Here is a 60,948-nt window from a genome sequence, read left to right on the forward strand (position 1 = left end):
TTTTCGAAATTCAAAAAACTTTTTGGATTTTTCGGCTATTATATTCAAAAAAATCTATTTTTTGATTTTTGGGGGTCAAAATCCAAAAAATTCGAAAAACCGAAATATTAGTTTTGTAGCCCTTTTAATTCCCCACCTTTTATGTTTGAAACATTTTTCTGTATCTCTAAAGCTGTAGGCCTGACAGCTCTTCCCGCGAAACCTTTTTTTTTTGGGTCGAAAATGGCAAAAATGACGTCACTCTGACGTCATTAGCGGCCAACCTATCATAGCCTTTGGAAAAAAATTTTGGTCACCATGTGCGCTAGCTGCTCCCGGGAGGGTACTGAAAGTTTGGTGACGATCGGCGCAGCGGTTCTCGAGATATATCGAAAAAAACTAAAGGAGGGGGCAAAAAAATGCCCCCCCACCGCCTGGAAGGTTAACCAATTGTATGATAGATGCTGTGCTCATTTCTATAGAGTGTTTGAACAAAAGAGAAAGACGTTAACCCTCGCCAGGCCAGGGCCTTTTTCATAACGCGGTCGGCCAGGAGGGTTGGTAAGCCCCCCTTGCGATTGGCTCCTATGGCACTTTGAAACACCAATTTGGGTCAATTGGAATTCTCACCCCTGTGCAAATTTGGCTGCTCTAAGTTAATGTTTGGGGTTTTGGGGGTATAAATGTAAGGATTTCGCTAAAACACGCTAAAACACAGGTCACATGTCAAATGACTGCCCCAAGTTGGGTCTGAAATTTTGTCTGGCGCTAAGTCTTACGGATCTTATGCTATAAACAATAGACTCAGCGATTCAGTTGCCGATATTATAGTCCAATTTTACCCTGACATTGAACCGGTTTCGGTGACCTGGTGACCTGACCTGAAATGGCAGGGACCTGAAATTTTCAGGAATGATGCCAAATGATTGCCCCACAGGGTATACCAAATTTGGTGCCGCTACGCGCCGCCATTTTTACGTTATGTGCAAAAACCCGTAGGAGGGGTTGCATTAACCACCCGGCGAAGGTTAAAAATCGTCCGAGGAATGGAAGCACTCAACTGCGATTTCTAGCTAAGACCCGAGGCTGTTAATAAGCGTCCGACGATTTAAGCTCTTTTTGCTGCTTTTAGCGCAATCCTCTTTTTCTCTCAGCGGATCAGAAAATTCTATCAACTGGCCAAGTGGACCAACCCGACGCGATTATAACCGACAAAACATAATAACGGACCTCGGCCAAGCTCCAGGTAAGCCGGATGTAGGTGTTATTTAGAAAAGAAGAAAAAAATGTGGGCATGTTTTCAAGTAAAAACTTCGTTCTGAATTTAGAGTTTAGATATAAGTTAAAAGAGTTGTTATTTTTAGAAAGCAACAGACACGTCTGTTTTGGTATTATCCGAAGACGTTCATACAGCGAAGTGACGTATCGGTGCCATTGCCATTTAACTCTCGCCCGTATTGGTGTTTTGCCAGCCGCGAACGTATGGGGGAGGGGGAGGAGCAAGGGGAGGGGAGGGGTCCATTGGACCCCCTTGCCGTTCGGCCCCTGATGGAGCTAGGGCTTTGCGGAAACAAACGAGCGTGCTGCCCGTGACAAGAGGAAGCCGATGATGCCCAAATTTAAGTCCTAGGTCATTGGTTGAGCTTCCAGGTCAGGTCAATGACCCGAAAGTCGGGAAAATCGGGACTTGTCATGACTCCGTAATGCGAGGCTGTTATGGTTTTTCGGGGTGCTGATCACGAATTCCACGTTAGTTTTGATCACAGATGATGTTTCATGCATTTAGGTCAGGTCGGGTCAGGTCAGGTCGGCTCACCCAGGAGGGGTTCTGCCGGGTATTCATAGTAGGTGTCAACTAGTGATGTCAATTTCAGAAAACATATGTCCAATGTCCGTCCAATGTCCAATACTTACGTCGACTGTCCGTCCAAAAATGTCCAAGCCAGCCATTTGTCCAAAGATGTCCGACATCTACGCAATAGTTTACACTCAACACCGTTAATTAATTTGCTTTTAATGTATCGTTACCAGCTCAAAAGTGGTAATCATATCGAAAGCTGAGCTTTCTAATAGCCAATCAATGTTAAACACGATTACTTTATGAAAATGTTGAGGTGTAGCAAGCAATTGTCCAAAGTTGTCCAAAGTCTGCTGTCATTGTCCAACCGAATTCCGAATTGGACATTGGACAAAATCGGAATTCCGAAGATTCAAGTTCCGATTGACACCACTAGTGTCAACCACCACTGACAGCTTCGTAACATGTTACGGAGACACCAAAGCTACTTAGTATAAATGTTCAAAAGGTAGTTAAATTCGAAATCAGCCCAGAAAACTACTCTAGAAACGCGTATAACTCGAAAAAGTGAACCGGGGCCATCAAAGGTCAATAACCTGACCTGAACTTCACGTGACCTTGACACCCACCATAATGCATGGGCACAGCATCATTTCGTATGTTTGAACGTTTAACCCTCGCCCCGTTGGGGGGGGGGGGCAATTTGGCCCCCCTGTGTTTTTTTCCTGATATCAAGAAACCAAATTTTCAGTACCTTCCCAGGCATCAATTTGACACCTTCACACCAAATTTCAAGTCTTAAGTCACCTTAGGTCAGGAGTTATTGAGGTCAAACTGAGGTCATGTTCGAGCAAAAATGAGCAAAAAACATGCAATCTTGAAACGCTCACCAAATCTACGGTTACCAAGCAATTTCAAAGTTCTTTATATGGTCTAGTAGACAAAAAGCGGCGCTACAAAACTGTCATCTCGGATTTTCAAAATTTTAGGTGTTTGAACCCCAAAAATTCAAAAAAATAGATTTTTTTTAGAAATACTAAAAAAAATCCAAAAACTTTTCCGAATTTCGAAAGAACCGGAATATATATGATAGTCCCTGCGCTCTTCTATATACATACCAAATTTCAGATCGATAACTCGTTTTTTGGCCAAGTTATAGCGAAAAAAACTGTTCAAAAATGATGACGTCAAATTTTTGAACTCAATTTTTAGCGATTCTAGACCACGTAGGGCAAAACAAAGACCAGCATTGAACTCCCCGTGACGAGCTGCATCGAATCGATACCCATTTTATGTAAAAATATCAACTTTGAAATTTGACCTTATTTGACCTGACCTTGACCTGAGCTTGACCTGACCTTGACCAAAACGTGACCTAAGCTGGCCCCAAAGGCTGCCTGACCCACATAATCGCATTTGTCATGTAAAATGGACCATAAAACATGTATCACACGACACTTTCATATTGTGACCCCCCAGTGACCTGACCTCTGTGACCTGACCTGGTATCAGTGACCTCAAATAACAAAATATGTGTTTGAAGAACATTTCCCCATCGATGATTTTCAATGACATGCATTTTACTCGATTTTACAACGCATTTCTTGAAATCCCTCTAAACGGTGAAAATTCGACCTTTGACCTGATCTGTGACGTCATCGGTTTGACATAGGTCAATAAAATTGGGTCACAAGGTAGTTCCCTAATAGGGCTATCCAACACCGTTTGCCGCTTGTCGCTAGGTTGCGTGGTTCTTGAGATCTTAGGGGGGGGGGCAAATTGCCCCCCCCCCCAACAGGGCGCGCGGCTCGGCAGAGCCCAACGGGGCGCGGGTTAAAACCACAAAAAGACTGCAAACGCGCGGATAATGTAAGCCGGCATACGCCGAATCGCGATTCCGGCCAAACATGTCTCTAAAAATAGATCACATGTGACCTATTTCTCGGGGTCCTGACTTGCAGATCAAAGATCATTTAGGTCAGGGTCATTACATTTTCAGGGTATATGTAAAATTGATTAACTCGGGGCTACTGAAAGCTTCGTTGCGATCGGCATGTTTTTACACGAGTTATTTACGAAAAAGCTAAGGGGTTCCGCTCGACCTCCCTATAAGTTCCAGGGTTAACTCATACCATCAGTTATTAGCTCACATGGCTCCATGTTTTTCACTGTTTCATCAGAGGCATGCTCGTCAATCGTCAGTCTTCCATCGAAGTTTTTGCACCTTATTTTTGCCTGGTGCCGACCATCATGCCCCATGTTTGGCTCGATGTTATGCCTCGTGGCCACCAACCTGGCTTTCCTACACAGACGGTGGGCGGGTTCCTCTTCCTAATGAGCGTCTGTTACGTAACATTTACACCGAGCACACAAACCACTCAGCGCAGTCAGAGGTTTCCTAGAAACATCAGAGAACAATATCTAAAGGCTGAAACAGACTCCTTCCGCAGTCAGGAAATCGCATGCGAGAGGCGCGTATGATTGATGCAATCGAGCTGATATGGGTGTTTTTATGCTTAATAATAATATAAGAATAACCAGAGATGTTTTTATGCTTTGTTTAACAGAACACAATAAAGCTCTGCCACCTTAGATGGGTTTTTATTTCTTTAGATAAAGTGAAACTCTTTTTGCTGATCTTACTATCTTTCACTTGTTTTTGTATCAGTTATCTTCTTCTAAATCTTGAAACTTCTTTAGTCTATTCAGTGATAACGTTTCAGTAATTCATATGTAGATATTAAAAAGTGCGGGCTGTACCTTTAACCCATCGCTATATTTGCATGTCACGATTTGTGGGATAAAATAAGGTAGCTACAGAGGCACTTAATCCTCGTCAGACTTTTCGTTTCCTACGCACCGACACGCTGCTACGCCTAGAGCTATAGAGCTTCACGGAAAAAACGAACTGCAGGTGCACCGTTATGAATCTCAGTGACTGGAACTTACATACCTACCTCGACTGATGATATATTCACAGGATAGTCTGAACATTCAATGGGCCTAGTAATTCGTTACTGTGAAATTTACGAAAAACGTGAAGGGTCTATTTCAACCCATGGTACCAAAGCGGTTACACTGTGTACATACATTGGTGTTTTACTTTACGTTACTTCCGTTCGCCCAATAGGTATTTGATATCATAACATCATTACATACACTATGATCATTCCATTCCTATTACGATCCCATTACCTACATAAGTGTCCATTTCTAGACTATTACGTTAGTTTCTCGGTACACATCCGTTGCCTTTCTTCAGTTGGCTTTTTTGGCACAAGTTTCGGGGATCATCCGGCTGAAGGTAGATGACAGGGGGAGGGGGAGGAGAGTCAGCCATGCGTCACAGCCCCTGGGCCGTCAGTTAATGAGGTGGGGAATGGGTTTGTGCGTCTAACGTGGCCACAGCTGCCAAGTCTGGGGTAGGGTGGTGGTCGTTAGGCTCAGCTAAGCAGGAGACCACCGCCCACATATCTCGAAGATAACCTCCTGAGGATGACAGACATCCTTCGTGTCATTCCTAGGCCTTCTTACGTGTGTATCCACTTACAGGTAATAGAAAGAGGAGAAAGGAGGAAAATGAATGGAATAAGAGAGAGAGAGAGAGAGAGAGAGAGAGAGAGAGAGAGAGAGAGAGAGAGAGAGAGAGAGAGAGAGAGAGAGAGAGAGAGATGGAGAAAGAGAGAGAGAGGAGAAAGAAAAAAGTGGAAGAAAAGGGGAAGATGTTTGAAAGAGATTGGCTGTGCCTGCTTTTAAAATGCTAGGTGAAATGGTCACACCCCGCATACCCGTATTCATTATTTTGTGCACACTCCAATCGATTAATTTGTTTTACTTATACCTTCTCTGCTTAGTTTTCCTATCGCTAATAGCTACTTACTAACATATGCTCAAAAAGGCACACGCACACAAACCAGTAAAACACCTTTTGGGGCGACCAACAGAACAAACGAGAGGGTGGGCCTTGCACGTGCGAAATTGCGAGGGGTACCTCCAACTAACTTGTGCACTGCACCCTACTAGCCGGTCCCTAGCAATGTGCCAAATTTGAGCATAATCGGCCCAGTAATTCTCGAGATCTGGAAGCGGCACCCTGCACGTGCGCACGTGCAAAATGGATCCCAACTGACTTGTGCACGGCACCCTACTAAATGGTCCCTAACCGTGTACCAAATTTGAGCGCCACCGGTCCAGCCGTTCTGGAGATCTGGAAACGACCCCTGCACGTGCGTACTTACATGCAGCAGCACCCCAACTCTAGCACATGGATATGCATTGCCTAGTGGGTGCCTACCACTGAACTCTAATATATACTGGAAGGAGCATTGGTGACTTGTTTTTGTCTATCGATTTCCGCCATGTTGTGTATACCAGAAATATAAATTGCATGTACGGTAGCAGAGGTGCAGTTTAGTGAGAGGTACACTACTCAAAAGTGCTGCTGCTTCATGTTTGCAGTTTGATTGCAGTGATCAACTTTTCAAGACTTTGGTATACACAACATGACGGAAATCGTTAGACATTCTGGCCCATATACGGCCAAGGCGAGTGCCTCCCCCTGGTGCCTACCTACATGCCAACTTTCAGCGCAATCGGCCAAGAAGTCACCGAGATATTGCAACTATTACAAAACTGACACCTTTTCGTTTTGCATGTGGCACGTACATAAGGGAATAGTCACACCCACATGCATCAGGAATAGTCCAATACTTGGTAGAAGGAATGAAGCTACCCTACAAAAATTACCGCATGTAAATCGGTCAAGTGGTTGCTGAGATATAAGCGTCGCAAAATCGTGACCACGGCCGGCCGGCCGGCCGCTCATACTCAGAAAGTTCCGTTACTCTACGGACTCCGCTCGCTTCGCTCGCTCCGTAATAACTTTTTCTAGAACGGTATTACGCAAAAAACGCAAACCCGCAAAAACCGCAAGCAGAAAACGCATAGTGTAGCCATGGGCCCTTATACATGCATTGCGAAGGTACTTGACTGGGCTCTACTGCACGTTGAACGTTGACCTAATTTATTCAGCGAGTCTGAAACAAGTGGTTCAGCGTATATCATACTGATGCAATGACCTGAATGTTTTGTTCATGACTGCTGAAAAGGTATGTCGGTGAGTGATGCTTGATTAAAAAACATGCCTGTAACAAGCAAATAAATGTCTATATTTGTTTCGTTGAATCACCGTTTCAAACTTGCTACTGCTTCTGTTCATTTTTTCACAATCACACACTGTTCGTTGCTAGTTAGGGGAAAGGCCCAGTTCACAGCGAAACTAATTTTAAAACATAGCAAGTTTCCTTTTCTGTTATATCTGTCGTACCCAGTACCCTAAAAATATCTCGTTACCATTATGTAAGTCGCAGCTGGGTGAATTTTGTCATCGAGCCCGAGCGGTGCGCGGGCCGTCGCTGATTAAAGCGGCGTCACCGGTGCGCGACCCGCAGTCGGCCGGCACCCCAGGCACGCTCCCTAATGACACCATCTCGCTGATGACAGCGTTCTTGGCCGCCGGCGGCCGTGTCGCAGACACTTGTTCGCTGCTTGAGGCATCCTCTCTGTGTCGGTCGCTGCCGAGCCGCCACTCAGAGGCGGACATCTGGGCCGGGGACCGCGGGCTCGGCCCACCACTCGGCAGGCGCGGCGAATAATGCAGCCGTATAGATGACCGATGAACTGACCGAGATAATGTGCGTCGCACTGTCGGCGCCAGCCACGTCACAGTCATGTCGGATGGGACGGGATGACGGCTGTGTGTTGAACCGCCGCGACAGCTGCACTAAAGTGGGTCACTGAACGCGACAGAGAGGCAGTTCAAACGCCGTCCCGCGCATTGGACACCGGGAGATAGGGACCGAGTAGCTCGTCATATGACCCGCGCTGGGTCAAGGGGGTCATCGGGGTCACCGACAGCCGACTGACCTCACCCGCCGCCGCCTGGGTCGCTGATTAGTGGCTCCATAGAGGGGAGGCGCCCAGCCGATTGATTTTCGCCTGGCTGGCCCAGTTGACGACGCTGACAATCTGATATATGAGCTCGCTTTGTATGAATAACGCTGTAGGCTATCGGCCCGAGCGTGCCTCGGTTGAGAAAGCACCTCGTCGAAGAAAGGGGGAGAGTCCGCCTACAGCCCGCCGCGCGGCATCACCACACTGCTGAAACGAGATGAGAAAAATCGATCGGTCCCACACCATAACTAGAAGCTTTCCTTCGCATCCGCGGGAAAAATCAATGAAACTGCTCAGTGAATGCAATTACGTAATATTCCATCGGTCGTCGTTTTTTTTTTTTACCATTTTAGGGTCCCACTTTTGCCCATGGACCGAGGGAAATGATACCACCATTCTGCACCCTAGCCGGTAATGCAATATTCAAAAACGAACAGAAGGCTTAGTTTACCTAGTGACACTAGAGGTCAGCTCAGGTCAATGTGATGCTGTAGACCTGAGTTATTGAACAAATATCACCGCACACAGATAAAAATATTTTGTTGGGAGAAATTGGGTGCGTAATATTTAATATTTTTACTCTAAAAACTTAGGCAGTCAAGATTTATTTTAAAACGGTATCGTCCTGTTAGTGATTTCCAGCATGCTGAAAATGATTCATTATATACGCACATTTTTGAATTCCTTTGATTCAAATAAAAAGGTCACGAGAAGCTGGGACTCAAGTCACAACGGTAGGCATTCAGGCGAACTAATCATATTGAATTGGTTTCCGATTTTCCCGTACCTACTCTAATTTTTATGGAAAGTTTTTTTCGGCATTTGACAGAATTGTAAAAGGGCATCCTTTATTCGTAAATAAAAGAAGCTATCTTTTTCTGACGAAGCAGTCAGTGAAGTGGAATCACCTAGCATGGAAAGCTGGCACCAGCAATATCTCAAGGAAGGCGAATTTTATCATTTGATATGCAAACTAAAGCAAATATACCAAACTTTTATGTACATTGAAGTCAATGCGAGACATTGTCATTGAGTTATTCCTTCTTTTCTGAAACAAAATATCTTTTAGTTTTCAAATTAAAACCTTAGAATTCTGCACGTGACAGCCCTTGGTGACAGAAGGGACATTCCTATTCAAAGCCTCGCCACACATAATGTGGGAAGACGCTCCTCGTGCGATAGTTACCGCAGCTGCCATTTAGAGAGGCACTTAATTACAATGCTCGTAAAGTGTGAAATGGACTGGAATAGTTCCTTAGATCCTTTTGATTAGAATGCATTCATTAGATCTAGGCCACAATCGCTTTCGAAACCGCTTCGGCATTGATGCGGGCCAAACCAGGCCTGCATTTAATTGAAAATGGGCTTCTTAGCTTAAAAGTTGTTAGGAACCACAAAAAGAAGTTATTGGATACCACAGGATTTACGCCTATATGTATTAGCCGTTTTCACGACGGCCATCTGGTACACATTTGATGTAGATTAGGTGCAGATTTGGTGCATATTTGGTCAAATTAGTTTCATTCGCCAGATAGCCCGTCGTGAAAACAGCTATTATAAGCATGGTAAAAAATACGTTTTAAATCTATGAGTTATAGATCTATGAGTTATAGCATAGACCTCGGCTATGTATAAATCAATGGTAACTATCAATGGTCAAATGTAACTATACCACATTTTAAGTGAAGCTAATGCGTGGCGTATTCACTTACCCACACCTCCTGCGTTCACCGCTCGGCCGCTGGGGCCGGGCTGCGTTCCGGCTCGGGCGGCCGGCCTCCTTTGCCGACGTCTGGAGAGGACGTCCGGGGTGGCCAGCCACAGAATTCCATCGGCGAACGGAGCGGCATCATTTTCCCGGCCATAGAACTCGGCCGCATTCGAGTCCGCCCGACGGCATCGACGCCCATCAGATGGACACAGATGACTGATGAGCGTGGCCAATTCCGGAACCCAACGGCCGGCTGCTCGGTGGTGGAACGACTCGGGGCGAGCCAGAACCGTCGTCGTTTTCCCATCACTGCAATACTATTGAGAAAGTGTGATCGAATAGCGTTGGAACTAGACGAGAATTTGGACATGGGAGTAAAGCTAAATGTGGCCAGTGACATTTACTTAACCCCACTGATGCATCTTTATAACAAGCCCTCAATATAGGTCAATCTAATATTACAACTGTTACCCACTCAACCACTGCATGAATCGTCACAGACCGGACTGGTGACCCAGCTCGGGTCAACGATCCCTGCTCTGAGATTGGTCGCCACTATTCTGCGGCGCTCTCTGTCAAATACACTGAGCTACTGGATAAGAAGGGCTCGTGAGTGATCTGCGCTGTCTGCTGTCATTCGTGAGCTGTAATTATACGTTTCCGGGAACTTCCAAGCATTCGGCTGACAGAGGCAAAAATGTAAAGGCCGAGCTTACAACTGAAGCTTAAGTTTGTACTCCTCGGCTATTCATGTAATGTCTGCAGCTGGTTTTACGCTGCACCCCTGGTCTACTTTATTTTCATACCAAGCTGGTCTCAATGGCTGAAAATAGACTCGCGACCTTTCTTAATGCCTAGCTACTTCAGCTAAAGGCAGCGTAATCAGCATTAATTATTCTCATGTTTGCTTGACTTGTAAGCGGCTGCGTGCTTTAGGGATCAACAGTGGCTGGATATTCGTTTATTCAATTGTCATCCTAAGTATCTATTTACCGTCACATTGTCACATGATATCTAGTGACCTGCTTAATTCACTTCTTTTGATCCTGTGATACGTGGCAGAGTAATCCAATTTCTGTGCGCATTTTCTCGATTCGATTCGGTCTGGCACGCTCAGATTGGCTTCTATTTCGGTGTCGGAGCCGCGCAGTGTGCAGTTGCATATAATTCCAGCTGTCTGGAGCGGGGGAGGGGGGGGGGGGGCTACCCAGGTCCGTTAGGGACCTACGGCTCTCAGGCAGACAGGCTGACCCCAGATACCACCCCGTAATTGGGAATTAGAGCACCGGCCGACCAAAACCGGCCCCTCCGGCATTGTATAGCCGTCCAAATCGGCCGCGTTGGCGCTCACTACGACGGACATTAGCCATGGTGCCGCTCAGATGGGACAGACAGCACATGTACCAGTGCCGGGATAGACGGCCTGCTGAGACCGCAGACCGGCCGCAGATCCAGTGGCGGTATCCAGTGGTCCAAGGATCCAGCGCTAGCAGCCGCAGATCCAGTGATGGCGGCCCCATATCCAAGCAAAGAAACAGCAGATCCAGTCATCTTCTCCTTCTCCGTCTCCATTTCCCTTCCCACTTAATTTACATATTTGCATTCCCTCAATTATCTCTCCTACACTACTCCTTCATCTCCCATCACCCTCTCTCTTGTCCGTCTCTTCTATTATTTTCCGTTTTTTTTTTTTGCTTTTGGACACTGACACCCTCGGCAGCAAAAGAGTCGCATTGCTATTATATATTTATGGACTTCGGTTTCACAACGTTGCGGCACATTTCATGTAAATACAGCTGCAATCTCTGTCACAGTAAATACATCTTTTTAGGTTAACTATAGAATACCAGCCATGGTCTCCTTTACTCCTTCAATACGATTTATATGAAGCTGATAACGTTGACAGTAGAAGCTGAATTGAATAATAAAAAAGCAAGTTTACATGCACCTACGAAAGTAAATTCAAATGCTTCCGTGATTTCGTTTGTGTTAAAATCAGTTTTTTCCTCTCTAAAAGTTTCAATATTCAATTGTTTGACATTTTCAATGATAAAACATGCATGTTTTAAGATATAATAACTTAAGTATAAAATTGTTAACCATCGACACAGAATGACCTATAAAGGTACACATATCTACCACCCTCTTACAAGTTTCAAAACATCAACGCCTTTTGATCCTCAATACCTTTACCCTTCTACCTCTCTTACCCTACCTAACACACCATAAAGCCACACGAATATGGCCGTCTTTCCCATTCTACCTATCCACACATCTCACATCTAGACCCGTCGTTTGACGCAGTTCGCTCCTCTCTCGCCACACACACAGCACACCAGCCAAGCTGGAAGCCAGGGTACACACAGTACGGGACACATGAACGCAGCGGACCGGTCCGCCACAGTTGGGGTACGGGACAGGTGACCAGCGCGCTGTGGTCGCGGTCACTTTGAGCGTTTCTATCACATTCCCGGTCAGCGTATGGAGAAAGTCGCGCCCTGCGGGCTCGGAGACGCGCACGAGCTCGAAGGGACGGTCACTGATGCCAGCCTAGCAGCAGTTTTGAGTACGATGGCCGCAGCTGACATCGGGTGACAGTTGATAGCTGATAGGCAGCTGACAGCTGATAGACAACTGGCGTGGCCTTGACCTGGCCAGCTTAGCAGGGATCTATTTTTTTCCACCGGGTTATGTCACTGTTGGCGCGTAACTGGCACGGATACCGTCACCACATCGTTCTCACTTCCACTCCTGCCGCGTGTGCCAATACTGGTTACATTTTCATAGTTGCTTTGATCTTTGCTGTCGCCAGTGTTTGTCACCGATTGAGTCATTGCCGCTCAACCAATATCACTGTTAGCGACACGCCCGATGATCGCGTTGCCACCATCGAATGTTGCCGGTGTGGTGGTAAGTTCGTCAGAACCATGAGTTTGGACTTCTGCTCCAGGGTCGACCTGTTGGATGTGCCCTGTATCTGAGCTGCGACTTCCCGTCCAGACTGGTCAAATGACAGCAGTCTGTTTCAGTCGGCAGTTTCATACACCGCAGCGTGGTGCAGTGCGGCGGGATGCCGGCGTCTTCACGAGTTTTCCTGACGTCCTCAGACCTCTTCAGACGTCCTCGTTCAGACGCTGCTGCGTTCGGCAGCCGCCTTGGCGCAGCAGGGCTCGAAGACGCACTGGAGAGTCTGTTTGAACGCGTCCCGGAAGTCGCGGTTGAAGTAGGCGTAGATGAGCGGGTTCAGACACGAGTTGAGATAGCCGATCCAGAAGAGCACCACGACCACCACGTCTGGACAGGGGCACGCCTCGCGGCACAGCGAGACCGTGATGTACCAGGTGAAGAACGGCAGCCAGCACAGGACGAACACGCCCATGATGATGCCCAGTGTGCGCGCCGCCTTGTGCTCGTGTCGGATCTTCTGCGCCGTCTCACCGGCGCGGTCCTCGCCCTCCAGTGGGCCCTTGCGACTCGGCGAGATGGTGCCGTTCATGGCTATCTGCGAGCGACTCGCTGCCGACGCGTTCTTGTAGAGGAACTTGGCCTGCCGGACCGCCTCCTGGTAGACAAAGTAGTACATGACGCACATGATGGTCGACGGTATCCAGAACGAGATGCTGGACGATATGACTGCGTACGGACGGTTGACGACGAACTTGCAGACGTGCGGGTTTTCGGCTCTGAACAGCTGGTGCTCGGCAGTCGTGTACCAGCCCAGGAAGATGGGTACGAAGGAGATGGAGACGGGGAACACCCACACGAACGTCAGCATCATCACCACCAGCCTCTCGGTGATGACCAACGGGTAGTTGAGCGGCTTGACGATGGCGTAGTAGCGGTCGATGCTGATGCAGCAGAGGTGGATAATGCTGACGGTGGAAGCGTACACGTCGACCGAGTTCCAGACATCACACATGGCGTGGCCGAACATCCAGCGGCCCGACAGCTCCACGCTGGCGTTGAACGGCATGGCGATCAGCGATACCAGCACGTCGGCGATCGCTAGACTCACCACGAAGCAGTTGGTGATGTTGCGCAGCTTGCGGTAGCGGTAGACGCTCACCACCACCAGCAGATTGCCCAGCACGGCCATGACGATGATGGTGCAGAGCGAGATGGCCTTCAGGACCAGCAGGTAGCCGGGCGTCTCCGCCACGCCCAGCGTGCTCGAGTTAGACGCCGAACCGTTGACCTCCATGCCGCGGGACTCGGGTGCCGCGGCTGTCCTTCCTCGCCGGCTCCGCCTGGGGACAGAGGGTGCTCGAGTCAGCTGGCTGAATGCACCGACGGCGGCGAGGGGCTGAGTCAACCGTATCCGAGCCGGCATTCAGACCGGAGACATGTTTTCCTCGTCAAATCGACAGAAAGGCGCTGCAGGGACACCCGCGCGCCGCTCCATCATAAGTGGCTTTTTGTTCTGCCCGCCATCAAAGTCAACGGAATCACTTTCATGTGTGTCAGCGAAAAGATTTTGCTGGGTCGCCGGCAGAGATCAAGTGCAGCGGTCGGAACAGGAACAAAGGAGAGGCAAAACTCACTCATCGATTTGGCGACGCAGTGCTGATGCCATTCGGTTAAGTTCGCCCACTTTAGTACGAATGAGTGAGTGAATTGAATTCTGAATATGGCCTGGGGCGTCTCAGCTGCCACAATTGCACCAATGAAATTGCCTCCATATAAGTGATTGAGGACACATCGATGTCACTCAACAAATATGACTGCTAGAACATCAAAACTGATTGGAGTGCGGTCAAAGCAAATGTAATTCAGTTGTAGTCTGACTGTTGATCGTCAAGTAACATTACCGTTTTAAAATGTTAGCTGATTTGTGCTTAGTCATTTATTTAGCATTTTATCAACATCAGTCAATAGGATGTGCCCGTTTAGGAATAGTTCAGTCAGTGCACCGCAGCCCTCCTGCCTATTTTCAATAGTCCATAACCCAATAAACCATGGCGCCATGATGTGCAGTGCCGGCGCCAGTACGGCATACTGCGGAGGTAGAGTGTACCGCAATACAGCGCCGTAATGCGGCACAGCATCCATAAGCCTGAACCGTGCTGTACGGGCTGGATTGCCAAATGCGCTTTGGCTCAGTTCATATGGCCTCACCGTGGAGGAGGCGTATGAGACTTGACAGCCCTTCAAACGCCAGATGAAGAGGTCGTGGACTGTAATGTGTACTGAACCGGCACATTCCTCGAATAGCTCGCCTCCTGCAGCGTATTGAAGAGGAGCGCTGTCTTATTTCGTTATCAGTTGACTTGAATTTAGAGTGTAAACAAGAAGTGCCTACTAATTCCTAATGTTTGATCACGTTTTCAAGCTCATTCCGGTTTCGTTGCCTGTTCTGTCACCAGGTCTAATTCGATTAAACAAAAAAGCTTGAAAACATCTATGTATCTAATCAGCTTTTGACAATGCAGCTTTGGACAATCAGATTTCGGTATGTAAATGTCACGAGATTTTTACTGGCCTTTGCCCTTTATCCATTCTGACCATCATCAGAAATATGAATAAGAGCCATGAAAAGAGCCTTTTGTGGGCTACCTACTCACAGCATATGCACACCCCGTTCAAGCAACAGTCCAAGGAACGCTCTTACTGATAGAGTGGCTGAGAGCATGGTCGCAGTTCTCCCTACCACTAACTTTTCACGGCGTCCGTCAGCTCTGGTGACCGCTATAGTGCCGGCCCGGCGTCCCCCCCCCCCCCGCTGACCGGTCACCGGCTGATATACACCATCCGCCAACTTGGCAAACAAACTGCTCCCCGGACTCGCGCAGCTCAAAACTTCATTATCAGATGAGGCTGTAAATCTGTAACTGATTAAACACCGGTGGCAGCCTGCCATACCAGGTCATTCAAGTGGTCAAAAATTAGGCACGCTTATGGTATCGAATAAGCTTACTTTTACAACGTGCTGGTGCAAGAATCGTGTATAGTATAAAAACATCTAAATATAGGACGCTTATTCAAGTAAATTTAACCCGCGCCCCACTGGGGTCTGCGTATAACACGCCCTACTGGGGGGGGGGGGGGGCTATTCATAGCCCCCCTCCTAACTCCGAAACTACTGGGCCGATCGTCAAAATTCAAACGGCGTTTGATAGCCCCGGAAAAACTGTCGAGCGAAACCTAATTTCATTGACCTCGAGGTCACCGATGACGTCACAGGTCAGGTCAAAGTAAAAATTATTAGCATTTTGGTTTGTTCACGTTTTGGGCTCTGGCCGCCGTCCTACAAGTCAGATCAGGCTCATTTTTGGTTCACACACTCGTGAACAGATGCTCTAGATACCCTGAGGGTACCAAACTTGTACTTTGATTTTCAGGTCAAGGTCAGGTCATCACAGGTCACGAAAATAGTATATCATGCGTCGGTCACGTGACACATGTTTTATGGTCCATTTAGGCGAAAGATTTCGAATTTGATGTCGTCTGTGTCATTTGAGGTCATTTTGAGTCAAATTTAGCTTAGGTCAGGTCACTTTCAGGTCAAAAAAGGTCAAATTTTGAAGTTATCATTTTTCAACAGAAAAGGTGTCTATTGGATGCAGTTTGAGCTCAGGAACACGATGGTGCTATTTATATTGGCGTACGATGTCAAATACGTGGTGAAAAATTGATTTGAAAAATTAATAATTGTAATTTTTTTTGCAATAATGCGTATAACTTGGCCATTTTTGAAGATATTTAGCTGAAACTTGCTAGAGTTAGTCATAATAACGCGTTCTATCACATATATTCCGGTTTTTTCGAAAAGTCAAAAACTTTTTGAAAAAAAAATGTAAAAATGTAAATTTTGAATTTTATTATATGAAATTTTCGAAATTTTCAAACTTTCGAAAATCCGAGATGGCAGTTTGATAGCGCAGTCAATTCTGAGTCCTCTCATGCAAAGAAAATGGATCTAGCTTAAAAACTGAGCCCTTGGGAGCGATTGCCGTGGTTCGATGTTTTGCGTCGAAATCGGCCGAACATGACGTCACTCTGACGTCATTTCCCGCCGACCTATGATAGCTACGAAGTTCAAATTTTGACACAAGGTGTCAAATTGATGCAGCCGAAGGTACTGAAAGTTTGGCGTCGATGCGTCAAGCGGTTTGGAAGTTATTGCAGAAAAACGGGAGGGGGGGCTATAAATAGCCCCCCCCCCCAGTGGGGCGCGGGTTAAGTAAGATAAGTCGGATACTAAGTGATTTTAACATGATTTGATTTTGTTTATGACGCATTCACAATATAAATGCGTGATATCGTATCACATAAACAAAAGTTATTAAAAGTTATTAAACAACAAAAGTTTGCTCATTCACCAAGCCTTGTGGAATGACATCTGAGCAAATGGTGTCGTTGACATGCCATTTTGATGCACTTCCATGGCGAGTGCAACAAAGATACCACCCTAAATGACTACAGATAACGGAGAAGGAGACAACTTCAGCAAGGAAGCCCGCACTAACATGGTTTCAAAACAAGAAAATAATAACAGCCCTGAATATTAGGAACAACATATGCATTGCGCATTGGAGAATTTTAAATAAGAGTGTAAAGAAACAGCATGCTTGGTGTGTCATGTGATACACTTCCTGATTTTTCTAACAGAGCTACATTTTTTTTTATTATAATGAAAAATGAACGTAAGTAGTTTAAAAAGTCAAAATGGATTTGAGGTGCGCACACTTCTAATGTTTTAGGAACGTGTACCATCTGGGAATGGCTGCGTCTAGCCGAATGGTTATTGTCGATTTCTGACGGACTAGCGCACTAAAGGTAACAATAGAATCGACAAATCAATACGCTACGTTTTTAGGCTGGCGTGGGCGTGCGACATAATGAGTTTGCTTTTAAGTCAGCTAGCTGCCGTTTTACGTTTTACGAGTCACAAAGCAAACCGTACTGACCTGCTCTAGCTATGGCTCAAACAGCAACGCACGAAAGTAAAACTGAGAGCAATAACAAACACCAGAACAGTACAATGAAATGACGTCTGACGGGTGTCTGTGCAATTAGGGCGGTGCAGCCACCCACTCTGGCCATTCCGTCTGGCTCGGTCAGACGTAAAAACGGAGTGCGGCGCTCGGGCTGTCCAGTCGGCCGAAATCTCGGCTGACCTTGTCCCAGTGAGGTGGAGCTAAATCGGCGAGCCGAGCGGGCGACCGTGGAGCTGAGTCGGCGGACAGGCGGCGAATTTACGGCCCGTCCGGCAGCCGCATACGCATTGATCGAGTCCGCCTGAACAGCCGCTGGCCCGTGCGTCCATAGAGTACAGCCGCTGCTGCTCTTAGGGATCACGGGAGAAACCCTGACAGAACAGACCACCTGAGAAACACTGTCCCGTTATATAGGGGTCCCGTTCGTCCATAGCAAACAGCGGCTGTGGGACCGCGATGTATCCCATTATCCCGTTCGTTATAGAAAACAGCGGCTGAGAGGCCACGGAGAAACCAATGACCCCGTGCGCTCATAGAATACAGCTGCTGGTCTGATGAATTACCAGAGAAACCCCGTGGGATCACAGGAAAAACCACGGTCTCGTGTGTCCATAGAGAATGTTCTCAGCTGCTTTTCGGAGAACCACTGGCCAAATTAGCAAATGCATATGTAAGGCATCACGTGCGCCTGGAGTGCGAAGTTCCTGCTCTCTGTTTACGTTGGTGGTCCTCCAGGTGACTGAACAAGAATGGAACAGGCTCCAGATATTTAACAACCATTTCTCATCCTCACTATGCTGACGGCATTGGCATTCTTTTCATAAATTAAATAAAACGATAGTGACGCACGTAACCGATCTTCAGTTGTTGAACAGCAGTGTGTATGTATTCATAGGCGGCAGAACGGGGAGGGCACCGGGGCACCGTGCCCCCTTGGATTTTGACATTTTAACATTAGCCCTATGGGCGTTGCATGGAAAGAATGGGACCAAAAGTCGTCAGTGCCCCCCCCCCCCCCCTGAAAGTGTTCCGCCGCTACTGTATGCATTCAATAATTATTCCCATCAATACCCATGAGCACAAATTTGTGTACTATGTGTACAAGTTTATACATATCGTGCCAATTATTCTCACGCGTACAAAGTCGAAAGGGATCTCAGAAGACATCATCAACAGCTGCAGTTCCTGGAGGCGTCAAGTATTCACACACGTTGGACCTTGAGTGTTTCGTAGAAGTGTGTGTGCGTTAAGTGTTGCACTTAGCAGCTGTAGCAGAGGGCCGTAGTTAATTTCTCAAAGTCATCGATCAATGAGCAGGGCGTGCTGTTTTTTTTCGGACGACTGATACTTAACCCGCGCCCTGCTGGGGGGTGTTTGAACACCTTGTGGTTTTTCGCGAATATCTCAAAAACGGCGGCGCGGGGCGCCACCGTTTTTGGTACACCTTATCATACATCAATTTTACACATGTTGTGAAAATTTCAGACCAAGGTCATTCAAGGTCAGGTCACCAGGTCACTTGAAGTGACCTCACCTCATAAAAAGTTTCAATGTCTGTCATAGCTAAGCTACACCGAGTGACCGATCGCTTTGAAACTTTTAGCGATTGCTAAGAGCAATAGCATGTACAAAATGTATATCTCAGAATTTTGATATCGATGACCTAAGGTCAGGTCAATTTTGCGACCTCCCCATTATAAGTCAATGGGAGAAAATTGAAATGCGCCTCTTTTGGATGAAAGACATTATAAACACTCCCAAACACCGAATTACAAGTGGTTTAGACACACTGAACATAAAAATGGTGTCCGTGACCCTTGTTTATGCCCTGAAGTCATCTTAGGTCACGAATGGTATCTAACAGTTTTTCGCAAATAACTTTTGATAGAGGCATGCTAGAGCAATGGAAACGCCTTAGATGTGTTCAGCTCGACGATACGGATCGACTGATATGCAACATGACCCTTTTCGGTCAGGTCATGACCTTGACCTGAGGTCAAATTTTCAAGTTGACCTTTCAAGGTCAAGTTATAGTTCATTCGATGCGCCTTGACGAGAGGAACACGATGCCGGTGAAAGTAAGCTCGTACAAGGCTTGGGTTAAAAGTTATTGCAGAAAAACTGTTTCCGAAAAAAATCGGCTATTTTTGCAGTTTTTGCCCCCTGCAGGCAAAACCGTTGACGTTAGGTCAAATCTGAGGAAATTACTCAGAAAGGGCGTTAATAGGGCTATCGAATGCGCTTTTCAGCGGCGCTGTAGCTCTATTGGTTCCGGAGTTGTGCGTTGGCTTCTTGGAAATTTTCGACATTCGACCTGAAAATCGGCGAAATTTTGCCTTCAATGACCTCTGGTGACCTTACCTTTGACCTGACCAAAAAATTGACCGAAGTGACTTCGTCATTATTTTTGACGCTCTTTCGAACACCGCCTTCCGCGTATCGCTACGTGGCCCAGGAGCCGAGTTACAAGGGGGGATGTTCAAACACCCCCCCCCCCCCAGCAGGGCGTGGAAATCCAGGACCCCCAGCCGGGCGCGGGTTAAAACGTGGCACTGGCATTATGCAAAAGGACATAGATAGCACAAAAAATAAAACATTATCTGAACCTTCAAACCATAAAAACGTTGTTAAAAAACGTAAAAATAGAATATAAAAGCTGTCTGTTTTAGCAAGAATTTAAAAAGCGTATCCCATCTTTTTTACATCATGAACTGACGACCGAAACATCGGTTGACGGACACTTGGTAAAGGAGGGTCCTATGTTATCAAAGAGGGTACATGTGAGAGGGGGGGAGAGAGAGAAAGAGAGAGAGAGAGGGGGAGAGAGAGAAAGAGAGAGAGAGAGGGAGAGGGAGAGAGAGAGAGAGAGAGAGAGAGAGAGAGAGAGAGAGAGAGAGAGAGAGAGAGAGAGAGAGAGAGAGAGAGAGAGAGAGAGAGAGAGAGAGAGAGAGAGAGAGAGAGAGAGAGAGAGAGAGAGAGAGAGAGAAGTGACCCATTGTGGAGGATCGCACAAGAAAAAAGAAAGGTTGGCAAGAGAGGGAATCAGATAACTCGTCACCGGTCCTTCTTTCTCAAATCTATATAGTGCTACACATTTTTTAAAGTGGTAAATGGGAAGATTGGTCAGCGTTGGATGATTTCATCACCATACTGACATCCAACGTGGTGAGATATACTTCGCATTATTTCGGCTAAGTTCAAAGTAAAACTTCTTGCTAACTATATCGGTCTTCTGGTGGTATAGCCCTCCCAAATTCCGTCTTCTATTGTTTCCCCTCCCTTCTACAAACTCCGTTCTATTTATGATATTTCTCCCTCTTCTGCTGACTCTGTCCTCTGTTGATTTGCCTCCTTGTGCGGATCCCGTCCTCTGATTTGCTTCCCCCCTTCTGCGCACCAGCGCGCGATCAGCCGCGGCGGAATTGTATCAGGGTGTGACGTCATTAGTCCAGGACTGAGCGGCCTCCCTCCCTGCCAGGCCGGCCCGCTCCGGCAGCACCAAATCACGTTAGCTCCGCGACGCGCTCACCGGAATATGATGGCGATTTTGACCTGTGGCCAGCGGTCGATCCCACATCGGTGATTAGCGATATATCCGAAGACAGCGCAGCCAGCGACGGCCAGCTCCCCGACCTGTGTCTCTTCCCGCCTGCTCCGTCACCAACAGGAAGTAGAGCGCAGACCAGCCAGCCCACACCTCGGAGTCTCCTCTCCCCCACGCGGGTCACAGGCTGCAGCGCGGTGGCGGCGCTTTGCATTTGTGTCACGCGCTTCCTGGAAGCAGCGCAATAGACGACGCTGCTGGTTAATATCGGTCCGTGATGAAGCTGTTATGGTTCGCGTACGGCGCTATTATATCCAGCTATTGGGGGGATATTATGTGCAAACGCACGGCTTTCCGTAACACACAGAAAAGAACAAGGAAGAGGCACGAGCTTGCAGAGGCATTGGGAATGTTTCCGCTGCGGCACGTCATCGATGAGACGATCGTCCGATCCGGCCTGCGCTGACGGTGCAGAGTGGCTTTTCAGCTCGGACAAATTGACCCAATCCGTCAGAATGTTTTTGCTTCAGTTCACATCTAGAGTCACTGGGCCGCTGCCGCCACACGAGGCAGTCTGCGAACACACAGGCGACCAAACGTCGACGCGTGGGCTAGCCGTGTGGTGGCTGGCAGTGGCACAATGGCATATAAACATTGATGCGTATACCTATCGCATATCAGGAGCCAGTAGTCAAGCTGACTAGTTAGGTCGTTATTATATTTTCTATATTATTATTTTTGGCACCATACTCCAATCTTATAAAGTGCCGTGCAGTATTTGGTAACATGAACAGTGATACTAAGTGCTAAGTGTGTTGGGAAATGTGTATCCGAGTCAACGAAACAATTCCTGGAACCGTCAGTGTATGATGGACTGAATTCCATAAGAGTTATTTTGCATTTAATAGCCATTTCCTGTAGCTAAACTTCAGCTAGTGCTGCCAAAACCGCTCCCGCTATTGCATTGGGCTTATGTAACGCATTTTTTACGATCGATGCATGTCTTATCACTAATGGTGGCATTGAAGAGTGTCCAACTGAACACCCGACGGACAATGGGTAACTACGTTAGATACTGTATTAATTTTTGTTGGTTTCGTGCGTCTCTATTATATGTATATTGTTCTAGTTTGTGACGAAAAGGTGAACTGAAACTTAAGTGAATGAAGGTGCGAAGGAGCGAGGGAGTGAGAGCACTATACAAAGCGAGAGAAATGGAAAGAGACGGATGGATAAAAATGAAAGAAGAGACAACTAAGAAAGGAGAGAGATGGGGATGGAAGGAGAGAAGGAAAGCCAAAAGAGGAAGAAAAGGAGATAAATAAAGTAATGAAAAAGGAACAAGAATATAAATGAGAAGAGATGAAGAGAAGATGGAGAGAGAGAGAGAGAGAGAGAGAGAGAGAGAGAGAGAGAGAGAGGGAGAGAGAGAGAGAGAGAGAAAGAGACAAGAGAGAGAGAGAGAGGGAGAGATAGAGGAAGAAAGAGAGAGAAAGAAGAGAGAAAGATAGAAGAAAGAGAGTGGGAGAGGGGGAGGTGAAGACGGTCGTAGCGCGGTGCCGACAGGGCGTGATCTTCCGCCATGCCCGGCGCCGCGGCAGCACGATGGACCATTGATACTTTACGATCAGCCACAGTGCCGGCACCCTGCCGCGCCGACCGCCTCCGGAAGGAGGCAGAGCGGACACGGAGCGCAGCGGGAGGAGGAAGAGAGAGAGGATGAGAGGGCGACGGAGGGAGACACGAGGGGGAGATACGAAGGAGAAGATGCAGGGTGCGAGAGCAGGGACAGCTTTGCCGGCCGTGTCAGAATTCGATATTAACATAGCGCTTCTGATGAGGCTCATTGAAGTGAATTTTGCTTATCGGGACTATTGTCATTTGGAGAGGATTGTTTAATACTGCGGTGTCCAGGCCGATCAGCTTTGATGTTCGATGATGCCTAGGATGTCACTTTTAGTGTTCCGAAAATACTTTGGGAACTCAGCTGGGGATTTTGGAAAGTTCAGACTGATTTTGAAAGATCCTGTTTTATCTGATAACATTTACTTTGCAGCGATCTTTAGTGAGCTCAACCAAGAAAGTCCGACTTTTGAACGTTAACTTTCAGTGATTCAAAATTAAGCATTTATCTGTGTAAATTTGGTTTGGGGTAAATGTTCAGTTAGAAATAAGTAACTGATCTGAAAATTATAACGCGAAAATGAATGACGCTACTATACTCCGCCTTGAGAAGTGAATATAACTAACTAGTTGGCAAGGAACTTTCTACACTGAACAGTTCTCTTTATATTCAAAACCTACCAAAGGAAAGTGAATACATTTACAGACAAAAGCATAGAACACACAAAGCCTCGTAATTTCACTATCTGTTGGTGGTTAGGTCGTTATAACGCATATCATATGTTCCTTGAAGGCATGTTTCCTTTGATCTGACAGGTGTCATGTGCTCACTATTACATATTTAAAGCACAATTGAAATGAAATGTTTAAGCACACCACGCAGTCAATTGTTACATAATAATCGGTGTATTACATAAATCTCAAACAACAACAATCGGTGAAATGAATGTCAACATGTTCAGTACTTTCGTGCATCTGTTTGATTACTAAAAGCGACGGACTATTCAATTTTCTTCATTACCACCATATGAAGTGCTTCCCTCAGGATTTAGCCGCGTTATCCAGTTCAGCAATCTATAAAGTAGTAGGTAGATGCCTGTATTATACATAATAAACGTCAAGCGGTAAGCTGACACGCGTCTTCCGTGTTTCATAAATAGTATTACGTAAGGAGGTTCCACTTCATTCGCAAATAACATTGGGAAGCGTCTGCTGTATTTTCGGAATGTAGTGCGTAAATGTCACGCCTATCAACTGGTACCCATGTGCGCATTTGGCTCGCTTAAAAATCAACAGATATTCTTATTCTGCCATTGATAGAGACTGAAAGTAGTCAGCAGAAATCTGTTGAAGCATCTAAAAGCAATGAACACACATCCTAGCTTATAGTTACGAAGAAACACACTGAACCTAATTTGACCAAATCTGCACCAAATCTGACCAAAGGTATACCAAATGTATACCAGATGGCCGTCGTGAAAACGGTTAATATAACAAGCAATTATAACCAGCAGAACTGCGTGCACTCGTTCGATTGGGGGCCAGAAACATGGCCAGTTACTGGGAGTAAAGAACTGGATTAGGGAAACGAGCCGGGCAGTGGTAGGAGTGGTTGAAGGAATACTAGGCCTACGAACAAAGCCAGAAACTGATACGTGAGATTTCCCTTGCTCATCGGGACGTGATCTGACCTGAACCCAGGTAACCGTGGCATATCTGCCGAAGTAGTCATTAAGGATAATTACGATCCATGAATGTAATTGCATTCCAACATTAATTGGAATCGCGGTACTACCGGGAAATCTGTCCAAAATACCAGCCTGCTACGTAGCAGGTTGGAATGGCGCAGTAATGACTTTCCTATTGAGTAACACATCCATGCACAAGGCGGGAAGCTTCGAATAACTGGGTGTACAGCGATGACATTAATGGAACTGCATTGAAGCTTGCAACTGAAATGCATAAACGTTTATATGAGAAGCTTCTTCCGCAACTCAAACAAGTAAAGCTAACTTTAACAAACCTTTCAGAAACTCACACTCATAGACTCACATAATTTAGCCGAGGATGGAGCGGAAAATTGTACCACAATTGACCATCCCAATCTCAGAGTTTTGTACGACTGTCGAGATGAACAACGCATCATTACTCTTATTTACCTTCAGAAGTAGCCATCATCATTGTCGACATGTTCGGCTGTGACTTGAGAGCTTTGTGTCAATAAATACGTCAGATCGAGTTAGCAGAAAGCAGGTCATGTTGGTAACTAAGTCCTACCAACAACAAAGTAGGATAGTAACTGCGGATTAATGACAGACAGGAGTATCAGCAGTGCGTAACCGTGCAGAGGGACGCAAAGGGATGTTCCTAACGAAGGGACGTGTCCGAGGGTGCGGCGGCACAGTGGCGCAGCCCCTGGGACGTATAGCGTCAGCGTCGCGCCAGCGCGGAGCACCCGCCGAGATAAGGTGTCGCATTCAGACGGCTGTAAAATATCGCTCGCCTGGCAGCTCGGCCGCCACCCTCTAACTATATCGGCCCCACTGAGAAGGCCACCGACGACCGGCGAACGGTGGCCGTTTTCCGGCGCCGCCCGCCGCCGAACAGCGGCGGAAGCAATGGTGCGGCGGCGTTGGAAGGGCGTTCTCCGACCGGATATACATTGTGTGCTGCGGCAGGAGGAGGAGCGACCGGACGCCGTGGCGAGAGCAGACCGACCGCTGAATCCGCTAGCACAACCTGCAGAGGAGCGCCTGGTCCCTGGTCCGAGCGGGAGAGCAAGGACAGCAGCTCAGCAGGCAGCTGCGGAATAGCAGCTGGAGACAAAGCAGCTGTGCGGTGTCGAGCAGCTGCTGGGAGAACGAGCCGGGAGGCAGAGCTGCTGCAGGGAGACGGTCGCTGCTCCGGCGATGGATCGATTCCATCAGACGCAGCCGGTCGGAACAGAGCCGGTGGACCGCTCTGGTCTACCGACCGATCGGACTGATCGGACCAGTCTGGACCAAATGGTCCGCGGCGATTCGGGTCTGGATCAGCTGGACTGTTCAGACCAGTCTGGACCAGCGGCACCGGTGACATCCGTGCCTGAACCAACCATGCCGCATGGGTTAGAGTCCGGACCAGCCAGATCGAATAGATCCGAGTGACAACTAGATCAGGTCCGGGTCGATACAATCACTACGTTTCCATGACACATCTAAATCGATTTAACGAAATTTCACGTGCGTTTTTCTCGGTAACTATTTACCTTATGCAAAAAATGAGCGTATAATATATGGTTTTAGCTAGCATCTAATCCTATATTTACATTTTAAAATTATGCCTAAATGTTATGAGGGAGCAAATCCATTTTTTTAAATCGGCTTAGCTTGTGCCATGGAAACGTAGCCAATCAGAGACGGTTTCATATCAAATAAAGAAAACAGATCTATCCAAGCAAAACGGAACTGGGTTTACGTGTAAACAGGGGCGAAAGCTAACAATAACTACTTAGTTTGTCAGTTCTAGATAAAATAATTATTTGCAAAAAGTAGTTGAAATGCACTTGTCGAATGTTAAATTGACCCTGCGAAACAGATGGACGACCAAGGTAACACATCCAAAAAAGGTGGTACAGCGACACAGGTAAGCAGCAGCGCTGGGAGTAGACAAAACTGCTGGCGGTGGCGCCGTGGCGGTCCTAGTTCTGGTGCAAGCAGAGCGGTGGACTGTCGATTTTTTCATTTAGTCGAACGTTCATAAGTGAAGAAAAACGAACCGACATCAACAAGTTCGTAGTTATGTAAATATTCAAATAGAGTCCGTACCTACTACTACTACGATTATACGATTGCCCATTTCATAAAGCATGTCCTATTTTCCGGTCCTGCAGCTGTGGCAGTTATGAAAAGGCCAACCCTATAGGCTAGAGCAACAACTTGACTACATTAAATAGAATTTAATGTTAAGTGTGCACGCGGAGGCCGACGGTCCTCGTGCTACCGAGTTGAAAGATGTTTCAATGGGAGCAGCTGCACTTGGGCTCCGACATTCTCAATAGGTCTTCCACTGATAAAAACTTTTGCCAGACTCCACTGAACAGTTTTGCAGTCGTTATTACTCGAGACATCTTGTTCAACTCCACTATTTCACCAGAGGAGTGATTGTAGCGTGTGTTTCCAAAATGCGTTATTTAGGCGATATACGGTGGTACAAAGCTGACGTAATCGGCCAACATCAATCAAACAATCTCGAGGGCGGTTAGAGCTCTGAGTCGTTTATTTACTTTGTTTGAAAAAGTCGTCTTGATCATAAGCATTATGAAAAAAAAACGTTTTGTAACTAACTGGCTAGTGGCCACACATGTAGCCCATCCCTAAAAACCTTATCAACGGATGTCTCTGGCACCTAAAGCTCTGTGATGTTACCGTCTCCCCATACTGACGGGCATTTCTGCGGATATTTGATAGGTCTTCGCTACGAGAGAAGCCTTTAAATCGGACTTCACAAATTCCCGTTTCGTGCAGAGAGAGGCTCTTGGATTGCGTCGCGTGATGCCGTCGCGCTTGTTGGTGAAATAAAACCTGACCGAATAGCAAAACTTTAGTCTCTTGCATTGCATGCTTTGCGGAGGAGCAGAACTATTTTTTAGTAGTGCTGCGTCCCGCCTCAGATACTCTATGCTTCATTGCATGCCTAATAAAATGTGAGATGGTGTCATCCCTTCTCTCCCGCGCGGTGAGTCACGCAGCTCACCTGCGAGTCCGGTGAGAACGGACCACTGTGGATGACGCCAGAACACGCTGGCACAAACCGGAACTGCCACAGCCTAGCCGACAGCATCCAAAGGCATATCCGTGGATTACGCGTGAGCTGTTATGCTCCGGGAAAACAGATGACAGCGGAGTGAGTGTGGTAAATGAAGACAAATCACCCGTGTAGAACGCCAGAGATGTAACTATGTGAGACTTCATTTTAATCAAACAGATCCTTTTCAGTTCTCGTCATTTTTCCTAATGGTTAAGCCTCTCATCGCCTGTTTTCTTTCCCCTGATTATTTGTGTTGTGTGTGCATGCATTTCCCGGCCTCTGCGCTACCATTCCGCGGCTGTCCTCCCGGCCGGCCGGCGCCGCTCGGCGCTCGCAGATGTGCCAGGCTTTTGCACGGTTGATACTCTCGCTAATTCGGAGCCATATCTCAGCTCTGGCCGGTCCGTTCGTGGAATTAGAGCGATATTTCCCGCTGGAGAGGCGCGGCCGGCGCCGGTCGCCGGTCGCACCCGCCGCGCGCCGGCCAGCGCGCGGCCCACCCGCTCGAGGTAGTATTGAACGGAGCAGCGCGACCTCGCTGGCGTTTGAATGAAAGCATCGATTTGACCGAAACCGGGACAGGCGAACATTCCAGAGAGACACTGCAAACGATAGAGGGTGGTATTGGGTTGGCGGTAAAGACGGGGCTTCAGAAAAATGGTGCTTTCAAAGCTGTGAATAAAGGCGATTGGCCGGATATGTCCTTTGACAAGCAGCTCGCTTTAGCGATGACTATAACCCAGTCTGTCAAAACGACGCAAATGGGTTGACATATTTATCTCACTACGAAAATTGCAAAAAAAAACTGTCGGGGCCACGCTGCGAACAAAGGCTATTTATCCATGCTGCTGCGTGAGACGTCTCGCAGGATTCTGCGCCATCTGCTGAAGGGCAGTGCCACAGCTGTCGCTGTTTGTGGTCGGACTTCATTTAGGAACGCGCAAACTGTGGGCATTGGCGTGTTTCCATGGTGATATTGTTATGTCTGCATAAACAGACATATGAAGGCAAAGGCGGCGGAACGTGGGGGGCACCGGGGCACCGCGCTCCCCCCCCCCTTTGATTTTGCCATTTTAATATAAGCCCTATGGGCTTTGCATGGAAAGAATGGGACAAAAAGTCAGCAGTGTCCCCCCCCCCTTGATTGAAGGTGTTTCGCCGCTACTGTATGAAGGCGCACAAGTCGTTAAGAACAGCGTCAACAGCGCCGTGGCACTCAGGGCAATCAACGATTCAACTGAAAATGAGTGGAATCAAATGTGCATGCGGCATGTAGATACGACGACGTGCCTATTCATGCTATGCTACTGGATAAAAACAAACACAGGCATGCAGTCACAGACGGACCAAAAGTTTTTTCATCAGAATATAGAAAATAGCACCGTCCTACAAAATTTATAGCGCAATGCTCTGGCATAATGCATCTCAAGTTTCTTATACGTTTATTCTTTTACTATTTCGAAAAACACATATTCATTGGTCAATGGTCAGCAAATATTGAACAGCCATAATGCCAGCGGGCCGAAATATCTGGCGATTTTGCTTCATAACGATGCTGAGATTCTAGCACACTCAGCGCCGAACTGGTGGCAACTCTGCAAAAATCAATGTCGCCAATCAGGCAGCCGAGATTTCAGACCAGCGAAGGTCGGCAGCCTCGTGTTCTGAGGAGAGAGAGAGAGAGAGAGAGAGAGAGAGAGAGAGAGAGAGAGAGAGAGAGAGAGAGAGAGAGAGAGAGAGAGAGAGAGAGAGAGAGAGAGTGAGAGAGAAATAGAGGAAGAAAGAGAGAGAGAGAGAGAGAGAGAGAGGGAGGGAGGGAGGGAGAGGGAGGGAGAGAGAGCAGCCTCAGCATTAAGGAAGCCCTTTAATGTTTAGGTACCTAACTGTGCAAGTTGTTGTTTTTCGGGGGAGGGAGGAATTAGGCATTGTAGCTACACCGAAATGAAATACCTAATGTAGCACTAACTTTGTTATAATAAAGCTTACTATTTAGTTAACAGCGCGGCCGTCTGGACAGCAAATAATTTATGTAGATGCTGGATGCATTATTGAAGCTCCACAGAGTCGAACTCTGCAGACTTGCCAATTTGTAGGTAGTTTTTGTTTGATATTACAAAACTTCACTTCTCGTAGTTGCTGAACTTGGTGAATTGTTACGCACTCAACACTAAGAAGAATGGAGCTGGAACCGCGCTCCGAACTTGCTGAGAGTGGAAATACGAAAACGACCGCGCCTGAAACTGTAAAGGACAGATCAAAGTGAGAGCCAGGCGCAATCGTGTGGAACTGCATCCTGACTTTTTTGTGCTCGGCGCAACTGCTCATCGATTGCGCCAGACGTTTCAAAGTGCCAGAACTCGAGGAACAAGGCGTAAAAGCACTTATCTGAGTGTTAAACTTTTTTGCTAAGCTTCTATGAAGCTGTTTTTTTGGTCTGTTCCATATCTGGATTATCCCATTTGTGCATCGCTATGGTACAAATTGTGATCGAAATCTGCTAGTTTGATGATCTGTGAGATCATAAAAGGTTGCAACATTCGTAACAGCATTTATGAATGAAACTTTTGATCACCAGTGAAGCAGCACTACGCTTCAATCACCACACACAGCAATGTAGTAGCTTAGCAACAGGTCAGCTCACAGCCCGGTGGCACGTAGTCTGATGAAAGCGCACGATTTTAAGGCGTACTTGGTAGACGAAAGCCACATGGGACCCAGATGACAGGAAAAAAGTCACCAAAACAGTTTCGCTGATTGCGCCAATTTCATAAACCAGCAATTACTGGAAATATTGCGAAGAAAAATGCTCCGAAAGGTCAATAAAGTGATTTCGCCTATATGGTAATTATATGTCTCACTAAGTGCTGAATTTATCGCAAAAAAATTGAAACCATGGTGGGATTTAGGCGGTAGACTTGCAGCGTAAGTCATATTCACGTTAAGCACCCTCCACAGTCCACAGTGACCTCGAGGGGCCAGGAAAACTGTTTTTACATTGAACTATTGTTGCACAATGAACATGCTCGATTTTTAAAAGAATGGAGTTGATTGCGTTAAAATTGTATCGCATCGGTGTTTACCCACAAAAAAAAAGATAACAGCGCCTTCAAAACGATTGCGTGCTCTGAAGCAGCTGGTGTTCGTTGACGTTTTGTTGCAAATTAATAATGAAATAATGATTGTGATTGTAAAAGTACTTATTATCCTGGAACATTCGCTTGGTGACAGCTGCTCGACGGCCCCAAAATAGACTATATATGCTAAACGTTTTTTTCGATGTGGAAAACTAGATAAGCTTTCGCTGACTTTATACATAGGACAAGATGGTAATAGCAAACTTTATTTTACTCGGTTGGGTTTACGACAGAGATAGCCCTGCGTTTTATTACAATGATATTTTTCTGGTGCCACAAAGCGAGAAATATCAAATGATGTTTATTCGTAGCAATAAAAACATCAGTTCTTAAAAACGCACAGCCAGCATCGTTTCAGGCATTATAAGAATTCATAATCTGTTAAAGGTAGTGTGCCACCTTTGAAAGATTTCCCATTTTATTTTTCCTAGGATAAGAAGCTTCTGTTTTTACCTAATATCGCAAAAAATTAAAAATGGGCCTGGAATAGTGCCTTTTTCGCCTAAAAGTTTATCGGTTTTTCGATATGTATAACAACTGTAGTGGGCTCACCTGCAAACAGGCGTCGGCCAAGCGTCGGCAACAATCGCGAATGCGGCGCACATGTGACAATAAGCAAAGGTCATTATAGTTTTACGACCATACGACGTACGGGAATGAGTTATCAGCTGTCTAATCGTAGACAACACAATGTCGAGCCTTAAACTGTAAGCCTGTATTGGTATTGTTTCTTTTATTTGGCTGTCGAACATTATTTATGGTTTGAAATATGATTTTATGTAAAATAATTGATATGAAAAAGCCGTCTCATAAGTTATGACCCCATTTCACCACACGCAAGTGGCAGAAATGACAATGATCAGCTGACGCATTTTTCTTGGCCGAAGTCAGAGCGCGCAGCCCGACGCACCACCACCGCACCACAAAGTATGAGCAGAAGCCGCGCCCAAAGCCAGGGCCCCGGTAACGTGAGGTAGCCGAGTCGGGGCAGCGTGCGCTGACCCAAGCCGGGGCCGCAGCTTTGGGCGCGGTCTACCGCATCCCCGCGGGCAGCCCCGGGCTATCACATGACACCGGGAGGACGCGCGGCTCCGGCTTGGATCAGCGCACGCTGCCCTGACTCGGCTACCTCACGTTACCGGGGCCCTGGCTTTGGGCGCGGTCTACCGCACCACCTAACAGGCGTGTTCGAAACCGCAGGAGCTGATGATGAACGGGTTTATCGAAACTTGATTGGATGAGCATATCGGTAATAGCGATTTCAGTGTGTGCATTTATTGTTCATAGTGGTGTAAAATGTGGTTGGGGTACGACCGACAACCCGTCGGGGCGAATTTCGCACTGGGGTACTCAAAATTTGAAGAATTTAAGACGTTTCCATGAGTTTTGAAGGTATGGATAAGTTCTAAAAATCCGGTTCTCCTTATCTGGGCCATTAACTCCATACGCTCCAGGAAAGCTGGCACACTACCTTTAAAATGTAGAAAATAAGGAACAAGGTCGCTTTGTGAGCATAGATCACAAGATCAATGCGTTATCACACTGATCATGGTTCAAGAAGGTTCTTTCTCCGGGAGGCGTCTTCCTACCTCACCACCCGTCACAAATCCCTCGGAAGTCGGGCACGTCGCCATCAGCCCGCCGCCGCGATGTCCCAGCTGTGCGCCGCTTCTGAGGTGATCTCAGTGTGGGCAGCGGCGGCCAGAGTGGCGCGCGGCGGCCATTGGGGAGCGCGCTAGCTAGGGCGATATGTATGCAGCGGCCGCTGGCACCGGTTCAGGTAACGGCATCCAGCCGCTCCAGATAAGGGAATCCATCACGGCGCCGCTCGTCGAGCCGCCGCACTAATGGTGCAGCCGCAGCGCCGTGAGCCGCGGTAGGTAGGTGCTGCGACAGACAAGGGACACGGTAGTTCCCAGCCAAGGACTGTTCGATAAATCGGCGATATCATCCCCAGCCCCAGGATGATCAACCAAAACAGTGGAAAACAAACAAACTAATGTTATGGTTGATTTGGGGGTACCGGGAATTAGGCTTATACTAATTAGTAATTATTGCACCATGTTGCCCAGTCATTCATGACATGATCATGAGTTTGATGCTAATTGCTAATTGTGTTTACTCGAGCTCGGAGTAAAAAAATAGCTGAGTTTGGGTGAAAAAATGGGACGAATGCTCCTTCCAGATGTCCCGTCTCCGTTCCGTCTCCGTTCCGTCTCCGTCCCGCCTCTGTTCCGTCTCCGTCCCGTCTCCATTTCGTCCCGTCTCCATCCCTTCTCCGTCCCGTCTCCGTCCCGTCTCCGTCCCGTCTCCGTCCCGCCTCTGTCCCGCCTCCGTCCCGTCTCCGTCCCGTCTCCGTCTCGTCTCCGTCCCGTCTCCGTCCCGTCTCCGTCCCCGTCTCCGTCCCGTCTGTGTCCCGTCTGCGTCCGGTCTCCGTTTCGAATCCCTTCGTACCATTTCAACTCGCGTTAGCAACTCCGCAGCGCGAGGCAGCATCAGCGACTGATAGAGGCCGCATCATCCAATCAAGTCAGTCAGCGTAAAGCACACGAAATTAGCGCACTTACGTTGATTAATTAATCACCAATTGGGCTCTGATCCCACCCAGAACACTGCCAATTGGATTGTCATATTCTGGGCCAGAGGTGGCTGCGATGCCAGCCCCGATCCAGAAACATATAGCGGTGATGCAAAGTGAGGATATGTCCTGGATTCAAGCATGTCCGTCTGTGGCACCGATTCAAATGGAATAGATGATGCCTGTAACAGCTGTGTCTGTCAAATGGTAAGTTTAAAGCCACGGCAAACTGGACCACAAGTAGTGATAAGCTGTCAATTGCATGGCGCTAAAATGGTCAAACTTTGAAACCAGACATAATCTTGGCCTGAGCTGCTTCCATCTGTTGTAATGAGTTCTGACAAACTTCCAAATGTCTCATCAGACTGCCTGACTGACATTACTTGGTTGATCATGCTGAAGACAGGGGTTTTAAGAAATAATATTTTTATTCGCAGTCATGATTGAGTTTGAGTACTCAAAGCCTCATAGTTATGTGCATTGTGCGCTTAGCTGTGACTCAGCTGCAACGTTTTGAGTAATTACAGTGTCCATAATTAATTATGTCCGTTTTGCTGTGCATTGACTAAGAAATGAGAACGTCCGACATCCTTACCCCTCTATGCTAAAGGAAAGCATATATTTAGTCCGTGTTGAACATCGCCATATAATTGGCGCTCCACGTCAGGTGCGTATATTTGTCAGTGGCCGGCGCGGCGCTCCACAATATCGGCCCAGTATTGTCCACTGGAGCGCTGGAGCGTCTCGTGGCGCTGGCACCAGCCCGGGCTGGACCGGTGGATCGGCCTCGGGCCCAGACGCCCTCTGATTTACGGCTGGGGCGTTCCTTAATTCCGGCGGCGAGCTGCCGCTGACACCGCCAGCTCCCCGGCCTGTCAGGGCCCGCGTACCGACCGCCGCTCAGCTCAAACTGTTGCACGTCGATGGACCCTTCTCAAACTAACTCTTAGCCATGCTCAGATATGATTTTCAAACCTCATGCTCTGTATGACAGATACCAGTGCGCTCATTATATACAAGTCTGTCAACAGCTCTCACAGCTTGTGAGAGCTGAGAAACCCCCACCACACGCGGAATTGTCAACCACCATAGGAGGGCGGCGCAAACCCGAGACTCGACTATGCGCTGGAGGACCATCTATTCTATACCGTGGACAGCGAGCCGCCACCAAAAGCCAATATCGGCCACAGCTCACAGCCCGCTGGAGCAACACAACAGAAAATCAATGCCTTCGGAAAACTGCGCTCATTTTTTGTGTGCGTGGGATGGGCATAATATAATAAACCGCCTCGTTTATCATATGCTAAGGGTCGTGTTGTATGACACTGTGGCAACATAAATTGTAAAACCAATCTCGAGCTTGTTAAAATTGACGGTAACAATATCTGGAAAATGTTATATCGGCAAAAGTCGCCATAAAGTAAATATTGCGAAAGCGATTATCAGGAATGCCAAAGATTAATGAAACTGTATGACAACTTTAAAGAAGGAATGCCTGCCGTTTAGAAATATAAAAATTTAAGTATTACGAAGGTTAAAAGCATTTGAATGTCTAAACAAATGATAACAGACTGGCAATAGGAAACAATCGCTAATGAACCTTGACCATAATTTCTATGACGATTTTTGTTTCTCGTCTTGGTCCCCGCAGCTCGAAAATACTGGCACCAGCACACCTGTGCACCCGTGTTCCGTCTACATTGGCGCATTCATCAACCGCTGGCTGCCCCGAACGCTGCTTTTGTTTGTGTGTCTTTGATAGGGTTGCTGAAGAGCAGGCCCAGCTCAGCTGCTTTGCATCTGAATAGAACTTGGGAGGAGAACCAGTTCCACCGTTTTTGTGGAGGCCAGCGCTTTGAAAGGTCACGCTGAAAACCAGATGGTTGCGAAAATGGTCGCAATTGAATATCATTCAGAATCAGTGGCCAGTATTGGATGAGCATAGAACCATTTCAACTCTAGGGCAAAAAGCTTAGGTAAGAAGAGGAGCTCTCACTTTCCGTCAATATCTATTTCCAATTGCTTTTAACGTTAATTGTTCATGTCAAAGGAAGAAAGGCTTCAAAAGAAAGACGTTTTTTTTTCTAAAGTTGCACATGTTTTCATACACAATGTGTGGTAAACCAACAAATTCGTGGTACCAATATAGAAAACCCCACGACAATGGTTTATTTTTAACGAGAAAATAAGCATCAACTGAGCGGTGACCCGTATAAATGACCATAATTTGCGGTGTTCGAAACAGCGCCGAGGACAACGAGGCAAGTTTGTCGCAGCCGCGCGTCGCCGTCAGTTCCGCCAGCCGTCGGCGGTCCGGTCGTGTCGGTTCGGCCGTCGGTCCGGTCCGGTCGGCGGTCCGGTCCGCGGTCCGGTCGGGTCGGTCCGGTCGGCGGTCCGGTCGGCGGTCGCGGTCGGCGGAGCACCGTGGTCTGCCGGAGGAGGACGTCCCGAGTCGCTTGTTGTCCGAGATATTTCCAGCCGCCGCAGGACGATGGGATTTATGGTGGTTATTCTCGTCATGATAAAGGGGTTGACGGCCGCGCGGTATCGGGCGGCTGCAGCGGCACCGCGTCCGACCGCAGCGCTCAGGTGGAGTCATCCCGAGGGACAGACAGCGGCCGGGGAGGAGCGATAAAGCAGCACCGCCCGCCGGAAACAATTCAACATCTGAGACCGCCGCGACGGCCAGCACGACCCCGCTGTCCTCCTGCTGTCCCGTCGCTGGCAGTCCGCTTCTACGATTACCTGCCATTTACTTTGGCTGTCATCTCGTAAAATTCTCATTTGTTTTATTTGTTTTGGTGCAGATTGAAATATCCTCACCATGGGCTGACATTTAAAAACGTTCCTTCTCGATACTTCAGCAGTCAGCACGTAAAATATGTGTCAGACGTTGAGGCCACGAAAGGGTCGCCCATGAAGAAGCTAAATCCATGTTATTTTTTTCGACATACTATAACAATTATCTGTAAGAAGCCTTATTCAATACTGACGTCATGAATTTCTAAGTGATAACAAGAGTTCCGCGGACCTACTCGTATTCATGAAATTGAACAGGGTAGCGTGACGGCTTTTACATTAAAATTTAGGCATTGCCGTATAATGCAGTAATTCTGCTGTGCAGATGCAGCCTTTCACCTTCATCTATGTATTACGTCATGTCAGACACCGATATCTGTGAATTCGGTTACAGCACATGTGGAGCTGTTTAACGCAGTGTGAATATGCATAAAAGATGTAACAATAAGTCAGCGGAAGATAAGACCAGAAGAGCATTGCGTTATGAAAGTGGTCCAATTGAGCATAAATCAATCCTAGCATCTTTGCAATGTTATTCCATCACAATAGTGTGTTACAGTTACATCAGCATCTGCCGTGCCCCCGAAGACCTACAGCGCCACACTGGTCATCAACTGTTTAGCTTTTCAACCATTTAATTAAATTAACTCTTTGGGCACCAATCAGGCCGGTGACAGACCGCACACGTGGCGGTCGGTCCGGGCAGCTGCGTCCCTCGTCGTCTCGTCCGTCAGAGGCCGGCGGGCCCTCGACGGACGTATAACTACTCTCTCCTCTCGCAGCCGTCCAGTACGCGCGAGCGACCGTGTTGGCTTTGGCCGGCCGGCGCAGTTCCGGCTCTAACATATGTGTCGGCCGGTGGACACATTTCAAACCGACCGCCTTAGTCGCCGGAGAGCACGAGAGGAAAGACGATGAAGACATGTCGGGGTGATGGGGTACGGCCCAGGGCGCGCTCAGCTGAGTGTGTCCCCCCCCTCTCTCTCTCTCTCTCTCTCTCTCCCTCTCTCTCTCTCTCTCTCTCTCTCTCTCTCTCTCTCTTTCTCTCTTCTCTCTCTCTCTCTCTCTCTCTCTCTCTCTCTCTCTCTCTCTCTCTCTCTCTCTCTCTCTCTCTCTCTCTCTCTCTCTCTCTCTCTCTCTCTCTCTCTCTCTCTCTCTCTCTCTCTCTCTCTCTCTCTCTCTCTCTCCTATACTCAAGTTAGAGGGTACGACAGATGATACTGGAAACAAGCGAGGCAGATGGAGGAAAGAACTTAAAGGGACCCTCCCACCTTAACATAGATTTGAGTTGAGATAGCCAAAATGGGGTCCCTGGCTCACAATTACCGGTTTCGGCACTCACAACATCGAGAAATGCCTTAACTCGGAAATATTGAATTTCAAAATTGCAGTATTTTGATTCAGAGGGGCTAATGCATAGGAATACCCCTCTGAATGTGTGACGTCAGCGCAGATATCTAACGATTTTTAAATGTTTGACTAAAACGTTTTGTAGCACGCGGTGGTATATGCTGCTTTGCGCGCAACAAGTGCCGCACTTTCAGCTGCCAAACTATTGCTTCCAAATAAAGTCGCTAGGAACAGCGGAGATCCCAACAAGTAAACAAAAGTAAAAGTCTAATATCTTGAAAACCGGTGAATATTTTTCGGTGAAATTTGGTAGATATTCGTTTTCGCTCTTTCTGAACCGAGCGACATCACTTTTATGCCAATTCATAAACTTTTTTGAAGGTGGGAGGGTCCCTTTAACGTAATGTTGAAACGGGTCAATTGTGAATATTCGGCATATCAAGCCCACTACGCTAAATGGCTTGAGAAAAACAACCATGTGCACTTCATTTCTTACTCCCCAGAGGTGTGGTTTTATGATGCACGAGGTTCCTTATCCCGACCCCACTCATTTATTCAGTCTATTCAGTTCCCAGTAAACGGCTGTGGACGGACAAAAGGCGGGCTAGTTCCGCCACACCGAACCCCGAATGAAGCACCCTTCGGCCCGGCTCGCGAAATGAGAGCCTTTTCAGCCGTGCGGTGCTCCGTCTGGCCGTGGTTTCATTTACAGGTCAACGCCACATTTTCCTGCATCCGGCCAATATTTCCAAGTGACAAGGGAATACAAAAAGGAGGTTTGGGGTTTGGGTTAGAAATTACTTCGCAGTTTGTTTATGAATTTACTGCAGCATCTATTTTACAGTCCATTGTTCCGTTCGACTGGGCCGACCATGTCTCCAGCCACAGCGCCGGCGCGGCCCCATCCCACCGCCAGGCTGTCCTGGATTTGTCACCTTGGCCGGAGCGGGGTGAACCCGCCCCGGTCTGCGGTGCCGTTTGGCCGATACTCCCTGTCGTCTATCTGCCGCTGTGGCGGCGCGGTCAGCTGCTTTTGGCCACCTGCCAACAGCTGACTGTGACAGAATGCCGTGCTCGCAGAGACCCGGCGATCGCCGGCGACAGAACGCGTGACGCACGGTGGCGTCATCGTGCGGATCGCGCCACGGCACACAGCCGCTATCCGGGTTCAGAAGTGGCCAATACCCTAATTTTCGACAAATTTTAAAGCGTGATTTTCTCACATTTTCTGGTCGTAAATTGATCAGACTGTATAAAATATCATCCAGAAAAAAATATTACTCATTCTGGCACAGATTGGTGGGCTCCCAAAGTACACCGTTTTGTTTTGCTCCGTGAGACCGAACTTGTGCTGCGATTTTCATGTAAATGTTGACGAGTCTCCTGTCATATTCTTTGCTTGAAAATGCGTAAGTAAGATATCAGCTGAAAGGGGAAAATGTGCGGAATCCATTGGTAACAAAAGTGCATCTAAAAAACTTCCCACTCAGTTATTGTAAGCTAATTGTTGCACACTTGCACAAAGCAGAAGGGCTTGAGGATTTAAATATTTACATAGGCCTACCAAAAAACGCACAGCGTGCTTCACATCGAGACAACGTCCATAATATTTAACGTACAATTGTGATTCATTTGCTGAAAAAATTAGGTCGGCGTCACACTGTCGGCAAAAGTTATTGCAGTTCTAGTGACGCTAGGTCACCGCCCGGCCGACCCCGGTCAGGTCGGCCGGGCGGCGGCCGTACAGCTGACGTCCGTGCGGTTCGGCAGCTGACCAATCAGCTGCGAGAGAGGAGCGCGGTCCGTCTAATCGCCCCCGGCAGTTGCTTGTGCGGAGGGGTGCTCGACGCTCGTGTCGATTGCATTTGTTGGTTGTCGATTGTCGAATGACTTGTGGGTATACTTTCTGGTGACCAATAAATGTACGTCGTCTTAACTGAATGTAGTCTGATCAAATTCAATAAAGCAAAAAGACCCATCAGAATATCGAAGAATGTCCGATATGGTTGATAACATTCAGAGTTTTGGGGATCAGCCATCGACCAGAATGAACCTTATTGGCTTTTGTATGTAACATTTGCATTGCTTTTGGAAAGTTTCAGTCAGATATCTTCAGAAATGGCAATGTTATCGGCTTTTGCATTTTACCGTAGTCGGTTGATCACAATTTTCGATATTGCAAAGGCAATTTCAGTACGTTCTTGACATCGAAAACCAAAATGAAAAGCATCATCGTGTTCCAGAGCTCAAATTGCATCCGATGCACATCTTTTTTGCTGAGAATGCTCAACTTCAAAATTTGACCTTTTTGACCTCGCCGTGACCTGACCTTCATTTGTCGAATGGAAATAGTTTCGAATCGGACGACCCAGATGACATCATTTTTAGATGCTTTTGCCGAAATTGACCATTAAAGATGTGTCGCATGACCTTCAAAATGTAAAAAATTCCTTCCATGACCTTTTCCACGACCTTTTGTGACCCATGACCTTTCCATGGCCTTTTGTGACAAAGTTAGGTTTCGTTTCTCAGCTATTTCTATCAGAAGCCGTTTGAACTTTTAGTATTGAGCGAGTAGTTTCGAAGACAGCAGGGAAGCTATGCAGAATCCCCTCCCGAGTCACCCACGTTATGGGATATACCCGTCATCCGCGGATTACAAACAAAAATATTTTTTACGGCAATGATGTATCAGCATGGATGCTCATACGTTCCCATATGTGACCTTACGGCTGACTTCACATACAATAAAAATTTCTTGGCAAAATGTCAACTGGTTAACGAGTTATCGCATTTTGGCCACTTCCGAACTCAAATAGCGGCTGTGTGCACGGTGACGGGCGGCCTGACAGACGTCTCACCGAGACCCTAATCAGGTGCCACTGTCTGGGGAAACAGCCGGTGTCAGGTTCACACCACGGCGCAGCGCAGACGGTGACATCGGCGCCGGTCTCCTCAGTCTTGACAGGCTGAGGTTGACCCGACGAAAATGTCACCTGTGACGTCTAAAAAGGGACAAAATGTGTTATTTCATTTTTTACATTTCTCTAGCTGAGTAAGACAGTGCCACCCGGAACTGCCGATTGCATCATGGTGTCTGTTGGTGCTTGTCTAGCTTAACTCTATCGCAAGCTATTGACAAGAAAGCTTTGATGACCCCAATGACCTCTGTAACAACACACATGACGTCACGTTGAGGTCATTGGGTGAAAGTGTGGCATGACCATTGACATTTTATCAGGGAGCTCTTCTATCGGGAAACGGTTTAATATGTAGAAGCCGAGGTACTAGCGTCTCGCAACAAAAGAAGCTTTGTTTATAATGAGTTTGCGTAAACGTTAGGACGAAGTAACAGGATGGGCAATCTGCTGACCATGACTCTTGTTATTGGGAGCATATTTAAATGCCTTACCAAGCTGTAAATACGGAAACGATTCCTTATCATTCGTAGCATTTTTTTTTTTTGTGGGCAAGCACTGACCACGAGCTCATAACTTTATCAATCGCTATGTTAAATGTACATGATTGGAAACGGCCTGTATTGCGTTTTGCTATAAAATAAAGTGGGAATGTTATGTTGAATTACAAGGTGTTAACCCGCGACCGCCTGGGGGGGGGGGTCGGATCCGACCCCCCCTCCGTTTTTCTTGAATAACTTATGAACCGCGTACGCTATCGACTTGAAACTTGGCATACCTTCTCCCTTATCAAATTGACGTCTCCTGTGCAATTTTTAAGAAAAAAAATTTCCAAAAAATTTTGAGATATATCGATTTTAGTGACGTAACTACATGGCGTTTTCAGTCAAAAAGTGGCAAATGTTTAAAAAATCGCCAAAAATCAGGGTTTGAAACAAATTGCAAATTAAGGACATGAATAGACGCAGCTCAACGAGTTCTTTAAAATGGCTATCTCGGATTTTCCATAAAATGCGTTTTTTACCCCTAAAAATTCAAAAAACTATATTTTTTGGAAAACAGCTAATAAAATCCAAAATTTTGAGAATTTCGAAAAAACCGGAATATATGTTATAGAGCTCTATTAGAACATTAGATGTCCCAAATTTCAACTTTCTATCTTGATTTTTGACCCCCAAATTGTAAAAAATAGCTCCAACATGCATAGGGCATGGTGACGTCATAAACATTTTCGTGAATTAGAGGCACTTCTGAACATCGCATGTGAAAACAAATGGCACCACTAGATTCCTGGGACAAAGCTCGTCTAGAAAAGTGCATTTTCATGTCAAAAATAAAAAGTTGAAAAATTGACCTTTTTTCTTAGCCCTCGTTTACTTATGTATGGTATAAAGGATTTTTTTATGCTTTCAATGCACATTTATCACCAGCACAGTGACTTGGGGTCACATATAACCATTACCACCGGATTCGGCGTGAAAAATAAGCCATAAAACATGTGCCGCACGCCCATGTAGCAGAAAGTGAAAACCGTGACCTTTCGTGACCTGGCCTGACCTTGAACCGTACTTAGTATGACCCCTATACGCACATGGTACCTTCACTAGGCCTTTGAGGTCATTTTTGGTGAGTTTTGAGCAGCAGCTATCGATTCCGCTGTCCGTAAGCCTAATCATGCAAAACCCCAGAATTTGACCTTTGACCTGACCTTGACCCGAAAGTTGACCTCAATCTTAAAATCTTAAGAGTGCTTTGGGAAGGTCTCGTAGAGACCTTTCGAACGCCGCCTCGCGGGGCTCGATGCGACCATTGGTTCTCGAGATAACAGGGGGGGTCAGATCCGACCCCCCCCCCCCCAGGCTGTCGTGGGTACGGAAATAGCCCAGGCGGTGCCGGGTTAATAAAGCTGACGTAGCTTCGTATAGCTCACTTGTTATATACTCCCACACTTACAAAATGTTAACTTCCCGTTGGCTGTTATAGCTCTCAGAGGAATCCTTCTTAATATAATGTAACAATTTTAAAAACATTGCAATTCTATCCAATTGTGAAGCGACTGAATATGGCTCCGCCTGCGGAAATGCAATGTGATAGTTATATGCACGTTTGTAATATGTAGATTGAGTTATTGCATGAGCATGACACTCAAATGTGCCGTTTTTGTATGCGTGGTGTCACGGAGATGGCCTGTTTGTAATCGCCTACGATACCTTCACTGTGTCGAAGTTAGCGCAGGTGTCAATTTTCAATCTCTGGTCAATGCAATTATATCGCGCTTGATGCCGCTCTGCACTGCCTGTTGTGACTGTTATGAATGCATGTCGCTTACATTCCTTTTTGGTGCTCTGAGAAGAAAACGAAGAGAAGAGACGTCATATCTCAGGTAACTGCCGCCATGGTGAATCGCCTAGCAACTGGGAGATGGGGTGATGCCAACCGGATGTCACGTGAGTGTATGTCTGTGTGTGGGACCGAAGCCAATTGCCGAGTTTTATTGTAGCATAACAAAAACCAAGTTATAGCGTAGCTATGATATTTCGGTGATATAACTGGCTCCGGATATTGCTAAGTAACAACATATTACATGATCTCTTAGGGGAAGTTGGGGCAATGCCGGAGTTGGGGCAAAGCCGAAATTCGAGATATTTCGAAAACCGTAAGACATGGATGCCACCTGTCAGTGATGCTCTGAAGCTTAAGTGACTACAATTATCGCATGTTTGTTACGAGTCGCCATGCGGAATACTTCGACTGTGAGGGCGCCAAGAGCGTTTTCAAGGTACGTTTCCCTTGTACTACATGCGCCTTTGAAGCTGCATTTCTTACTCATTATGCTACCGTTTGTCTGGCCAATTCGGTCAAGTAATCTTTAGCATGTCTTTGCATAAGTGTGCTGCCTATTTGAAATTTATACAGCACGTTGAAAAGTTATGGGCCTGCAAATAAAAGTATGGCAGGCTGGGGTAATGCCGAAAACGTGCGATTACGCACGTGTTAAAAGCACGCTACGTGGACTTTACTGCTGTAGAATAGCAACGCGTATTTTTAGTCACACAAATTACACTTTCAACCGACACAACGGCCTGTTACCTATAAGGAATGATTTACCTGGCATGTTCTTATTATATCACACAATTATAACTTCCAGTGTGCACCGCGTCCTCAAGCTCTTAAAACGCGTGTCAGCTTTGATCAATTCTGGATAAAGTTTGAGATAAAATGGCAAAACATCAATGTCGGCATTCCCCGTAGATCATTTCTCCCATTTTCGGCTTTCCCCGCAGTCCGGGGCAACGCCGAAAAAGTCACTTCTTTGATATTTTTAGTTTGTGCGCTTAACGGTATACGAATTCATCAAATGCGCCTGGTATGTTTGAAAGGCAAAAGACTGGCCTCTCGAATGACGCCAACAAGAATAGCTTATGTTGTCTACCTTGCGTGCTACGGGCGTCAGAAAAAAAGTCTTCGGCGTTCCCCCAACTTCCCCTACTTCATAGTAAATACAAACGTTTCAGCGACGCGGAAAATGGATGTTTTAGAGCCAGGTGGTCTCATAATAAAGCTCCTGCATGCCTAGTGCTATTTCGAGTGGTCTACTGAAAGCCAAAGCAATAGTCATGTATGAGCTAGAATAGCGTTTTCTCAGCCTTTTAAATCAGTTATTGGGCGACAGTGGAAGCCCAATTAACACTGAATTGTTCATTTGATGAATCTCTGTGTGGTATTTGCTGGTGGCAGTACCCATAAAACATTAAAACTCTGCCATATAAGTGTCGGCTACATTTTTGGTCATGTATTCTCCAGATGTTGGCGGAATTATCGATTTGTAATAGTTTTCCAGCTTTATACTTTTCTTGATGTTTCCTCGCCCTGCACGCCGCGCCGGGTATGAAGTTAAGCGGCACAGTATAACTTCAGGCGCAGCATCGCTACTGACATCTAGGGGCGAACGCGGAAACAACTGCAGATTACGGGCACCATTTACCAGATCCTGGATCATTAGGCTGCATCTGAATTTCGTATTTACATTTCATTCTTTATAAAACTTCATTTCATTAGTTTTCTGCTCCTCTGTCAAGTTGCATATGTAATATATGCATATGGGATCGTTTGTCGCTTTGTATTCTCTGATGGCGCGCTGGGATGCGATAATAATCATGATATCACTCATCTTTATAGACGGAAGTAGCGATTTTTTATTCTATTTCAGAAACTTATGTTTCACGGTTTTTTTTTATGAGCTTAGCAGCACATACATTCATTCGGCAGTCTTCAAAAATCGCGTTTTTCAATTACCTATGCTTTAAAATGCGGCATTTATTATAACAAATGCTAGCAGACTTAGAATGCGCTAGAATGTTCTTGTCTAACTTATCCTTAAATGACAGATACCTACTCTTTTCTCAAAAACACATTAAATTTGTATCACAGCTCAGTTAGCTTTTTAAGTTTAACACTAAACAATAAACATAGCATTGCATTGCTTCTTAACGTCTCTTTGATTCACTCTAAAACGATGTTTCTACTGCAGCGTTTCCTTTAACAAAATCACATTACAAAGAAAAATATCTATTCACATTCATGCTTGTCAGCCCGTGACGGACCAATGCATTATCGCAGCTGACTACATTATAAAATTCAATATGTTCAGCGCTGGTTGGGTCGGTCCGATGGATACAGGCATCACATTTGACGATTTGTCATCGACTGTCGACTGCGGCGGGTGTTGATGCAACGGGTGCCGACAGGGCGGCGTGCACTGGTGACGGTCGGGTACCGCTCGTCAATCGGTCACCGCCGCACGAAAATCGGTCAGAGCGCTGAGAGCGGCCAGCACGCTGAAACTGATCAGGGCTTGTGAAGATGGAAGTCAGAAGTGATGCAAAGTTGTATCAGTATTTACGCACAAATCACAATGGCATTGAGAGAGAACCTTAGCTAATTAGATAAAATGTTTGCTATAGGTACTTTCTAAACGTTACCCGGAAAAGTTTCTACTTCATTTAGATGTAGTACTTTTTCCTCCTCGAGATATCTCATTTTAAACTTCACTGTAGCATTTATGACATGTTTCTACTTCCAAGAAGTTTTCTTTTTCAAGTATCCCAGTTGCACTTAGATGTATTACAAACATCATTCCCTAATTGGGCGCCTGACAGTGAGCTAAATAAACAAGCAGGCCGCACGCGCAGCGTCTCGAGGCCGTGCCCCCTGTTGACGGTCGAAGGGAGAGGGCGGCGGCCGTTAGATCGACTCCAGCCACCACCAGGCCAAGTGGCAATCGGCCAATGACGTGTCGCGGTCATGGTGCGACACTCCGGCGCGACGGTGCTCGCGCCCGCGGCCGCGGCGGGCGCCCTGGGACCGGGCTGTCAGCGGCGCCGTCCCACCGCTGCGGCGCCCCAGGTCGAACGCCGCAGCGAACACCGTTTATGGCTGGTGCCGTAAAGCGGACAGCAGCAGCCGCAACTTCAACAAAATATGTTTTCATAGACGCCTCGAGTGGCACTTACCGGCCGAGTTTAGTGTTTGATGTGAGCAGCCGACCGGCGATCCGCACCGGCCGGTCGACCACTCGGGTAAATGTCCTCCGATCAGTGTCCCCGGAGTCACACCCGCGACACTTGTTCCCCCGAGCTGACGCCGACCGATCGCACAGGCCGACGTCATCCCCCTGTCGCCGATCGGAGCGGCAGTGGGGAGGAGGGCGGCCGGCCGTCTGATTTGCGTGGACGGGATCTGGGGCGGGACGGCTGGCAGCGACTCTGCGTGAGCGCTCCACGGTTGCCAACTGCGGCAGTTCGCCTGGCAGCCGCCGTAGCAGCACGGAACAGGCCACGGACACGGGGATCCGCCACAAGACCCGACGGACACCGGATCCGGAGGAACGCGTCGCCGCGTCGCCACCGCCGCTCGCGTCGCTCGCACATGCATTTCAGGGCTGAGCGCGTCGGCAGTGCCAGCGACACAGCTCATCAGCACTTCCGGCAGATAATGAGATCGCAGGATGGGCGCAGCGGAAGTGACCCGAGCTCTCGTCACCGGTCAGCCACGCGTATTTGGAATTTCCGACCTCGACGAGCGTCTGTGGTAGAAAACCACCACTTTGGTAGGGGAAACTACTGCTGTCTGCTACCGTTTGCACTGCATGTCTCGCTCACAGTGTATATAGCCATACGTACTTTATACTGGACGTACTTTTGCGATACGTACTTTTGCCCTTGACGTATTCTTGTCCATACGTACTTTATGCTGTACGCACTTTTACGATATGTGCTTTTGTCCTTGACGTACTTTTATCCATTCGCGCTTTATACTGTACGTACGTACTTTTGCCATGCGTTCTATTTGTCCTTGACGTAGTTTTGTCCATGCGTACTTTATACTGTACGAACATTTGCGATACATCGCAGGGCTGCGGAGTCTGAGTCGGAGTCGGAGTCGGAGTCGGTCGGAGTCGACAGTTGTGACCGCGGAGTCGGAGTCGGAGTTGGAGTCGATTTTAGAAACCCGAGTCGGAGTCGGAGTCGGAGTCACCGAAAATCTGTCGACTCCGCAGGCCTGCTAGGTCTGCGGAGTCGGAGTCGGGAGTTGGAGTCGGTCGGAGTCGACAATTCTGCCCGGAGTCGGAGTCGGAGTCGGAGCTGGTTTTTGAAAGCCGGAGTCGGAGTCGGAGTCGGAGTCGCCGAAAATCCATCGACTCCGCAGCCCTGCGGCTACGTGCCAGGGGCGTCGCCACAGATTTTCGACAGGGGGGACGAATCGGCCGACTAAAAACCCAAAATTAGGTATAGTTACCGTACTTTTTCAGGCCGATGCATTATCTGTTCAACGATACTGGGCTGAATTCCTACGCGGTACGCGTCTGAAGTATTCATTTTTACACGGTTAACCAGAGCCTCCGGTCTTCTATCAGGGTATAATTGTTGGCACATGCCGTCAATCTGATAGTTAACTGTTAATTGTATACATCATACGCATAGGCGGCGGAACGGGGAGCCGGGAGGGCACCGGGGCACCGTGCCCCCTTTGATTTTGGCAATTTAACATTAGCCCTATGGGCGTTGCATGGAAAGAATGGGACCAAAAGTCGGCAGTGCCCCCCCCTTAATTGAAGGTGTTCCGCCGCTACTCATACGTGGTGGTTGCTTTAGGTATTTGTCACAACTCTGAACTCATAATCTCTTTTGGTCTCCACTCTCCACTTTCAGTATGAATGGGCGGCGCGGGTCGGCGCGAAGCGTCGCGAGATTTTCGTGGAGGTCGGAAATGTATATGCATAGATGTCGCTACAATAGCTTGACATGCAGTGCAAATTGTAGCAGACAGCAGTAGTTTCCCCTACCAAAGTGGTGGTTTTCTACCACAGACGCTCGTCGAGGTCGGAAATTCCAAATACGCGTCAGCCACGCCGAAAAATCCGGGCGTCGGCCAATAGCACAGTACCAGCGTGTGGATGATGACCATGAGAGGAACGCGATCATCGCTTATTCTCAGAGCCTGAACCCACGAGAAGGAGGCTGCTGTGAGGCTATGGGGCTTGCATGTCTGGCGATCAAAGTTTAGTGCTTACGGAAATGGCTTAAACAATCTCGTCTGCATTCGAACTTTGAAATGTTTTAGCATGAGTCTCTGATCTATCCAAACAGCTTAAACATTTGTCTTCACACTCATCCCTGCCAGCATAACTATCGATCAAAGTTTATAATCCAGTCTGAAACCAGAGGCCTTGATATCAGTCCATTGGCCACAGTCTAATGGTCTTCCAACGCCTTCCGACAGTCGGACGAATTTGGCAAATGTGAGGTAATGGCCCATTAACCCTATTAGTGGCAGGGGGGGGGTTGTTTTTATCCACCCCTCAGGTTTTTCGGGAATATCTCCGAAACCGCTGAAGCTACGATACTGAAATTTTCTGACTTTTCCTAAAACTAAATTGGGCACATTCCCTGAAAATTTCAAGTTCATAACTGTACCAGGGGCGGCTCCAGAGCACTGGGAATTGGGGGGTCCTATTCGTGAAGCGAGTCACTTGGGCGAAGATCACGATGCTGCACCAGTTTTACGAACAGTGAATGAAAGGTATCATGATAACATATACAAAGTTATTGTGCATCCTCTTTTGACACGTTTTTGCTATAATAGGCGGATCCAGGCGTCCAAAAAGGGGGGTTATTTTTTACCTCCCAACATAGGTGCCCTGACACCGCCTATGCATGACCAATACAATTTTAGTCGTTCTCTCATAAGAAAATTGTAACATAACAAGACCATTGCCACCCTTTTTAGAAACAGTACCAACAAAAACCTTATTTACTATACTTTTTGTGTACCCCCAATCTCAATGATCTGTATCCGCCTATGATTTTTGAAAATGCATATTTTTAGGATCCATGTGAATTCCTGGTTCATTCTCTATCGATCGGCAAAAGTTGCGTTAAGATTGGTTCAGAAACCTGGCCGTGATAAACAGTCTAAAATGTATCTGCAATTTGCCCTTTTTTACCCCCCTCTACCCCCCCATTGACATTTTTAAATTTTATTTTTTTTAGAAATGTAGATCTCGTTGAGCCAAATCGAATGCCGTTTGAATTTTGAAAATCGGCCGGTTAGGTCTCGAGATATCAAGGGGGGGTCGTAAACAGCCCCCCCCCCCCTGCCACTAATATGGGGTAGCCAGGAGCCTGCCACTAATAGGGTTAAGGCGTCCAGCCGCTCCGAAAGCGGCACATCTGGCTCATACGCCCGCGTGGCTGAAGTCTCGCCGGGCGCGAGCTGCCGCGGAGGACCGAACTTCGACGTCTGACGCGTCAACAGCGATATCGAACTTGTGAACTACTCAGCTGTCCAGAATGACACCAAGCGTAGCGGCCTGACGATATTTGAAGGAGCACTCCATCCACCGCGCACCGACACATTTCCACATGTCCGTTTTGGGATCGTTCTTCCGGGGCGGCACCGCAAGCGCCCGGTACTGAGGTCTATCGTCTACCAGTCGCACCCATTTCGTTCGCTGGCAGCCGAGAATACGCCGCACCGAGAATAACCGTCACTCACTTCTGAGAGAGACCTGAGAGCCGGCGGGCCTAGCGCCACGGGCCGATATCACCGGCGAGTCCCGCTGCATGCAAGGTAGGCACTTCCATTGGTTCTGTCGTATTCATTATCAGCGAGTGCATTGACGTCCTAATCGACAGGTTTGAAGCTCTATGTTTAATTGTGCGATAGGAGCTGCGTGTGCAGACATACAACGCACGTATATTTACTCAACTGCTTTATCTGCTTGCATGGAATTATGGAAATACCAATCACATAGTTATGCAAGCCTGTGATAAGCGAACAGGATATGCGTGCGTCGTGGAAATGGGCACACAAACGCACTTAGATCGGGTGGAACTCGAGTCGAGTAAAATTATTCTTCATCTGGGGCGCAGGTGTTTTCACTGGGAAATAATCACGCTCGAAGCATTTCAATATTTCCTGTGTTCATTGAACAAGCACTTATGACAATAGTTAACCCGCGCGGGGCTGGGGGGGGTAAATTTTACCCCCCCCTCGCGAATTTTTGCGATATCTCAAAAACGGCGCCAAACTTTCAGTACCTTTTCTTACATCAATTTGACACGTTCCCTGAAAATTTGAGCGAAATCCGTCGGAAATTTTTTGAGAAATTGACGTTTTAGTGACGTCATGTTCGCCATTTTCGCCTGAAAAACGGCAAAAGTTCAAACGCCGCTAACATCTTCATTTTTAAAGGAATCAAGACGTAACAAAAAAAGGTTTTACGTAATTTTACTTTGTCTATCAAATGGCCATCTCGGTTTTTTGAAAATTTTGGATTTTGGCCTAAATTTTTTCAAAAAACTGACTTTTTTGGGAAAATCATTATAAAATCCAAAATTTTGAGTCTATCGAAAAAACCGGAATATATGTCAGAGAAGTGGTCTATGTGCACCTACATACCAAATTTTAGAAGAATCGGTTCAAAAATGTGGGAGTTATTTAAAATTTTATGACGTCACGACACACAAAATTTTTGAAAAATGACTTTTTTGGAAGTTCTAGACCTCGTACGGAAACAAAAATAGCACCATTCGATTCGCCGTGAAAAACTGCATCAGATAGACACCTTTTTAGGCCTTAACAACCAACTTCAAAATTTGACCTCACTTGACCTGACCTTGACCTGACCTCGACCTGAAATTCATCCAGAGGTGGTCCATATCACTTATTGAGTGTGCTTATTGAATTCTATGAGTAAAATGACCCATAAAACATGTGTCGCACATGCCCTTTTCTATATTTTGTTTTTTGGTGACCTGACCTGACCTGACCTGACCTTGACCTTGACCTCTGAATGATATTGTATGCAACGAATATTGTCTTGGTAGCCTAAGAACACGTTTTGGGCGATCAGTCTCAGTCCATGACTCCATTCTTCGGCAACTACGGTGCAAGGCCGATACTGTAGAAACTTGCAATTTGTACCCTTGACCTGACCTTGACCTTGACCTCAAACTTTAAATTAAGTACATGTTTTTAGTAGTTCGTGATGAGAGCTTTCGATTGGCGTTTGAATTTTCCAAATCGGACCATTAGTTCGGGAGATAACAGGGGGGGTAAAATTTACCCCCCCCCCCAGCCCCGCGCGTTCGGCTGGAGACCCCAGCCCCGCGCGGGTTAATGTCAGCTGTAAAAGTCGAGTCGGTTAATTGTTTCAGCAAGCGTTAGATTGTAAGTTGGCAAATCAGTCACACCAACACTTGTTTACACACATCCAAGTCCAGGCCATTCCTACCTCTACCACCTCCAAGTCTGAGCCAGCTCTGTCCGCGGCATAGTTACTCCTCAGCAATGGTGCTCACTGTTCATTGTTCAGTGACTTTTACCGCATATAACTATGCTGCTGTTTTAATTTTTCAGTACCTTCTATAATGCACAAACCTTTTACGTCTTCCTGCGAAAGGAATGAATCTTAGTGCACTGAGAGAAAAATGAAAATAATGACAATAGACAAATAACCCAAGGTCTTTATATCGAGTGCGTGGGTAGCTTACAGAGAAAATTAGATAGGGATGCAAATTGCAGGTAGCTGACAGTTTGCGTCGAAACGAGCTAACTTCTGGAAGAAGTAAGTCAAACAAAGCTAACGTAAACAAGTATTTTTAGGAATCTTCAGCACATTGCTCAGTTTATTTGAGACTTTAATGCAAATTACATACATATGAATGCGAGTGGTGATGCGTATAGTAAACTGTGTGGTGTGTAAGCACTGAAAACCAAAACGATTCTCTATTCCCTTTGATCATGGTGTGTCATGCTCCTATAACTCTGCCGTTTTCCTGGCGGAATGCCCTTAAGATACTCAAATGATTCCTCAAATGATTCCTTTTAAGCATATCAGGGGTTTTGGTCTAAAACAACACCCTGATCATTTTCTTCGAACATACCCAAACTATACCCTCATTCTTTAAATTCCTCCCTTGAATTCTTCTAATATACCCTAGTGCACAGTCTCTGCCGCTACTGTCAGATACCGTACCTGTGCCGCTCGGCGCCTCCGGCGGTGACCGGTCGGCGGGCCGGGACTGGCCGGCCGGGCGGGCGAGGAGGACGGGCAGTCGCTCCCTGGACGTGTTGCTGACCACTAACCCGCGCCCCGCTGGGCTATTCAGCCACACGCGCCCTGCTGGGGATAGAACCTTAACCCTCGTTTTGGATGTGTTACGATATATAAAGGGAAATCGGACGAGGGAGCTGAGAGTAATGAGACAGTTTCTGAGCAAGTTCTACGACGAATATACCTAGGGCATTATTATTTTCCCTTCTGGGTTTATGTGGGGTCTAATGCAAGAATACATTGAGATCAGTGATGGAAATCACAGAATAATACGGGAGTGTTACGTGGTATAATGCGAGTATAGTTTGCAAAATATTCCCCTTATACGCTTAGAAGGAATACTAGAGGTTTCGATGTAAGGGTATTTTGGTAGGTTAAAAGGAGTGTACTGTGGGTATCGCAGGGAATAGAACAGGAATCATATTCCTTTCCTCTTCGGTACTTACTAGGGTATATTAGAAGAATTCAAGGGAGCTATTTAAAGAACAAGGGTATAGTTTGGGTATATTCGAAGAAATGATCAGGGTGTTGTTTTAGACCAAAACCCCTAATATGCTCAAAAGGAACCAAAAAGGTTCTCAGTGTAGGGCATATTAGAAGAATTTCAGAGTGATATTCAAAGAAAGTGTATTTGGGGTAACTTCGGAGAAATGATCAGGGTGTTGTTTTAGACCAATTCCCCTAATATGCTTAAAAGGAATCAAAACAGCTCTCAGTGAGGCCTCAAGGTTAGAATTTTATCCTCGCTTCTATCGGATCGATCGACATGTCCCAATCCAGGATTCACAGACGCACAATCTGTTTTGCTATTGGCCCGTGATGTGTGTTCCTGACTTAGTGATTTTCCCATGGTGTGAGCACTCACACACAAGTGGATACACCACTTGGTGTATCCGGCAGGTCAGCAAATATAAAAAGGTGGAGCGCAAAATGTCAGACATTACCATATTCTATTTTTTTCCTCTTGATGGGGCAGCGAGCATCATCGAATGTGCTATAACTTATATTACATTTCAGCTCTGTTTTTGATTGTGAAAGTGGAGTGTTTGCGTGTCCCAAATGGTTGCGTGATCTCTCTGCGGCCTTGTTCATAAGTAGGACATTTTTCAGCCATAGCTGGTTTTGTGGCATGGTTTCGGTCGGGTTTCGCCACTAAACGTCGAGGAGTCACTTAACTACTTTGCCGCATACGAGACCGTCCGGCAGGACGTATGTACATCGAACACTCCTGCTCGTTGCCAAATATAGTTTGTTTGCTACATTTATCTTTTGGTGGTTGCTATTACGCGGACAATTTTAGCTTTATTTCATAATGTTTTGGTATGGATGTATGCTGTTTGAAAATCATTTCTATTAAATGCTAAAATTTCAGGTAACAGATCCACAGTCGTTTTTTATAGTTCCGTTTTGATTTGAAACGCATCTTCATTTGTCTTACGTTATGCTCGATCATAAAGCCTATCAGTCATCATAACTTATTGATCAATAAATAATTATTTTACTTTCAATTGTCTTCAGTGCCTAAAATAATTAAGAACAATGAATGTTTGTTTTAAATAATTAAAACAAATGTTTACACTGCATAAGTGATATGTGGTATTTTCGTCGTTCCGCAGTGGCGGATCCAGGGGGGCTGCGGGGGCTGGCAGCCCCCACCCAAGGAAAACTGGCGCCACTGCGCCGAAGGCGCAGTGGCGCCAATTTTCAATTCGCAACTCATCGGAGTGCCGCATACTAGGACTAGGATGCAAAAATCAGTCGAATAACGTCGTTTCAGTACGCTCCGCACCGATATTTCCAATCGTGTGGTGTCACTGTACATACTGATCCTGGGCGCCTCTTGTCAGGGCCACTGGGCGCCAATATTTCAGCGCCAATACGATGCTACTATGGCGCCCATCCGGGGCGTGGCGCCCAATTATGACCTGCAGCCCCTCCCCAGTGAAAATCCTGGATCCGCCACTGTCGTTCCGTCCTTCGCACAGCGCTCCAAATAATCAATTCCACCTACCCTGCCGGCGAACTGCAGCAGCCGTTCCCCAGCGACAGGCTCGAGTATCGCACATTCTTCGTCAGATCACCTTGGCAGATATGCGCCGGTTGAATCGAGCTCTGACGCAGAAGACGCATCGCCACGCCGGTTGCGCCCGCTCCGTGTCGTAGGGGGAGACCATTTATCGTCAGCGTGTATGGCCGGACACCCTACGTGGCCGCCTGTCTGCGACTGTGTGCGTGTGTGTGTGCGTGTGTGTGTGGTGTGTCGACGGGTAAACAGGTGGCTCACAAAGCCGACGCCGGGCTGTCAGAGCTCGCGCAGTGAGCCGCAGTGTCGCCGGCGGCGGCTGAGGCGCCGAGCCGAGCTATTTATCGCAGTCTGTCGCCAGATTGCTATCAGCCGCACACGGACGAGCGGCGACCTGCGCACAGACGCACACACGCCACCTGCAGACTGGAAAATTCCAGTGGAGACTGGAGACTTCTTCCAAACGTTTCACCATACGAGTAGCTGGTATTATCGATTTGTAAAAATCCAAGAATTGTTGACACATTCATCTTCATCAATCAGTCAACAGTCTCTTTCTTTCCACTTCGGACGCCCAATAAACTACCACATTTTCTCATGACTGCATCTCTGTTCATCAGCATCACTGATACATGGAGCTGAAAAGATAACCCGCGCCGGGCCGGGGGGTGTTTGAACACCCCCCCTGCGGTTTTTCGCAGATATCTCAAAAACGGCGGCGCGGAGCGCCGCCGTTTTTGGCACACTTGTTTGTGCATCTTTTTCGCACATGTTGTGAAAATTTCAGACCCAGGTCGCCTTAGGTCAGGTCACCAGGTCACGCCAAATGACCTCACCTCAGAAAAAAATAAGAATGCTCGTCATAGCTACACCGATTGATCGATTGCCTTGAAACTTTCCACGATTGATTAGAGCAACATTATCTTGAAAATGTATATCTCAGAATTTTGATATCGCGGTGACCTAAGGTCAGGTCAATTTCACTGCCTCTCCATTATACCTAAGTCAATGGGAGAAAATTGAAAATCGTCTGTTTTGCACGAACGCTATTCTAGACACTCTCAAACATCGAGATGTAGGTACGATTGACACACTGAACCGGAAAATGGCAACTGTGACCCCTCGTTATGTCCCCGAGGTCATCTCAGGTCAGGAACAGAATCTAACAGTTTTTCGCTAATAACTTCTGATAGAGGCGTGCTAGAGCGCTGAAAACGCCTTAGATGTGTTCGGCTTGACGTTGCGGATCGACTGATATGCAACATGACCTTTCCCGGTCAGGTGACCTTGACCTGAGGTCAAATTTTCAAGTTGACCTTTCAAGGTCAAATTATAGTTCATTCGACGCGTCTCGACGAGAGGAACACGATGCTGGGAAAAGTAATGTCATGGCTCTTTTGAGTCAAAAGTTATTGCCGAAAAAACGTTTTTCGTAAAAACGGCTATTTTTGGAGTTTTTGCCCTCTGGAGGCTAAACCGTTGACCTGAGGTCAAATCTGAGAACATTAATCAGAAAGGTCTGTAAAAGGGCTATCGAATGCGCTTTTCTGCGACACTGTAGCTCTATCGGTTCCCGAGATAGCCGTCGGCAGTTTCCAAAATGTTGAAATAGTCAACATTTTACCTTTGGTGACCTCTGGTGACCTGACCTTTGACCTGACCCAAAAAATGACCGAAGTGCTTTCGTCCTGATTTTGGACGTTCTTTCGATTGCCGCTTACCACGTGTCGCTACGTGGCCCAGGAGCCGAGTTAGAAGGGGGGGGTGTTCCGGCACGGCGCGGAATCTCAGAGCACCGGCCCGGCGCGGGATAACAAGAATCCGTGACCCACGTCTGCCTGCTTTTCTGCATTTGCACGTTCATTCTCTATAAACACTCTTTGTTCTTCAAACTTTAAAGGTAATGCTGACTGGGCGAAGAAATATCAGGAACAGCGCACTTTCTACACGTGTGCGTATGACTTATGCTTCACATAAATTACAACTATTGATTGCAAGATGCTGGAACAGCATCACGCGTAGCGCACCCCCTTATGCGGTTACGCCTGAAATAATGTCTTCATTTTAGTTGCAAATGAGGAACCCTCTGGTAAGGTCAGACCACTAAACAGACGGTCTGTTTGCGTGGTGTGATATATCAGCCTATCCATCGCACAGGCACATCATCTTCGCTGTTGCTATGGAGTTGTTGACAATCATTTATGTCTACCTATCGTTTCAGCTGACAGACACTTATGCCTGTGCCTGTGACCCTATGCCTGTGACCTTGGTTTCTTCGAGGACGGTACAACAAAGTGCTTTATTTGGCGTAGCACTGAACTATGCCTACAACTGACTCGCATTATTTGATTGGCATTTGCCAAACAGTAATTATAAGGCAGGTGTATCGGTGAGTAGTTAAAGCACTGTCGTATATAACAGCGTTTTGGACAGTTACAGTTTTTTTTTTTACAGCGTTTTGTGATGTTTCAGTCGCTGAAATATGCAGACCTCGACATCGGTTGCAGTCAATCACAAAGCTCATAACACTGTTAACAAGTATGATATTGGTACGCCGCACGACATTTAAGTTGCATCGTACCGACTAAAGCAGTAGTTTGGGAGCTCGCCCCATCATGGCCCTAATTCGCTCACGGACGAGCTCGCAGCATAACTGTATAATCATGTCATCCGAGTCAAATGTTGCTGTTGGCAGCAGCAGGAGCCACTCTCTCGGGAAACGTATTGGCCATAATCGGACGTACATTTCCTCCATGAGACGTGAGCTGTGCCGGCGCCAGCGGCCGGAGCGGGCGGGGCCGGCGGGTGGCGGGGGGCGCTTGATCCCCTGCTGCTCTATAGAGCTCTTCTTCACCAGTTAAGCTGCACGGAGGTGACAGCATTGTTAGTTTTGGCTGCATGAGAGAACGTTGAAAATAAACTAAAACTTAGATCCCTTTTCAAGGCGACTCATTTGTTGATTAGCATGGCATACACTACTGATGCGTAAAACATAAAAATTAATGGTACATAATTCAGTAATTATTTTAAACAGGCTCATGCGCTGCTAAATAGAAGAACGTTTTCTTGCATTGTGTGCTATATAGAAACTAATCATGAATTACATCCCTCCCTTTCATCTCTCTCTCTCTCTCTCTCTCTCTCTCTCTCTCTCTCTCTCTCTCTCTCTCTCTCTCTCTCTCTCTCTCTCTCTCTCTCTCTCTCTCTCTCTCTCTCTCTCTCTCTCTCTCTCTCTCTCTCTCTCTCTCTCTTCTCTCTCTCTCTCTCTCTCTCTCTCTCTCTCTCTCTCTCTCTCTCTCTCTCTGTCTCTCTCTCTCTCTTTCTCTCTCTCTCTCTTTCTCTCTCACTCTCTCTCTCTCCCTCTCTCACTCAATCCCTCTCTCCTTATCTTTCCCATTCTCTCTTTCTCTCTTTTCATTCTCTCGCTACTTGTATTATACGTTACGCTGACACGTAGAACTCTTTGTAGTGAGAAAGTTCTTTCCATGTTATGATATCTTAAAATGTTAAATGTTAAAATATCTCTTCTTAGTTCCGTCATTTTGAGATGCTAAGCAACACGTCTAATGATATGTTCAATTTCTTGTTATGGCTAACAATAAACCAATAATAAACCAATAACACAACCACTATTACCACTTACCAGCCATTGTCAACAGAAATGTTTGATGGAAATGCTGCTTTAAACTATCTCTTTCTGTGTAGAGCGGGGCCCTTAGTAGGCAGCAAATAGATACCTTATCCGACTAGTGCAAGAATGTCACACATTCCAGCTGTCGCAAATCGTCCATCAGCAATGGAAAGGTTACCGGAATGTTTATGGATTTCGCACATCATTTTTCAAACACAATATTGTATCGTGTCAGAATCTCCAGACTTACATAATCAAAATAAAATGAAGTCAAATATTAGTGGTGAGCATATGTCTTACACACGTAAATGCCCAAACAGATTTTCATTGCTTCTTTTTTACAGTTAGCTTTGCTTTGCACATGCTTTAGATGATTTTACTTAGGTTGAAGTTTGAAGCAGAAGCACCAATTGGTTAAAGGATTGCTGGTGAGATCCACATCGGTATAGAATTGCGTCCAAGGTGTGTAATGTAATAAAACAATGGCGACGTAAAAGGTTCATGATAACAGAGTAACCTAATTTCTGACATCATCTTTGAGCTCTGGCTAATTTGATCGACTTCAAAGCTGCATCAATTGCAATGTTCAAACCACTTCGTGGAAACCTTAACCATAAATTGCATCATGTGAATTGATAAACATGGCCATTACAAATCCTCACAATACCTATGTCGCATGAAATTACAATCAGGTATAGGTGCATGTAAAACTGATTGCTACTTACCCAGTTTCTCAGGTGTCCGGCCTTCCTCAGGCGTCTCAGGAGTGCTGTAGAACACTGAGATTCCGTCAGCAGCTGAAGCCCGACAGTTTCACGGAGAACACCGTTCCATGATCGACGATTGAAGAACTGTAGCACGTATCACGACGAACGGACTGTCCCTCAGTCTCGTTGCTCTTGTCCTTTCAGTGTTCCAGGGTCTCGTATATTCACTAATGTCTCCCGGGAGACATACCCTCTCCTTCAGCACTGCACGGCCACTGGGCAGGTGTCTCTCACCGGCCTCTTCAGATCGCACCGAGGGCCGCGAATTGTCACTGAATCTGACACCTCAGGGGCAGGGCGAGCTGAGCCTGAGACTGCCGCGCCGGCGAGACGCTCGGTGGGTCAAGTAACAGTCGCGGGCTGCGAGTTTCACAGGGCGTTCCTCACCGCTCCACCGAGTGCAGCATACTAGCGGCAGTCAACGAAAGCTCCGCCCCCACCGCCGCCACCGCGCGTCTCAGTCACCTCCGCCGCCTCCGCCGCCGCCGCCGCCCCCGGTCGCCGCTCACCGTCCACCGCTGGTCGCCGCTCACCGTCCGCCCACTGGGCGCCGAATGTCGGATCCGACGGAGGACCGACGCTGGGGGTCGGCGCGCGGCGCACCGACACCGCTGAGACGGCACTGGCGCAGGTGCGGCGACACTGGCGCAGCCGCGCCGCCGCCCGGCCACACGCTCAGGGTATAGGATAAGAGGAATTGTGAGCGAAATAGGTTTGGATACTTACTGACTGTAGTGATGTGACTGGCTCAGTTATCCTTTTCTGTACAATTTTCAATCTTTTCACTGATCAGTCATTGTGATTGGCAATCGGCATTACTGCATCTAATGGTGCATTTATTTATCAAGTTTCTTTTTCAACTAAAAATGTGGGGAAGAAAAAGGAAACACGATTTTGATGATAGCACCAGCCTCCCAAAAAAAGTTAAATATATCCATGTCTTAGCTCAAATCAGACAAAACAAAACAGAAAATGAAAGTTGTTGATGAAAACTTGGTGCGTTTTTTCATATTTATGTTTTCTAGTTTCATTTTCTTTTAGTTTCCGAAGAGCTGGCAGCTAGGTTGTCAATATTTCGTCACGGTCTCTGAGAGATGTGTTTCCTGCATATCATGCAGATAACAGTATAAAACACCATGTTTATGTATCCTTATCCCATAACTGTCTAGATGCCAAGGGCGATATATATATATATATATATATATATATATATATATATATATATATATATATATATATATATATATATATATATATATATATATATATATATATATATATATATAAATGAAGTGGCAGTGATATATCGTTTTGGGTGGTCAGTTGACCAAATAAAGCCGAGGATACTCGGTGGCAGTAGACTGAGACAACGCGATAGTCGCCAATCTTAATTGCAGCCATCGGTAGAAATCTGCCCACATTAATTACTGAGGAGGACGGCCGCTGAAAGCGATAACATTCGGCCCTCAGCGCGTCCATCGGTCGACACTTCGACCACTGATATCTGAGGGGCTGGAGATGGTGGCCAACCAACACAGAGTCGGCCCGACAAACGACCCGAGGTTAATGACGCCCAGATTCCCCGGCACCACCCAGCACATTTTTCAGGATTTCGGGTTTTCTTAAGCTACGCACTGCGGGTTCAGAGTGAAGGTATGCTCAGTTATTGCGTTATGAAGCATTGCTGGTTCATATTGGACTGAGCCGACCGCGTGTTTCTGCATCATTATTTTTCAGCGAGCACTTCCGCTTCAGTACCGGTTCATTTTTACTTTCTTCAAATAAGCAGTTTGAAACAACTGGCCGGCGACAGCTAATTCTGGCATTTGGTAAGCACAATTGTGTCCTTGCTTAGATGTCTCAAGTCAGTTATTACATCAGTTCATTACATATTGATACATTGTCAGCTCAGCTTGTTGCAAGGGTAAATAATGAACTCATTGCAATTCCAACGCAAAGTTTTTTTATACCGATATCGCTGATGTTAAGCAGTCGAATTTCCTCTCTAATGCAGATACTTTATAAATGTGCTTTGCTGAAGTGATATTTAAGTAAGCATTGATGATTCTGCAAAATCACTGACACAAAAACATCTCACTTCTTAGCACACTATTTGTACCTATTTCATTCATGTTTTACCGCCATTAAACAATTATTAATTCTTGTTTACAGCAACAATTATATATAACAGTATGAAAATCTTTCAACTGTCTGATGTCTAATTCCAATGTCATTTCCAATGCTACTTTTTCCATGCTATTGTGCTGCAAACACAAGTCTTAGCTTATTGCTGTGGTCTTCGAGGCATGCAAGGAGGCATACAACACGGACAATAACTAAATCCCAGTTTTGCGGACGCAGCAGTACCTACATAGTCAAAATAAGAAAATCAAACTGAGATCTACTCCACCGCACGTGGGGACCCAGCGACGGTTGTGAATGTGACATTTGAACTCTGTCCCAGTCATTTATCAACTCAGCAGCGGCATTCAGTCGACCCCAGGGCACTGAGCGAATTGGTATATTGCAATGCATCAGGCATGTAGAATTATAAAGCCGGAAAATATGACTATGACTAGTGTTCCGAAATAATGTAATAATCTCCAATGATGATGTCGCCGCATTGGAACGGCAGCACATGCAGCGCGATGTCGCCGGGCTGCCAAATATATGAACTTATTCACAGGCTGTATGAGCCGAACTTGAGCTCATTGTGAGGCAAACTACTGCGATGAGAGGCTACGAGCGCGGCTGTCTCTTCATGGACAGTCGTTCAGTTAGCGCCAGCTGGGAGAA

At 46.8% G+C, this 60,948-nt stretch overlaps 1 protein-coding gene across 1 annotated transcript; it reads right to left on the reverse strand.

The window, feature by feature from the left end:
- Positions 1-11,168: 11,168 nt before the first annotated feature.
- LOC122370579 (octopamine receptor beta-2R-like) lies at positions 11,169-58,756 on the reverse strand. The gene is made up of 2 exons (XM_043346281.1): positions 58,111-58,756; positions 11,169-13,687 (listed from the first exon to the last, which is right to left on the reverse strand). Exon 2 carries the CDS (start codon positions 13,639-13,641, stop codon positions 12,568-12,570), a length of 1,074 nt encoding a protein of 357 aa, XP_043202216.1. The 5' UTR covers positions 13,642-13,687; positions 58,111-58,756; the 3' UTR covers positions 11,169-12,567.
- Between the last annotated feature and the right edge of the window lie 2,192 nt (positions 58,757-60,948).

The sequence above is a fragment of the Amphibalanus amphitrite genome, unplaced genomic scaffold (genome assembly GCF_019059575.1).
Source record: "Amphibalanus amphitrite isolate SeventyFive unplaced genomic scaffold, NRLGWU_Aamphi_draft 001146F_arrow, whole genome shotgun sequence".
In the NCBI taxonomy this organism is placed as follows: domain Eukaryota; kingdom Metazoa; phylum Arthropoda; class Thecostraca; order Balanomorpha; family Balanidae; genus Amphibalanus; species Amphibalanus amphitrite.

What these genes read in the sequence shown, in the direction of transcription:
- LOC122370579 (XM_043346281.1), bottom strand. Translation starts at nt 13,641, where the DNA reads ATGGAGGTCAACGGTTCGGCGTCTAACTCGAGCACGCTGGGCGTGGCG.